The sequence below is a fragment of the Pteronotus mesoamericanus genome, unplaced genomic scaffold (assembly GCF_021234165.1).
Source record: "Pteronotus mesoamericanus isolate MK-2021 breed Mesoamerican mustached bat unplaced genomic scaffold, CSHL_Meso_final contig_163, whole genome shotgun sequence".
Lineage (NCBI taxonomy): Eukaryota > Metazoa > Chordata > Mammalia > Chiroptera > Mormoopidae > Pteronotus > Pteronotus mesoamericanus.
In genome coordinates this window covers 17,002,760-17,074,848 of record NW_026555064.1, presented here as the reverse complement: position 1 = coordinate 17,074,848, position 72,089 = coordinate 17,002,760, and the positions used below count along the sequence as shown (strand labels likewise).

General features: G+C 40.6%; 1 protein-coding gene across 1 annotated transcript; it reads right to left on the bottom strand.

Annotated features, from left to right (window-relative positions):
- Positions 1–21,323: 21,323 nt before the first annotated feature.
- On the bottom strand, positions 21,324–29,399 carry LOC129061424 (inactive serine/threonine-protein kinase VRK3-like). Its single transcript, XM_054562071.1, is given in 5 exon segments — positions 21,324–21,598; positions 21,601–22,276; positions 24,554–24,659; positions 27,197–27,304; positions 29,326–29,399. Coding segments are annotated over 5 exon segments (1,239 nt in total).
- Positions 29,400–72,089: the final 42,690 nt, after the last annotated feature.

The following is a 72,089-nucleotide window of genomic DNA, read 5'->3' as shown; positions in this document are numbered from 1 at the left end:
ATTACCATTTTGCATTTGTCAAAAATGTGGTTTTGGAGCACATCCATGAAGAGTGTAAGTGCTCTCATTTCTTATTTTGGTCCATCCTCCCACAGCTGAATGATCTAAATGAAGTTCATAGAAGTTTTACATCAACCCAGAAGAGATGAACAGTATTGTCAATATTGCCAATTACAAACTCAAGAACTTAGAATCAGCACCTAATAGATCCATGCAGTAATTCAAAATAAATCATTTTATCAAAGGGCAAGAATGTCTCCAGAAGTAGCCGAGAGTTTCTTGGTTGACAATATTAATATTATTGAAGAGAAGGCAGCCCCACTGGTTGGGGTTGGGAATTGGGTGAGGGCAGTTCAACCAGTAAATAGAAAGGCCAGAAGCAAAGAAGGTGGTGGCCTTGACCCGTCTCAGAGCCGGGTGTGAGACGTGACCTCGACGTTCTAGGAGTAAATCTGAATCGTATGTGCCCCTGTGGGCATCATCGTCAATGTTCCCCTTCAGGAGAGCGAGCCCCCACGTCAGTCACGTATCTGCACTGGGGGGACTTCTCCGTTGCTCCTATCTACACAAAAGAAAGGACATTAGCTCAAAGAGCCGTCATGAGAATGATCGCACAGAGGACGAGAAGGCAAGGAGAACAGGGCGGCCTTTGGGCGCCCCAGCCAGGAGTCCCCGGTGCCCCAGGAAAGGGTGGACCCCAGGTCAGAGAGGTTGCATTGCTGGGGAGCCCTCATAAGGCTTAAAAATCATTACCTTTTTTTTAATCGAAAGCTCAAAATGCCCTCAGAGTCCCGTTCTCATGGTCCTCTGTGATAATAATACTATGTGCATAGGATTTTCCTGGGGAGAAAAAGTTCATGAGATGCATTTCCTGGAAGCTGGAGGCTCTCGTTGGATTGGGAGCTGAGTTGTTAAGGTGCAGGGCTGCCTCAGTATCACCACCCAGGGGCAGCTCCCGGCCCCTGTTGTTTACTTGAAACCACGCTCACCAGCACCGGTCGGTTTTCCCAAAGGGGGCCGCAGAGAGAGAATGTTCTGGCTGGAGGACCCCCGGGCCTGCCCCTCGCTGTACATTAGTAAATCAGGGCTTTGATTCTTAAAGCCAATCCTTTGAGCTTCCTTAATATCACTAGGCCCTTTAGAAAGAGGCGACTAGGTTTCAGGGGCTGGGAAGGAGGAGGGCCAGCCCTGGAGGCCAGCAAGTGCTGTGAGGCCGGGAGGTGGCTGCAGGCGCTCTGGCCAGACCCCCTCTCTTCCCATGCCCAGCATTCTCCCCAGGTTAACTCGGTGGCATGTACTTGGCCAAAACAGAAAATTAAAATAATGCTTGTTCATTTGTGCAGCTTTCTGTGGTTTTAAACATGTGTTCAGAGAGTTGATCACAGTTAAAGAGCATGTTTTTTAGCATGTTTATTGTTCCACTCATTTTACAGATGAAGAAAAGGAAACTCGGATGGGTATCAGGTGCCCCTGTATCTGCTCCCACAGCGGACTTATTTCCTCCAAAAACGCTACCTCTGGAAGGAAGCCTGAGCAGGAGGGGTTCCTGAGGCCGATCTGTTCTGTTTATTGAGCGGGACGCTGGTTACACAGGTGTGCTCAGTTTGTGACAACTCCTCAAGCTTGTGGGCTGCTCATGTTTATGGAGACAATGATACTTCAAAAAAAGTTAATGAGTGTTGGAAATGAAAAAAAAAAAAAGAAACCTAATGTTTTTTATTGTTGTTTTGTTTGTCTACGTTTAGGTTTATTTTACAATTTTCAGCTTAGTACAGTCAATAACTTGCCAGCACATTTTCAGCTCAGAATTGATATAATTCAGTAATCCTTTGAGTTTTAAAGTGGTCTGTATGATGGTGCCATCAAGTTACAGGTTTTTGGCTATTTAAAGATTAATAATGAAGAGTAAGAAAATGAATGTGGCACTGTACCTACAGGTACCTATTGGAAGAAACTGTCAACCTTATGAATAAGAATCATAAATCGCATGAAATTCTTAGGATTCCATTGGACTCGACCAGAGATTTCCAACCAGTGCGCCACAAGAACTTTTAAAACATGCAACACCTGACTATTTAGTCAGGGGCACTGACCTTTTTTCCCTAGATTGTCCAATAAAAAAAGAACAACAGCCAACACAGCAATAGTGGTCTGGTGTGAGTGGCTCAAAATGATACCTATTTGTTTTGTCAGATTGGAAAAAAAAATTTTTTTGGTATGATGCCCAATTTTAGTAGTTAGTTTATATGTGCCATGAGGTGAAAAAAGTGGAAAAATCGCAGGACTAAAAAAGTTATACTTAGAAGTGACCGATAAACTATTCACAGAAACATTTTCAAGAGCTGCAAAAGACCTTGCAGATGAAGGCTCCCATGTGGGGAAGGGCAGTGAGACGGAGCAGTGGGTTGAATACACATGTGACCGAGTTACACTGGAAGGAAAGTGCAGAAGGGGTTTGTGGGGAGAGCGGCGTGCATGCCCACCTCCCCTGTGGGCGCGCTCTCACCGATGGGAGTCATAAAGTCTCTCGCTGTTTCCATTTCATTTGTAAAGACTGGTCTGGAGACACCCTAGATAGAGAGGTGATTTGGCCTCAGAGTCTGGAAACTGCGGACATGCCTCCTGGGCCTTTTTAAAGCAACAGAAGAAGAGCCAGCGTGGATGTAGGAGAACACAGGGCTCCATCAGGAATTTGGGGGCTTAATCTGCTCTGAAAACATAAGGTCAAAAAACAAGTAAATAATTTTTTAAAAATCAGGAAGAAGGCAGCACCCTCTGAGGAAGTGACCTTTGGATAACACTGGGAATGAGCAGAGCTTCGCAGTTGGATAGAGGGCAGGGCCACATTCCTTCCCTGCAAGCAGGAGGCAGAGGGGCCCCAGAGCACGTTCTTGTTTGAAAGAGGCAACCCCTGGTTACGGAGAAGGCAGCGAGGAATAAGGCTCTCTGCGGACACAAGCCCTTGTTGAACAGCCAGTTCTTTGGATACTTTCCCTTGGGTGGATGTCATACAAAACATATTTGGGAACCTTTTGCCTCTCCCTTATCTTATGTTCAGAGAGAAAAACTGTCAGTCCGAGGTGCCTTGGCAGCCCCTCAGGGAAGCCCAGTCAGAACTCCCCATAAGGGTCTCCAGAAAAGGCATCTTCCCAGCTTGGTTACAACACTATGCCTGAAGAAAACAATGCCGTCAGAAGCTGCCACTGTGAGAGCCCACTGAATGAACCTAGTCTTTGGCCCTGTGGCCCTGATTCTTGGTTTTTCTAACCAAGATGTGTCTCAGTAGGAACTGTGGCCTGAACTTCATGAGGCTGACATAACATGTATACTTTTTGCCTTCTCTTCATCTATTTGATAACCCCAAGGGATTAAAATCAAGTCACATTCCTCTTCCTCTTAAATTTTAACAGGACAAAACCAGTAAAAATGCGTAAGGAAGAGACTCATAGACCACAAAGCCTTCATTCAATAAACCAGGACCTACTTTGACTAATTACTTATGCCAATCAGTAAAGACAAGCTCCCTTACATTAGTGCTTGTACATGAAGGTATGGAGAAAATAAGGAGACAACATAGTACAATTGTGCGAACAAATAGTCATTATTCCAGCGACACCTACCAAAAAGAAAAATAGACTCCTGAAGAAGGGGAATGCAGCAGAGACATTTGAAGGGCAACTAGCAACAGAATAAGGAGTGTCTCACAGCAGAACAGAAAACAGACAGAAGAATCCAAAATATAGAGGAACAGTTTTTAGGTGGATCACTTAAGAAGAATTAAAAAAAAAAAAACTTCTTCCTCCCAAATGCACTCTAGAGAAAGAAACTTTCAAGTTATCTGAATTTCTGTCTCTTTGGTTATTTTGCATGCCCTTTTCCCCAATTCTTTACCTAATATACGGTCTTTGCCAGTGTTTCTAGCTTGTTGGGAGTGTTTCATTATTCATTTGTCATCATTACAATCTGAGAATCGGAAAAAAACAGAACAATTCTTTCATTCATAATATATTCAGAATTAAAGATAATCAGCAAATACAGATTTGCTTATATGCCCGGTATGCCTGCATACTCTGTGTATCAAAAGCTTCTAAAAATGGTATCATGAGTTTCATGATTGTCTCAAGAGGTAGGATTTATTTTCCTGCTCATTAAGCCTGGGCTGGGTTGCCTTTGTGGAGAAAATTATGGAGTGTTAGTTCTTAGTCCATGCCTCAAAAACCTTGCATGCTTCCACTCATTCTTTTGGATGACTCTACCACATCAAGTGCAGAGATCCAGGGTCATGTGCTTGAGGACAAAGGGCCAGCCTTTCCTGCTGCCTCAGCCAGCAGCCAGCCAAAGAAGAGATCTGTGAAAGAGATTATTCTAGACCAGCCAGCCTACCCGTTAAGTTCCAACACATGAGCAAGCCCAGGTAACATCAGCACTATTGCACAGCTGACCTACAGGCTCACGAGAAATAGTAAATCCCTGTTGTTTTAAGTCACAGAGTTTTGTGTTTGTTTCTTATACTGCAAGATGCAACTGATACACAAACTGGTACATAGAAGTGCCTCTACCAATACGTCCCTAATTGTTGGACTTTGACAAAACAACTCCCAGACAAAATGCTGAAAGTGTCAGTTGGCTGCTTGTCGCTGCAGAGGAAAAGGTAGTATGAGAACAATGTGCCTGAGGGCAGGGCCCAGCTCCCTTTTTCTGCAGGGGCTGGTAGTGGGGAGTTTGGCTTTAGGGATGTACAGTCTCTGTCTCTACCCTTCAGCTCTGCTATCGCTGTGCAGAAGCCAGAGCCAGCATGGAAATAAATGACCGTGGCTGCCATTCAGAAAATCTTATTTATGAGCACAACAGAGTGAATATAACATAATTTGATTGTCTCACAAAATATTATCCTTCTTTTGATTTTTTTGAGCCATAAAAGTGTAAAAAAAATAAAGTCTTTACTTCCCAGTCCATAGAAAACTAGGAGACAGGCTGAAATTGGCTACAGGTCTTAGTTTGCCAATCTCTGGACTAGAGAAAGAAATGGCCAGTTTTCAAGAAGAATTCAGAGAGAGAAGTATAAAAAAATAAATAAAAACAAAATTGTTTCTCATCTTCTGTCTTCTTCTGTCTAATGTTGGGAACCAGTAAGGGTCCCAACATTAAACAAGCTATGAGGATAAGAAGAAATCTAGTGTATTCATATAAGACCCTTGATGAAGACTTCAGTTCCTGCCCAGGCTTCCCTTTCAGCTCATGAAAGGATTTTTGAAGGAACTGAAGGTCTTATCTATAACCTTCCGATGTAGCCAGGGCAGCTGTGAGTAAGTCCAGAGACAGGATGAGTGTATCCCAGATAACTGTGGGTTTGGCTATTAGAACGGACTTGAGTCTGACTCAGAGGAAGCCTACCAGTTCTTATTAAATTATACATTCGGAAGAGCTTCATTCTCTTGAATTCTGCTCAGCTAGCAGATGAATAAACCTAAATTAGCAGGTAAAAGAAACAAGGCATCCCAATCAATACACGGCAAACTCCAGGAAGCAGGGACCGGTGAGTCAACAGGAGTCCAGAGAGGAGGACAGAGCCTGGCCAGGCCAACCTGCAGACTCCTGAGTGATCATATTTTCTCACTTATTAGATCACCAAATTGTGGGGTGACTTGTTAGGCAGTAAGAGGTCGTTTGTACAGAATGTTCCATTATTTTGTTTATATGGGGTGGGGTCAAAATAGGTTTACATTTGTTCATGTGAAAAATCATACAATAACTAATAAATATTAATACAAGAGTAAACTCTGTGTTTCATGTACTAGCAACTATAAACCTACTTTTGCCCCATCCTATATTAGCATTTTGGTTGTGCGGCCTTAAGTTGGAAAAGCAAACTGTATTGGAATAGTTCTTACGGCATAATATATTTACAAAGGAAAAATGATAGTAAACACTAGTCAGGTTTGTATAAGCTTATGTAATAAAAATTATTTATGGCTTCTTAAAATTAAGGAATCAATTAGTTTAACGCTAACTGCATGGAGACAGGACACGTGAATGGATGTTGTGAACTCCAGTAGAGTGGGAAAAGCTCATCGGTGAAACCCGACCAGGAATGGAGTGCACAGTTTCCCAGGTCACGAAACTTGTCTTCTTATTTGGAAAAGAGAACTTATGGATTGGTTTTTATTATTGAGTTTTAGGTCACCAAACACTTTTGGATGTTCATATTCACATATTTTTCTCAATTACATTTATTTTTCTCCATAAACATACAGGCAGAGAGAGAGAGGCAGATACCTAATGTAACTATTTTGATACTTAAGAGAAGGCTGAGTGCGCACTGAAAGAACAGCCCTTTCTCGGCATGGGGTAAACTTAACATTCAGCCTGCGTGACCTGGAGGGATGTGGCTCACGGAGTTTTCACACACATTGTAAAAAGCAATGCTTTCAGACACTGTAAATTTTGTAGCTAAAATCTGTGAGAAGAAAATCAAGATTGACCCAACAGCAGGTCAATTAAACAATCCCTAAGTGAAGGGGGCCCACTTTCAGGCTCGTTTTCATTGCTGATGGGAGAAAAAGGGGGAAGCTTATTATATTCCATTTGCTCATAAACTACCCAACGCAAGAAAGTCCTTGTCTATGTCTACAGGTCCCTTAAAAGCACCGTCAACACAGAAAGAGGGAGCGGGACTTTCCTCAGCATTCAGTTAGCCTCTGGGTTTCTGTGAAATAAACTGTTTCTCTAAAATAAGCAGAACCAATGAAAGGGAATTAATTTTAAATGACTGAACTGGAAAAAATGACCAGAAAACCATTCTGGTCATTTTTTAAAAATTCTGTGCTCTCTTAACCATCATTTACGGGCCACTTGAGAGTCCAAAAAAGGATGTTAAAGGCTCTGGAGAGAGTGTGCTGCATTAGCAAAGTACCACAGCCCAAGTCAAAAGCTTGTAAAGCATTTGGCACTACAGATCTGACATAAATTGTGCTGTAATTGTCTTCATTTCCTCTGGTCTTTGACTCATTCTTGGTGTTTTGTTCTGATGATAGCGATGATGACCAGAACAAAAATTAGAAAACATTCTAATATGGAAATTTGCTACACTTCCAAAAAATTGTACTAGGTCAAGTTTTAAAATGGGAAGAGAAGCATACCGAATCTTCATCGACATTAGTGAGTACGTGTGATTACGGCTTCCAAATCACTTCATCCTTCACTGTGATTTTACTTCTCGCATTACTATATAATCCTTTCTGCAACTGGAGAATAACATGCAATAAAGATGAACGGATATTATGTGAGGCCATATTCAACTTTGTAATTTTAAGAAACATGAAAGTATTGGCTATAATTGTTCAATGTTAATCGCTAGTGAAAAAATTTTTGTTTAAGTGAAGCTCTCTATGATTGAGATTCAGATTGATTATTATTAATGTCAAATATATTTTAGTGTATCCAGGGTTTATCACCATTTAATAATTTTATTGAAGAAGTAAGTAATACGAAATTGTGAGGAACCATTAAAAAGGAAACTAGAAACTATAATGGATTCCAAAACAACCTAATGAATTACAAATGGAGTGCAAAAAACTAAGAGAGTAATTACAAAAACAAAATTGAGGTATGAATTTTGCTTCTGTAAAAGAGACATAATAAGAAATCATACCCAAACAGAGGAGTATATCATAAATGGTTAACGATGTTATACTCAGAAGTACCCTGTGGTTTATTTTCCCCCAATGTTACTTGAACAATTAGGTATCAGTCAAATCAGTTCTGGAATACTGAGTAGATTAGTTTCTATAAATCTATAGTTTATTATTATTATTAGCTATGTGTGTGAAAACTAAGAAATAATCATTTGTTGGAGACAGCTTTACAACTAGTGGGGTATATATTGTAAATAAAGTGATTGCCAAATTCGATGTATCTTATACAGGACAAAATAAGCCAAGTTGTATTCTTCCAAAATTATTAGAAAATCACTTTTTTAGGTCTTTACAAATCCATCAAATTCCTGGATGCTCTAGTAATTTCATTTTATAAATAAAAAAGTACTATTCAGGGGAGACACACTAGTCTAAAATGTTGCTGTTGCTAGTTTCTAGATATTTAGACATATCTATATTTATATTATTATAAATATACAATTCAGATACCTAGATTTATTTTTAGATATTTATTGAGTCACTTGAAAGAATCTTTACAAAATAATAAAGTAAATTTAAAACAGATGTAATAATTATTTTCAAATGTTGAATATTGCAAACAAGTCTTAAATTCATTTAAAAAGTCATGCAGTAAAATGGTGGTGGACTTAACTAACATAATTGGCCACTTGTGGCGTGGGATAAAAATAAATTGCAACATGCATGGGTTTAAAAGGTGTCCTCTTCCGAACACTGTAGGAGGAAATGAAGTCAAAGCACACTAAAAAATTGTGTCTTATATCCCAAAAAGAGACCCTTGAGATGACAATGGCTTATGCCAATGACAGGGGTCAAAATTTGGGCAGGTTAATTTATACAGTGTAATAGGGAAAAATGCCATCTTGTAGTTCAATGCATTTTTAATAAGATATAATTAAAGATTTCTAAAATAATACATCTAAAATGTTATTCTTGGGTCTTCTTTTTGGGGAAATGAATAATGGTTGTAGCTTCAGCTTGGAGTAAACAGTATTGTTAAAATGCTTTCGTGATTATGGCCAGAGTATTATAAAGTAGAATATGGTGGAAATTAAATTTAAAGAATAGTGTTGAAATGAAAAATGATTTTGATATTCCGGGAAGTGGGCAGGCATTATGGAAAATACAACGTTTTTAGTTAAGAAAAGTGAATTCCAGAAATGAAGATGAGAGAAAGTTGGACTTATTTGAGGATAGTGTAAAAATGATCTTAGGGACAAAAGGTTAGCATAACTAGTATGAGTCATTGCGATGTTTTTATCACCAAAGTAGAATTTAAACGCCTGGTATTTAGCTTTGCATTACCCCCTAAATAAACATTAGTTTTTGTGTTTTGGTCATTATTTTGAGAATCTGGTACGAGTTATGATTCTCTATCCTAAAATGTTTACATAAACACACCATTTAGCTAATAAATTCTGGGAGGCTATGGGCCCAAGGTAAGAATCCTTGTTTTTTGTTTTCAAGTAATTAATGTTCACCAGAGCCCAAGATGCCTTGTCTCCCAACCAGACAAATTAATTTCTTGTCTTGGCACTAAAAATTGAGAAGCAAGAGTGCCAGGACAGACTTCTCTAAACAGACAAACAAACAAAGAAAAAACCTCTTTAAGTAAGCAATTACTATAAACACCGAATTATATTCTTGATAAGAGTTTTGGAGAATACCATAGTTAAGGCAGATTTTTTTTTTTTTAATTAAGCACCGGAATAAAGTCAACCACCTCAAGATTACCGATTCTTTTCTAAAACTTGTTTTTTCAACCTTAACACTGAGTGCCCTTTGCATAGGTTTGACGCTACTGCTGTCTTCGTTCGGACCAAACTAAAGACTTGGAAAGCAGGGACTATGGACTCATTGCTGAATCCCAGGAATGAAAGTGACTAAACTCAGGTGTCTAGTAGCGTGTGTTACCCCCCAAAACACGCGTGGGCGCAAACACCTCTACCACTGCCACCTCTCCGACAGCAACATGGAGGCCAGCGGCGGTGGCTTCCAGAGCCTCGCCCCGCGCCCGCTGAGCCCAGGGCTGCAGAGAGGGCCGCCTGTCTCCGCACTGCTGCTCCCTGGCACCAGCTCCATCAGCTAAGCACAGAGGCAGGATTCGCCCCGCTTGGCCGGATCAGGGATCACCTGCCCAGGATCCACGGCATAACCTCTGTGTGGCTTCTGGAGCCACTCCTCGTTCACAGAGCAAGCTTAAATCAACATCCAGCGCACACTCAGTTGCAGTCTCCAATAAGCTGGGTTGTTCTGCTAACAAACTCTTAGGCAAAACAGCTCTGTGACTTTCTGTATTATGAAAATATTAAAATATCTTTTTAAACAATGTAAAGTGAACACTAAACAGTAAGAAAGCAGTTTATGGGATCTAAAAAGTGAACAACCATGTGCCAAGCACTGTGCTAAGTACTCAAGACCACTATTCCATTCAATCTACTTTATAACCTTTTTACATAACAGGTCAATTAACGTCTTTATAAGCCCGGTAAATAACTAATAAAACAAGGGCTCCTGGAGCCACATCTGTCTCACTGGAAAGCCCCTTATTTCATTTGCTGTAATAGATGCCCCAGAGGATAAAAACAACAGTATCAGGAAGAATCAGGAAACTTCCCACTTTGTCAAGTAAGAATTCCATTCATTAAGGCCCCGCTTGAGACAGCAGATGCGGACAAGCTGGGGGCAAAGAGGCAGGCGCGGGAAAGCCCTGAAGCACCTGAAGACCTGCTGTGAGGGCCAGCCGATGAGGGCTGTTCAGAATTTTGACAGCAAAATAATGCTGTTGGGTTTCTTTGGTATACTTATTTGAATAAATATAAGCGCAATATCTGAATATGATTCCACTTTTTTGTATTTACAAAATACCTTTTTTTTTTTTAAATTAATGACTGACCCTAATTTTGAATGGTTCAACGGATTACAATTAATTTGTGAGGACTCAGTACCAACTGCAGGGGAGACACTGCAACTCTCAGACATGACAATGGAGTTGGTAACATGCTGGGCGTGCCCGCATCGGTGTGATTAAAGAGCCAGTCTGAAACGACACACTGAAGCGAGTGTTGCGTGTCATGTCTCGAATGTCCTCACCTTTTCTCACTTTCTCCCTGCCTTCCTTGCCCTCATCCACCGGCCGATACTCCCCAGCAATCTCTTTGGCCCCCTCAGCCACCACCACCCTCCCCACAAACACACACTCACTTAGGCCTTTGGTGTTAATGTCATGTTCTACCTTGTAAAACTTATTCTAAAAAAAAAAAAAAAAAATCACATGATGGAAAGTAGCCTAAATTCTTACCCTCAGGAGTTTTTCCAATTTAATATAGGTCAAAACAATAATTATAAAAAAATTAAACTCTCTACTCTTACTGCCCCCACACATCTCCCTGTGGACAGTAGATACATTTGGGAGATAAACGCAGATCCTACCACACGTGACTGTTTTTTCTCCTTTTTTTCTCCTTAAGGATGCCCCTCATTCTCAGGAGTAGACCTCAACTTTTAGAGAATACGTGTTTTAGTTGCATCTTGTAATGAAGAGGATAATCATTTATATAAAACAGCTCAAAAAATTCTGGCTGGCTATAGATTCCATGAAGAATAACTATTTCTCTGAATATGAGGCAAGAAGAAATGGCTGTACTTAAATAATCGTACACGTCACTTCAGTCATTTTATATACATAAAGTGCTACCAGTTGGGTAAGTTTTGAAAATGACCCTTTTTTTTTCCCCCATCTCAGATATTATGAGAAATTGATTTTTGTTTGGAGTCAATCCTTTACATTTTGAGAAGATTTTCAAGAAAAATAGCAGTCTAGGTAAATGAATGAGGTACAGATCTTAAAATCTGATTAAATTGAATATTTTAGAAAGTTTTATATCATCTTTTATATTTGAGACGTGTGTTTAATCTCACCTCTTAGATGCTAAATTTAACTTGCCAGCAATTTTTGAATGTTTACGTTTCACATTTTCGATGGCTGAACTGTGTCCACTGAGAATTCACAGAGTGCAGACTTAATCCTCAGAGTGTGACTCGCTTGGGTCTTTAAAGAGACAATGAAGTTCAAAAGGGGTCATTCGAGTGGGCCTTAACAATACGTTACAGTAAGACGCGTGTCCTTTTAAGAAGAGATTAGGACACATTCAACAAGGACAGGGGATGAACACACGAGGACAGAGAGAAGCTGGCTGCCTGCAGGACAAGTGGAGCGGCTTCCTTCTCTCTCAGGAGAAATCGAACCTGCTGACACCGTAATGAATCTTAAACTCTTAGCTCCCAGAACTGTGAGGAAATAAACGTCTGTGGCTGACACTGTCCCACCAGTGTGACTTTGTTATGGCCTCCCTGGCAGACTGATAGAACCTTATGGTCCAACAGTGATTTAAAAATTTATATCCCAACTTCTACATTCTTCATTTAAAGGTAAAAAGCATGAAGTCTTTAATTCCCTAAGATCTAAATAATTTCAGATTGGTTAAGTACATCAGCTTTGTATCAAAATAACCTATAAGAACTTACAATCCATCTAAAATACAAAGAATAAATACTGAATTTACTTAGATCCTTGATCAGAGATTCCAATTACAGATATCTGAGGCCGTTACCATTGCTCATCCATGGTTTTCCTAAAAAGCCTGGACATGTGGGCTCGGTGGCATTTAATGTGGTTTGAGCTTCCCGAGGGTGGCCTGTGTCCTTCGCGATGGGGAGAGTGTGGCAGCCTTTGTTCCCCAGATCGTGACCCTCCCAGAGCGAGAACAGAGGTGAGAGCCGAGAGCTGGGTGAACGTGGCTTAGGTCAAGGTGAGACTGTCAGCAACCTCTGTTCACGTGTATACAGGCTGTCTCGTCTGTTTCCGCGAAACCTCTTCAATGAATGAATACCAGCCCCTCTCTTGTCCTCTACTTCTTCCTCCGATGCCTGCGGCTGCCAGGACTTCCTAAGCGCTTTAGTGCGAACAAGCGGCCAAGGGAACCGACGGCTGCCGTTTCTCTGTTCTTTTTGAGAAAGTGGATTAGTAAAGAGTAAGAAGTGGGGACAATGGTGTTAGAAAATGTAGTGTTTAGCAAAACCAAATTAACAATTTAGCTACTATACTTCTTAATATGTCTCTCAAAATCCGATCAGATATTTGTTTGCATTAAACAAATAAATTAGAAAATAATGAGCATACTTTTCCCCTACACTTACATGCCTCTGTATCTATTTTTGGACATTAGTTTGTAACAGTAACTTCTGAAGAGTTTAATCTGCCAGATTTACTTGTAAGTGACTTATCATTATTATAATTTACGTATTTTTATCATCACCCAAGGACATGTCTATCAATTTCAGAGAGAGGGGAAGAGAGGGAGAGAAACAGCAATGTGAGAGAGAAACGCCGGTCGGTTGCCTCCGATACCTGCCCAGGCTGGAATCAAGCCTGCAACCTAAGCATGTGCACTGATCAGGAATGGAACCTGCAACCTTATAGGACAACACTCCAACCAACTGAGCCATGCCGGCAAGGGCTGAAACTTACTATAAAATCTGAATTTATGTCTGACAAAAATGAGAGTAATAATCTATTTTTTATTTAAAAATAAAACACCACTTTTTATCAGATGGAGCTATAGCTTTTCTCTAGATGACACAAATAAACTTACAATATTGATCTGACAGAGACCCAGTCAAGTGCACACACACACATACACATCAGTCCATGTGAAAATTGTCTTTCTCACCTTTCCAAGGATTAAAATTTTGATGTAATGGTGTTTGACCTTGAAGGCTGAATTATAAGAAAGATAGCTCATGATGGGAATATAAAATACTCATATCAGTCTCTCTCTTTTTTTCTTAGTCTAGCTGTTTTCACACTGTGTATTTTGCTTGATGTAATGACCAACTGAGAATTGCAAAGTGTTTTGTTAGGATAGACTAATTGACATAACAAATCACCCCCAAAACACATACTGGCTCGAGCATAATAGAAGTGTACAGCTAGCAACCTCTGCTCTAGACCATAAAAATAATTTATTTCTCTATATTCTTTCACATGAATAAAATACTTTTCTTTTGTCATGGCCCAAAAAGAGAACATGAACTCATTCTCAGATCTGGAATGCATGAAGTCATCTCATCTGATAGTCCAATTTAAATCACAATATTTAATTTACCATATTACAATTCAGGAAAAATGATCAGCTTTGCCAGGACTGTTCATCGCCTTTTCTCTGGGAATGAGCAGAAGAAAACACATTCTTGATACACAGATCAAAGAATAAATCTTTAAAATAATTTAACCAGAATGCACCAAGTAACAAAATGAATTTCCAGATCTCAAAATGGCATGATCCTCCAGAAATATGTGCTGAATTCCTATTAGTTTACTTCTTCGGGGGTTTTCTCGGAGTGATAGACACTGATACTTGCCATCTGTGACATGTGACGTGGGAACCAGTAACGAGATACTGGCAATGACTTGTGTGGACAATTTCAAATTCATAAACTTCACTTTCACTTCCAAATTTCACATGCTGAGTCTGAACTACTCAAGGCTTATAATGAGGAGACTGCATTTAAACAAAGATATTTCAAGCCATGCAATTTTAGATTCCCATGATGTTTGACCTGTAAGAGTTCACAGAGATTTTTGACTGAATTAATACATTTCAACCTGAAGCATCATCACAATAACACTATTCCCTCACAGTTGGGAGGTCAGATGCCCAAAATAGAGGGGTTGGCAGGGCTGTGCCCCTTCGGAGGAGAAGGAGCCCTTCCCGCCTCTCCCTGGCTCTGGCTCACAGTCCTTGGCATTTCTTGGCTGGTGGCAACGCCATCCAGCCTCTGCCTCTGCCATCACATGTCCCTCTTCCCTGTGTCTGTCTCTCTCAGTCTCTCTTTCCTTATGTGCACACCAGAGTTGGATTTAGCCGCCCCCCACCCCGGTTTAGCTCCATCTTAATTCGATTCCATCTGCAAAGGCCTTATTTCCACACAAGTTCATATTCACTATGGATTAGGATGGCAGCATAGCCTTTTGGGATATAGTTTAACTTGTAACAGTCCTAACTGTAATCGCCAGTTACATGTATTTATATAATGCTGCTTACGTGCCAGGCACGTTAAGCTCATTAGGCGTATTCGTTCATTTAATCATCACAATGATTCTGTGGGGTAGGTATATCATTATCTCCCCCTAACAGAATAAGAAATGAGGCAGAAAGATTTTCTTTAGGGCCGCTAATTCTGGGTTCAAATACTAGCTGGACTTGGAGCTTTTAAACATGGCTGTCTACACCCTTTCCAATAAGATATGACTCATTCATTGAAAGAAGTATTTTGAGTACCTTTTATTTTGAGTAGAACCTGTGTTTAGTCCTGATGCTTCAGGGACTTTGAGAAAAATCTGAGACTTCAGGGTACACATCTGTTTATTTTACAAAGCTTAGGAGGTGGTTTGCATTTAGAGACAGACTGTTTATCCTTTCTGTGTGACTTTGGGCAAATTATTTCAGCTTTCTTTGCCTCAGGCTTGTTGCGAAGTGTTGATGATTAAAAAAGTTAAATACGGGTAAATTGCTTAGAATAGTGCCTGACATGAACATTGTTATCATGCTATTAATCATTGTAATTACCATGAGTAGTGATAGTACCTTCTGAATTGTTTTATGTAGGTGAGCTGTTTCCTAAGGCATTAAATTTAAAAGTAAAAACAAGTATTATCTTCTTCCACTTAAACTTGATGAGAACGGCTTATTTACTTCGCTGTAAGCGCCCCGACGTAGAAGGGCATCCTCCCCTCTCCGCTGTCTGATGCGGTCCCGTCCGGAGGTGGCCAGGCAGAGGAAGCCGGAGGGAGGGTGGCGGTGCCCGGGCCAGGGAGCGCCTGCAGGTCAGTGCTGGGGGGCCGCCGCTGCCGCCTTCCTGAGGTCCCCGCACCAGGCGCAGGAAGTGACCGAGCTGTGCCATCCTCGGCTGGGCACAAACACAAGCTTTTAACCTGTACGTGTGTGCTTGCTCGTCGCAGGGACTCCTCCAAATGCGAGGGCGCTGCCTCCCCAAGTGCCACGCTCACTCGGTTTCCGGAGCTGCACACGGTCTCGGTGCCTCGCGTGCCGCACGCTGTGCCACGTGTCACCACATACCCTCGTTGGAATGTTTTACTCTTTCTAGGAAGCAAGCATTCCCCACGTGCTTGTATTTGGAATTAATAAGCAATAATAATTCAAGTTTATCTAGGTTTTTCTTTTTTTCCGGCATCTCACTTGTTTTTCTGTATACAAAATATAAATACATAGCAAATTGTGTCTCTCATCTCTACATTTCAAAAAATCGGGTTCCTTTCTTTCAAAATTAACAAGATGATGACTTTCAGTTACTAAAGTGAAAAACTTGGAAAAAGATGGATTTGAGGACAAGAAATCAAGTTTAATTAAAAAAGATACTTCAGTTAGCATTTACTATCTGTCTGGGATCCTAATCTCAAAATGGATATAAGCATGCATGGTAACCTCGAAGTGAAAAGATAAGCCTGTATACATTATCAGATGCTTATAAAAGCATATCATAAAATAATATTTAAAAATTGAGGTATGTTTGCATTTATTTTTTTCTAGGCCTAACACAAAGAATGTTAAAGAAGAAAATTTTAAAGAAATTAAGTATTTTAAAAAAATTTTATGTAGACTGGATGCCTTGTAGTGGAGAATAGAACTGCAAAAAAAAAAAAAAAAAAAACCCCACAAAAAAACTGCCCTGATTATTTCTGTGTACCTACTTAATGAATATGTATGAATAGTGAAATTCCCCAGCTTGGAAAATACCAGCTTTCTTTGTTCTGCTACTTCAAGCCTCAGCTTAGGTTTAAAGTACAGTAGTTTAGAAGAAAAAAAAAAAATGAGAGAAAACTTCTGGTCTCCCTTTAAGTGAGAAAACAGATATCATGTAGTAATTTCTAGTAGTTGTACAATGTTTTCTCAATATATGGTCCCTTGCCTTTTCTTTTAGTTCAAAAACAGTAGCTCAGGGACGAGAGCAAAATCTTAAAGTAAGAAAGGAAAAATTCCCCCGTCTTAATAAATGCAGCAGGGGACAGGAAGGAATGAGGCCGGGGGGCGGGGGGCGCGGAATGCCATGGCACATGGTAAAGGGATTCCCGAGGATACCACAAAGAATTCCACAAGCCTGGGCTTCCTAAGGAAGATGACTCTGTTACAGATTGAAGCATTTAATGCAATTTAATGAAAATAAGCAGATACTATAGACTGCAATGCACATATGTGTTACAGATTGGAGCTTTTCATCAGTAACATAATAACTCCCCTTAGGTTTTAGGGCCCTTTCCCAAACAGACACAGACACACATGTGATAGGGGTGGAAAAAGATGGCTTTGCTTTTGCGAGATAAGTAGTTGGATTAAGCTGATCAAAACAGAGGTTGTCCATTTTGTGTCTACTGGGGAATTTCTGGTCTCCTGACAAATCTAATGTACTTTTCTTTTTTTCTTGGTAGAAGACTATCTTAAGTATATGAACTATATAATGTGTGAGTCCATTAGGAAAACTGAGCAATTTCTCCATGTATGTGGAATAGTTTTGTTACGTAATAAATCTATTGTACATTGTCTGGGTATTCAACCCACATAAAGAGAAATGTGAATTATGTTTGCACACATTCCCTACAATAAATAACTGTCCCAGATGAGTAGGTATGCCGGATCCCGGAGGGCCATGTCGTAATTAATACTGATGGTGAAACCAGAGTCAGGAATTTTTTTAGCAGATGCACTGGAACGCGTTTCCAGCTGGGCCTCCCAGGCTCACCATAGGTGGCACGATACAGGTGCGACCCTTATTGGTGGGAAGGAACTCAGCAAGTTTGACACAATCATCTAGACCAGGGGTCAGCAAACTTTTTTCTTTCACTGGCCAGTAGTAAATATTTTAGGATCTGTAGGAGTGATGTTCTCCTGCCAGAACTCCTTAACACTGCTGTTGTGGGCTGGCAGTAGCCACAGACAAATACATAAATGAATGGCTATAGCTGAGTTCCAATAAAACTTTATTGAGATACCCCCCCCCCAATTTAGACATCAAAAAAAAATTAAGGAGTTGGGTGTGAATTTGTTCATGAATTTGAGTGTCCTTTTGGATCTATGTATTTTTAGTTCCTTTATTCCTTTTACACATTTCTAAACTGTTGATGTAATCACATTGAAATGTTCTTTGTTCTAACCTCGGAAGTTCCTTTGTTGAATGCCTTTAATTAAATAAAATGTGTATACCCTATTGTATTCTAGAACGTTTTAATGAAGGCTGATTAAGTTGGCTGCAGGACAAAATAGAGTTAAATTAGGTGAGAAAAATGAGTCATGGGGTTATGGTAGGAAAAAATAAAAGGAAATGCAAAAGGAAGAGATGCGCAGAGGATGACAGGTCATAAAATTATGTTCACATTCTAGCAGCGAACCACGTATGCTTCTCAAAGCTGTGTGAACAGCCACTGTGAAGAAAGAGAGGAACACAGTCAGGAAACACGGGTCAGAGAGTTTTCCCGTGAAAACAAGGGGTGAACTCTCATTCGTGCCAGTGGCAAGGAGAGTGGAAGACCCCTAGTTCTGACACAGGAGAGAAATTGTCCTTGTGGTCCCCACCATGACAACTACGGTAATGTGCTTATGACTTATTGTACTCTCAAAAGTATATTTCCAATAAACTCAATGAATGGGTTTCATGGCACCTTAATTGAGACTTTTGGTAAAAGTGTTGATTATATTATTGCTTAAATGTGACTATTTTCAGGAGAGTCTTGGTGTTACTATAACGAATCTCTAGTGGGGCAGCAATAAAATGTGTTAAATAAAGTAAAAGAGAGGGCTAGGGATGAGAGCAGTAATTTGAATAGAAGCCCACCTTCAATGTACTGAGTAATGTAGTTCGGAAACCATTAGAGGCCAAAGAATCTTTGAAAAAGAAATTAGGGAAAGGACACAGAAAAATGAACATGTTCTTTCCTATGGTATGTGCCTTCTTTGGCCCAAACATTAGGCAGAAGAAATGTTCCCTGTCAGCCCAGCCTGGGACTGGTCTCAGGTTAATATTAAACGTGGGGTTTGTACCCAAAGAAAACACACAGAAAGGAGTGGAGACCGTCCAAACCTGAATTCAGCGCGACACCAGGAAAGTGGCAGCAGGCGGAGGAGCCATGGTGAGCAAACATACTCAGGCCTGGAGTCTTCAAAACACCCAGGGTTATCTTTTTCAGAGATATTTTTTTCTCAGAAAAGATGATCAACTTGGTAGTAACAGACATGAAATCTACAAAGCAGGTGCAACATACACAATATATGTATATCCATATATATGAAGTTAAAGAAAAATAAAGCAAGATCTCTATCATAAAATATAAAAACATTATTGAATCTGAAATTGTTTTCTGTTTGTAGGTAACTTGGATGAAATTGTAGCAGCCACCCTGGTAGGGTGAGCTAACATTTACTAGCCGGGGTCGGGGGGCGTGGATTTCGTTTTATATTTACACTTTTAAGTGCGGTTTGGAAGCCTACGGACTCTGACCCTGAACCTCAGGGGTGTTGAGCAGCCTTCTTAAGGCCTGGCCTGGGGACAGGCCCGCCCACCACAGTTCTCTTCCTGGTGGGACAGCACTGTGGGGACCTGCACGAGGACCAGCCATTCCATCTCTCTGGGACCTCGGGCGCGGTGCTGCTCTTCTCTATACTTCGGGCCCCACATCCACAAGATGCAGGTAGCAGCACCTGCCTCATAGGAACAGAGTGAGGATGAGATGACGCCCGTCAAGCCCTTCACTGGAGCTGGCTGAACTGCCGTACACCAGCGTTCCCTGTCAAATCCCTGCACTTGTACAAAGTCACGGGATCGAATGACAAGCACATAGCAAGTACTCAACAAGAAATTATCACAATCCACGCCAAGCAAAATGGACATGTTCAGAACAAGACTTGTTGGCTACATGCATCACTGTCATATTCCTTGTATGAAAAAATAACTATAGGAAATAGCCCCGTCCACCAAAAAAAATAAATAAATAAAAAATAAAAAAGCTAAAGAAGAAACGATATTTCCTACCATTAGAATTCTTTATTTCAAATTTGTTTGATTATATTCCAGAAAATGAGGGATTAAGTTTACTTCCCTAAGCTATGTCTAATAAAAGCTTCGCATCCAAATGCTCATATTTAATTAACAGCTAATATTTCTTTCACTAAATGACATAATGCTTCTTTATAATTTACAAAATCAGTTTGAACCTATATTTGCTTGGCCTCCCATGGGTGCCAGCAGCCTGCCTACAGCACGTTGTGGCAAGCAACGGATTTCACCAAAGATTGTAGGGAGAGATGCCCCACTTCAAGTAAATGTTGATAAAATATATTCTGAATTCTTCTTACTTTTACCCCTTCAGGCTCTCCTGTGGATCAGCGGACTCCTTCCTTCCTTCGCAAAGCCCTAAAAATCCTTCCCATTTCACTGAGATTCTCCCCTCAGTTTAGATAATCTGCTCAGGAAAACAAAACCCTGCAATCGGATAATTTCCTAAGGGAGCTTCCTTGGAAAACAGCTCAGCCAAAAGCAAGAGTTGAATCCCTTGCTTTGACTGCCTCCGCCCCCACTACTTTGAATGGTCCTGGGCGCTCCCAGAGCGGCTGCCGCTGCGCCCCCTGTGAGAGAGCGTGTGACCACGCTCTGCCTTGCAGGCCCGCTGACTGCAGCAGTCGCAGGCAGGGCGGGTGCTGCTCCCTTCGGTGCTGCCGGCCCCGGGGCCCAACGCCGCCAGCGCAGGCGGAGCAACGGGTCAGGTAAGAGGAGGCCAGCGGAGAAGATGCTCACGGCTGACTTCCAGCTGAAACGCCTTCCGCAGCGAAGTTGCTCTGCTATGCATGTGGCTGGAGAGTAAGTAGTACAGCAGTTTATTTTCTTCTTTTAAAAAGTACACGGTTGATTTAATGTATATTCATGTTTCAAGATCCAGCCTATGGTGTGTCATCTGTTTTGACAAGTCTATCTATAGAGCATAGTGTATGTATTATATTCCCTCTGTCTCTCCCCTCTGGCATATCTGGCTGTTGCTCTGTGACAAGAAAGGGGGGTATGATGATCTCATTTCCTTGATGCTTTGTTGTTGTCTCATCAATTATTTTTCTACCTTGACTATATCTACTCTTCTCCAAAAACTTATTCCCACATGAGGTCCTTTCTCAACCCTTCCTTCCTTTGCCTCCTCACCATCGCCGGCCTCTCAGATATATGTCCCATTATTCTTTTTTTTTTTTCCCCAGTGAAACAATTTATTACCAAAGCACAGTGGTGCCAGGCATAGGAAGTGTCCCGCTGAGGGGCCGGCTCAGCCCCGTCTGCGGGTTGGGGACCTTCTCCGTTCACAGGCCCAGCGGCTGCGGGCGGAGGGGAAGGGGCCGCCAGGGGGAGGCCGTTCACGGTACGTGCAGCCCAGCTGCCAGGTTCCCTGACGCTCATCGGGACTGACAAGCAGTATCTTTGAAAGAAGTGGCGGCGATGCACCTTCGAGGGATCTTTCTGGAAGCTCATCTACAGCGGGCTCGGAGTCACAATTCTTCTCACTTTTTCCTTTCTATTTCAGACTGGGAGTTGACAGCTCTAAGGCGCCCTGTGGAGGTCCAGGGGGTCGGAGGCCGACGCCCGCAGCTTCTTCAGCAGGGCTTCCAATTTGCCCCTCAGCACGGCGCAGGGCGGCTTCTCGCCGTCCCTGAGCGCCACCACCGCCTTCCGGTTGTCCTCCGGGGACTCCTGCGGCGCCTCTGAGGGGCTCATCCGGCAACCGCGGTGTCCCACGAGGGCCTCCGGGCCGTCAAGGAGCTTCTGTTTCAGCTTCACGAGAGCCTCGACGTCGAGAAGGTGTTTTGTCCACGGCAGGTCCCGCAGATCCACTCCAGCAGACAGTAGCCCAAGGTCGGGAGCTCACTGCGGCGGAAGGGGCCGCATCCCTGGTGCGCGTCCGTGCGCAGGAACTCCAGGTCCCGCTCACGGGGGCTCCTGCTGCCTTCCACGTAGGCCTCATGTCTGCCCGCCGGGGAAGAGCGGAAGGCGAAGCCATAAGCTGCCAGGGTCACCTGGCTCAGGTCATCTGGGTTCACAAAGATATTGTCAGCCGTCACATTGCCGTGAACATACTCATTCTCGTGGAGGAACTCCAGGGCGTCCAGCCGCCGGTGGGCCATCTGGAACACAGACAGCATGGGTATCATAGGCTTCCGGTTGTCACTCAGGGCCGACTGAAGGCTCCTCCCCAGCGTGGGCAACACCGAGAACCTGTACGTGTCCTGGTGAACGACCCAGGTGGGGATGGCCAGCAGGGGCGTCCAGGACAGCTTCTTCCACTTGGTCACTTGCAAAGGCTTGGCCGCCCGCTGGAAGAAGTTCTGCTCATTGAACAAGCGCCCATCCTTGGCATCTAGTTTAAGTGAAAATCTTTGTTTCTGGGCACTTGACTCGCTGATGGACTCACGGGTAGAGAAGGACTCAGCTCTGAAGGATGACACAGGCGGTCTGACCAAGGTCTGGGACTCCTCAGGCTTCTCTGTAGACAAAGGCTTTCCGCAGTAGGGGCAGAATTTGAACGCTGTTTTCTAATTTATTATTCCATTATTCTAATACAAACTTTCTTCTCCCCAACCTTTTCAAAAGCTTCACGCAATCGAACAGATTGAATCTGATGAGACTGGTTACTGGTTTGGCTTTACAGATGGCGATTTTGATAAGTGGTTGCTTCCCAATTGGTTTGTCACCAGATGAACAAAACTGTATTTAAGGCAGATGGGCAAAAGCGAACCAAACCCACAGTTCGGCTTGCGAAAAAAATCTCTATGAACAAAGATCTGTAATAAAGGCAAACCAAAGGGTTTTTTTTGTTGTTGTTTTTGGTTTTTGTTTTTTTTTCCTCCCCGAACTGCCACCATGTGAAGAAACAATTTATCACCCGTTTCCTACTGGTATGAAGCTTAGTTGTTTATATTGTGCAGTGCAGATAAGTTATCATAAAAATTTTTATCTGACTTTTCTCAAACTAGCCTTGTGAACTTGGGTATGGGAGGGGGCAGGGGGAGCCTGTGGGAGGATGTGCGTGAGAACACAGGGCAGAAGTGACTCTTGCCTCAGCGATCACACTATGGAGCACACTAAACCCTCAGCACTGGCATTGTCTACATGCATGTGCCTGTGAACACACTCGCCCACCGACCGCGGGCCCAGGACTTTCCTGTGGCCAATGGAATTCAAGCCTGAAACATATAATTCTATGCTAATCACTATTTTTTTCTTTACCTACATATATTAACCAAGTATATTGTTTTTCATGGAAGTTTCTAAACTATTACAAAAATAATTCAGGAATATGCCTATTAATTATTATTCAAAATAGTTTCCATCTTTTCAGCAGTTTAATTCATTTTACTGACAACCATATCCAGAGCAGCTTGTCCTTACATAAAAAGCTCAAATTTGTAAAAAAAAAAAAAAAAAAAAAAATTCTCTTTTATAGTTACCAATATTTCTATAACTTTCAAGACATTCTTGGGTACGTTTGCTTTTTATTCCAAAGAGTTAAATGGAAGTGAAAATTACTTCCAAGTAATAACTTTGACACGAATTGTTCTTTTTCTACTCTCAAATAAGCACCTGGAATTCAAGCTCAGAATAATCCACTTCACTTCCCTTGACTTGCTTTTCCTGCCCTGCTTATAGGTAACAGTATCTGGCCCTCCCACTCCACGGGATTCCCTTCAAAATATGGACTCTGAGGTCTCGTCTGGTGACAATTACTAAAGACAGAGCATCATGGCATGAAAAATTCCCAAACAGCTAATTACAATCGGACAGAGAGCAATAACGTATTCCAGAAATGTGGCAAAATGCCTGCATTGCTGATAGAGAACCCGGAGGCATTTGATGAAGACATAAAATTGTATTTAGGAGCTGCCCCTCAACTTTATTGACCTCTGCTTCTTGAGAATGAACACTGCTGCTGACTTGCTAGCTTGGCTTCGTTCCGCTTTTTAAAACCTCCTTTCCCATAGACATCTGCGTCGAATGCCCTGCACTCTTAAGCACCAACATCATTGTCCTAACCATGACTGTAAACAATAGAACTGAAAAAGGAGAGACTCGACCCCTCTGTTTACACGACTTACTTCATGTGAAGCATAGCTCTTGTATTTTGTTTACCGAAAGCTAGTGGCTTAAGGATAAAATAAAGAAGCTTCTTGCCTTTGAGATGAAATTGTATGAACATGTTGAGCCTCTGCTAAACTCAGGCTTTCTAATCAAGCTAGGAAAGAAACTCCTTCTGGGGATCACATTTTTGGCAACACTGTAGGCCTCCCTCAACCGGCGGCTCTGGTGCTGGAAAACTTCTGAACGAGAAATAGCATCACTTAGGGTTTGCGGCCTGGGGCCAGTTTGTGCCAAACTCCTTGTCTTCATAAATATTTATGAGTGGTCTCTGCCATCTCATTAGCATTTCATTCAAAGACAACAGGTGCAGGCAATGATTGCTCAAGCTAGGCCAACTAACGTTGTCATTGCGTTCCAAGTTTTACATTTAGAGAAATCTGTAGACGGTAGTCTTGGTGACTTCTGGATTTATTCATTTGATTTTTTATAATGTTGGTTGGGTACTTCTAAATGTGGGTAACCTGCTTCCAGTGAGCTATGGTCTAGCTTGAACAACAGACACTGAATGAAGGATAATGCAAGTGATCACTTAATTATGTTCCTGAAAACTGTCATGAAAGAAATATGGAATCACCTCTAAGTGTGTATCACCGGGCAATCTGCCTCCTGCGGTGAAAATAAAGGCACCTGGGACTCACAGGGCATGTCAGGTTCACCAGGGCAAGTGCAGGGGAGAGGGACAGATTTGTCCAGAGAGCTTGAGATGCCCAGATGAGGGCCTTGAGGCAGGATGGCACTTGGTTCCTGCCACAAACAGAGAGAAGGCAAGCGTGGCCAGGGGAGGGGAAGTCAAGAAGGGAGCAGTACAGAGTGAGACTAGCAGAACAACCTGAGGTGAGATCTTAAAGCGTTTTAGAGGCCACGCTGAAAGAGCACTCATTCATCTAATACATGCAACGCTAGATCTACCAAAGACCCAGGCTGCACGAGGGTCCAGCGCTCTGGGGATGTGGCAGTGAGCGAAAAAGCAAAACCGAAAAGCCGGATTCTCAGACGGCTTAAATACCAGTGGGGAGACATAAAATAAACGGATGAATATTAAGTAGGTCAACACGGCTATGGAGAAAAATAAATAGGGTAAGGGAGAGAGGAAAAACCTAACACAGGAGTGTTATTTTACTTAAGGTGTTCAGGAAAAACCTTATTATATGGGGCACTTAAGGAGGGAATTGAAGGATGTGAGATATGAGTAAAGCAGACACTTGAGAAAAGAATCTTTCATTAAGCGAGAGTCTTTAATCTGGACTTTCACTTAGAAAGCAGGTAGTCCCTGAACTTGATTTAGAAAAAAGTTTAAAATATTACCCTCATTAATCTGTAACTGAAATTTAATTCCCTTATTTTGAATTTTATAAAAAACCCACAAAAATCCTAGTGGCAATTGTAATTTTGTTGGCCAAACAATTTACAGATATTTTTATTTTATATAGCAGTGTTCAGACGCCCTGAAAACCACTTACATTCACTACTACTTCCACATTACAGTTATTGGTAGACCTTACCCTAGATCGGGTCATTCTGATGAATTTATATAGAAGTATGTATGTTATCATGAAACATATGTAATTTAAACTATTTTGATAGTATTATTTCAATATAATTGGATACATTCATAATCCTGTAAATTTTGTGCATTGGAAAACAGCGTTCTTGGACCGGTGCTTTGGCTTCACCCTGTGCTGCTGGGCTAGATGGCCAGGGGGCCCTGGGGAGCAGGGCAGGTTAAAAGGATAAAAACCCTGTTGTAGGAGTGACTTGGTGCATTCAAGGGACAGTGTAGAGGCCAATGGGGAGAAAGCAGAGGTAGCAAAGGGGGTGCGGGTGGTAGAGGGTTTGGTAGGAAAAGAGATGAGGAAGGTAGAGACCCAGAGCAGCAGATGGGGATTTGTATACACACAACGTGAAATAGGTTTTCAGTAAAAAAATAACATAAAATTGAGAAAATTCACAAAACCTGATGATAAAAAAATAAATTACTTAAAAACTAATTAATACCCAGAAAATTCTACCCAAAGGGGATAATAGCCTTGCTCCCTAGGAGAGCCATGGAAATACTTTGCTTTCCTCCGAAGCACTTTGCTTGTTAAATCCAACATTTCAGGCTCAGGGCTGTGCTGTACTTTATCAGTGGAAAACTGAACCGTGTGAATTAGAACCCTATCTAGAAGCAATTTCCTTCCCTGCTTTCAATTACCTACTACATGCTGAGCTTCCTAAATTTGCATTTGCTTTTCTTCCCAATAAATTTGCCTCCTTTTGTCCTGTCTTCATTTATTTTACATCGGCACTATCAAAGTTTCCATGGGTAAGACCTGAAGTTCCCTGGATGCATTTACTGTCCTGTGTACAAGGAAAGAAAGCAGATGTGTTTTTATCAGCTCTGCCATTGTGTGCGCCAGGCCCGCCTGGCCTTCACAGCCGGCCCTGGAAGCCCCTTCCTCCCAGCTCCACGTCACATGTCGCCCCCAGCGTGGACTCCAGTGCATGTGTGTTTCTTGTGACAGCTGAAAAACCTATACCAGAGCATAACGGGGTTCATTCCCGCTTCCACCAGCTTCCCTAGGTTAGTTCCTTAGCATACCCATCGTTTGTTTCTTCACCGGCTTCTCTTCCTCTAGCTACGCAGATACTGGTTTTAACTGTTGTTGTTTTTAATAACTAAATCTAATGTTCTTTCTGCTATTCTTCCAATAAAACAGTTGTCCTCTTAGATCTCCATTAAATTCAAAGCTGTAGGAGTCTCTTTATGTCATTTTAGATTTTTTTCTTGCCATGTGTTTGGTTTGTTTTTCTCAACTTGCTTGTTTGATACAGTCATTGTTTGATTAGCCAATATTTAGTAAAACTGTTTACTGAAGGGCTTTTTTTTTGGAGAGAGGAATCACTTTTAAACAGAGAGAAATGAAAGAAAGGATCATGATTTGCCAGGAGACGTTACTCAAGTTTTCCCTTGTCAGTAAAAATTTCGAATGGACATCACAAAATTGAAACACCAGCTTGAGGAACTCAGACTTGGCCATAATAATTGCTCAATGATCGTTCTGTTCTGTTTTCATTCACTTGTCAAATATTTGAGTCTTTCCTAGATACCAGGCATTGCAGTAGATACTTGGGGACAGAGGTGACACTGATTGGATGACTTTGTGCCTTCATGGAACTTGCAATAGAATGGGTCAGTAGGAAATAAGCAAAATTGTAAATAGTATACTTATTTGTTATAAATTTTTAAATCTCTCAAGATCGAGAGTGTGGTGAAGTATTTAACAGGCAAGCAGCCTGACTTCTCAAAGCAGATGCCGACCATGTGGACGCCCGGAGAACGCGTGCTGAGTGCCTGGGTTGTAGGAGCCCCAGAGAGCCTTCGGGGTGGTGGCTTGGCATCTTCGTACCTGACGGTGAAAGTGGAGAGAACAGTGCTAAGAGGGGAGGTAGAAGAGATGGGCAGAGCCAGATCATGGTGGGCAACGGAGGGCATCTTAAACATCTAGGATTGTGTTTGCAGGGGAAAGGGGAAACAAAAGATTTATAGCATAAAACTGATGTACGTGATGTGTGTTTTATAACAGACATGTCCTGAAAATGTTATGGAAAACGAATTTAAGAAATAGAGTAAACATTGGTATTGTCTTTATAGAAATGATTTCAGTGAGAGCTTTTAGCAGTGAGAAAAGAGAGGAGGTTGCCGGCTTGGGCAACAGAAGGGAAGCATGAACCACACATCCTGGTGGTTGGTTGTGTATCGGATGAGGAAGAGACAGGAGTCATGATGAGTCAGAATTTTGGATTAAACACCAGGACGGGGGGATGTTTTTGAGGGGAAGCAGATGATTATGATCTTAATTCGAGACATGTTGTGTGTGGGATATTGGTGAGAAGTTCAAGTGGAGATGACAAAGGGCGAGATGGATATATGAACCCTGCTCTGAGCAGTATGGGTCTGGGACAGCAAGAGAACACAGAGCGCAGGACAGAGAACCAAGGGTGGCTCTGCAAATGGCAGGCCTGGGGAAGAGACTGGGGAAGAGTGTAGACAGTCAACATTCAGAGTTGATGAATTGGCGGATGCATGAAAAGACCTCCATCTTTTGCCAGGACTTGGTTGAATCCAGCTTCGTGTGCAGGGAATGGATTTGGCCTTGGGTGAGTGACTTCATTCCCAGGGAAGACTAACGGCTGTCTCATGAGGGGGCTCTAGTCACTTGACCTGTACAGTAACCACATGGCTGGAGCGCACCCCTGAGAAGTCTGGAGGCCCATGTGATCCACATGACATTGCTAGTCATTCTTTCTGTCAATATAAGACCCAGATGTGGAGCTTCCTAAAAAAAAGTGGAAACATTTAACTCATTATTACTCCAAGTTTCTTCTTACCAGAAGTCTTGGTAAGTCACTTCGGGGCAGGTAGGGGAGGAGGGAGAGAATACCGAGATAAACCAAAAGTGAGGGCTGATTTGGAGAAGCCTCTAAGCCACCTATGTCTTTAGTGAAGAACAGGTTCTCTCATGGGGAGGGCAGAAAAGAGCAAACTCACTGTTCTCCCTGCTGTATCACCCTACATAGTCAGCTCTGCCTCCCTTTGGCATGAAGAGGATCAGAGCGAGCAGAGCCAGTGAATGCACTGCCAGGTGGGTGGGTTGAAATCAGCAAAATGCTGCACACGGTATTGCCTGATCTGTCTTTCCTTTAACTGTAGAGCTAGTCTGAAGGCCTAAAATTTAAGTAGGAATACAATTTTAATAAAATGGTATCTCTGTTATCTTCCTACATCCCCCCCCCCCTTTTTTTCCTTCCCTAAGATAAGGCACTAGCAATTAGTAAGGATTATGGGCTGGCAGAAAGGAGAGGTAGTAGAGACATCCTCAGCACCAATGAACTTGGAATCTACTAGTACTTATACCCGAATGATCAAAGAACAAAGGAAAAACAGTGCCATAAATGGATCTGAAAACGTGGCATAGATACTGGAGGCCTTTGCCAGCAATGCAGGGAATGGGAATATTCGTCAAGTTTGTGAGCTTGAGGACATGTTGACTCTTGGCTATGCAGATGTAGATGGTTGTATAATCTGCCCAGAATGGGTTAATGTTAAATGATCAAGGAAAATAAGGGATGGATGAAGGCAAGAATAAGAGTGATAAGTTAATTATATCTCAGCCCCTTGTTTAATGTTCAGCACCTCGATGGGAACATGCACACACAAACACCTTCGTGTGTGATCCTTAAGGATTTACATTACCCAGGTGATATCTTTTAGATTGATTAAACTGTAGTGTTTTTCACCATAGCCTTGATTTGTTTGAACTACTCGGATATGTTGGAGGGATGAGAACTGGAACCAGGGGTACGCCAGGAGAATGGCAAACAGGTGAACCTAGACATGGCCTCCTCCGCTCCTTCCACATTGGCTTACGGAGCACGCCCCACCTGACGGGCAGCGAGCGGGGATGGAGTGTGATCGGTGCCGGGGGGTGCGGCATCCGGCATCATCGCCAGAACGTCACGTGCGAGCAGAGGCCTCGTTCAGGCCGGGAAGGAGACTCGTCTGAGTCCGGGCTGGGAAGAGAGCGTTTCTGGGAGAAGGAACAGTGTGAGCAAAGGCGCAAGGCCAGGGACAAGTTCTGTCTGTTCAAGAAGAGCAAGGAAAACTGCCTTCTCTACTCAACACGTCTTGGATATATGTTATTGTTGTTGTTGTTTTCTTAAAACTGATTTGCTTTTTAAAGCCACTGTCTTAGGGGACATAAACAATTATTTAAGTAAGACAGAGATTAATTTTTGTATAAACTGATGTGACAGATTGAAGCTGTACTACTATTTCTTACATAGGCAAATATGAAAGATTGTTTCTTTTTCTAATTTTATAATTCCGTTCACGGTGGTCCTAAAATGTTCCATTGAGTACCCATTCAACATTCATTCATCATCATGAAATCAAATGTATGTCTATTTCTGCAGTTCCCTTAAAAGTGATTTATTCTCAGGGCAGCTCTCTGCAAAATGAAACATTCTTTCATCCCTGTAAGTACAGAACAATGAAGTTCTATGCACCTTGAGTGCAGTTGCGGCTGTTTTTCGGTCCTGTGAAGCCTGGGAAACATGCTGGGCGGTGGGATAAGGAACTCACTATGCATTCGAAACTGAAGGCTTCCCTCGCAGAGCTGACCAGGTGCCTGGTGAGTGGTTTTAAGGTTTGATCAACCCCAAACTGTACACACTTGCCATCCCCTGCCTGTCTGCTTCACATGAAAAGAAATAACAACTTTCTCTTCCTGTTAGGCTAGCTGCTTAAAAATAACACATTCCAGCAAGGAGGGAGGGAGGCTACCAGCAACAGGACACATGAGATTTGCCAAGGGGGCCAGCATTTCCTGGCTCACAATCGCAGGAAAGGCTTTGCTCCATTATCAATGGAACCTGGATGCTTTGATAGGCAATTGTTTCAAAAGCTAAACAACATTTGCAGTCGAAATATTGTGTGGGTTATACAAGGCTCGTGTGCAGGAAATACGGCACCAGATGGACCAGACAATAGCCCTGTCTGAGGTTTTGTTCTTCACTAGTAGGAAAATAAAAACTCAAGAAAATAGCCATATACCGCTTTGCTCTCAATAAAGTCTCCGTTGTTTAAGAAAAGAATAGTGGAACTGTCTTGAACAGTACAGATTTCCTTTGCAATAATTGCTGACTTTAAAATGTACTGAGTTAAAATAGACACCACAGTCACTTTGGGTGAGGACGTTCTTTACTCAGCAACTGAATCTGCCATCGCCAGAGCAATTGGGAAAACTGGTCAGCTGGTCATAGACACACTGCCCCGCAGTCAGGGCAGAGCAGGGCTTCTAAACGGTGCTTGGTGCTTATGGGATATTACCTTGCTCTCTATTTTGAGTTCCTATGAGAAATAAATATGTGTATACACACACACACACAATGCATAATATATAGAAATTATATCGTATTGAATCCAGATTTAAAATATAAATATATATACAGTATATTATCGATGTCTCAGAAAATCCTTTAGCTATGATGATCTTTCTGAAGTGTGATCAGAAAAAGTTGTCTTCCAGGTAGGAGTGGGTGGAAAAGAAAGCTGCTCTTATCTTTAAGTGAGAGAAGACATGACTCTTTCCCTCTGAAGTGCTGTGGGACATGTGGCTGTCCTCAGGCGACGCTGGTCACCCGGCTCTGGGTCACTTTGGTCTGGGCGTCTGCTAGGCCGAGCCTCCATCCCGACCCCCGCACGACGGCTTAGCCGGTTCACGAAGGAAGCAGGCAAACGCGACACAGCGCGATCACAGGGCTTTGCCACGCTCTGCCTTTACCCTGAGGGCGTCTCTCTGCATAGCTTCCCATGTGTAGAGAAGCAGAGAAAAAGGCATCCTGACTACAGAAAGTGGAGGTTAGACTAGAGGGCTATTTCACAAAAATGTAGACTCTGCTTGCAGTGACTCGTGAAAGGAGACAGACATCCCATCATGCACACAGCACCAGGAGCAGCCAGCTCCTGGCAGGGCCCAGAATATTCTAGGCCGCCTCCAACCTGGGGCTGCCACATGCCCTGCAGGTCTGCGATCCGAACAGTTCCCACTCCAGCTTAGGCCTGATTTCTTATTTTAGAGAAATGAAGTGACACAATCCTCTTTTGATTGGGGAAATTCCTCTGGTTGTGGTCTACAAGGAAGATAGGACGGAGACTCCTGGCAGGGAGATCCGTTAAGGGCTGTCGTGAAACCATGTAAGGAATATTTAGAGGGAAAAATCCAGTTCCATGTCCTATGTGCTTAGTCATGGAGTGAAAAAGTGATGAATATTCAATAACTCTATTTTCCATCTGGGTTATATTTGGGTGGTAATTAAGGTAAATCTTTGTCTTCTATAGTAGCCAATTTTACCTGGTTTAAAAATTTCAATACCCCCTAAACTGTGATGTTGGAAGAGTGTATTATAGCCATAAACAATGTACTTTGGTTTTAGCTGCGCAAAGAAATACTACACTACTACTTAGGAAGAAATCAGTGAGTGTGTTACTAACTGCTTTTAGCAAACTTTAGTTAGTAAACTAATTTTGATTTTTGCTTACATTTAATTGGTATATAGCATTTTAGTAATTTAGAGGTGTTCTAAAATATTAAAATTGAGGTACTTACTATAAATTAAAATCATGGGAGTTACAATACACTCTGATTTCCTCCTATTTGGGATTGAAAACCGTTCTTTAATGGAGCGAATAACAAAAGTGATAAAAAATAAATTGCATAATCTATTCATCCAATTTTCTCACCTATTTACTCATAACAATTTGCCATTCATACTATTAAAGAATAGGATTATATAATCACATATGATATGTATCCATGTGAGGTGGTGATTCATTAGATGGTTTTAATTACAAAAAGCAAAACAGATTTTTACAATCAGGATTTATCCAGGAAAACAGAAATTACCCTAGATCATTAAAGCAGGAAGGTATTTCATGCAGAGAATTAAAGGCTTAACTTTTTTTTTTTTTAAATAGTTGGTCAAACAAAGTTTATGAAAAGCAGTTAAAAGTTTTCAGGAAATAAGGACACTTTAGACGTGCCAAGAAATTACTGTTGATGATTTCAGGGGCCTTGGAATTAACTTTTAAAATCGATCATTTGATGATTTGCTTGATTCTCAGCAAAGTATTCTGGGGAATGCAGAATGGGCTAATTGTGCATTTCGGGTCTCTTGGGTTTTTACCGATTCACCAACGTTGCTGTCTAACATCCCTCCTTGTCATCTTAATCTTATATACAGCTCCCACTGCAAAAAGATAAAATGCTCCTCAGACCCAAGCTTCAAGGAAATTAATTTATATTTAAAATTCACCTAATTACAGTCACTTTTATTGGCTTAGAATAACTTTCCAAGGTGTTTAGCAGATGAAGAAACTTAATTGTAAAACTTTAAAATTAATTTTAAAAAATGAGAAAATCTTTTCTCTGTGTTGCCTTTATGTGAGTCAAGTGTTTGAAAGCCGCTCAAATGATAGGCTTGAAGTAACTTCTCCTCATTAAGAGGTGAAACTGCCCGGGTCAGGCCGGAAGACGGTTTTTGAGAGGGGGAGGGAAAGAGAGAGAGAGTGAGAGATGTAAAGGGGATTTAAAGTTTCAGAAGCCAGAGCTAGGAAAGGAAGAAGTCAGAAGTTTTTGGGGATAAAGGGTACTCTTTTGCCTTTGAGAGCTATATTTGAACACTTACTAGAGCATCCAATACTGCTAATGTAGAGGTAGCTACCAAAGCTAATGGACTAAGAGAAGCTTTGGAGTCAAAATGGCAACTCGGTATCGCCTCACACCTGCTAGAATGACTACTATCAAGAATAAAGGATAAGAAGTGCTGGTGAGGATGTGGGGGACAGGGAACCCTCCTACACCGTTGGCGAGATTATAATCCAACACTGTTTGGTGCAGCCACTATGGAAAGTAGTACAGAGTATCCTTTAGAAGTTAAGAATAGAGCCACCATATGATCCAGTAATTCCTATTCTGAGGATTTATCCAAAGAATATGAAAATAGCAATATGAAAAGATACACGCATACTTGTCCTTATGTTGATTGCAGCATTACTGACAACAACCAAGATATGGAAACAAACCTGTGTCCATCTGCAAATGAATGGATAAGGACGCGGTGCATATATACAAGGGAACACTACTTAGTCATAAAAAGAAGAAATCTTTCCATTTGTGACAACATGGATGGATTTTGAGAGTATGATGCAAAGTGAAATAAGTCAGACGGAGTAGGCCGAAACCGTCGGTTTTCACTCATCTGTAGAGCATGCAACAACAAAGTAACACATGAACTAACAAAGCAAAAACAAACTCCTAACGACAACAGACTGCTGGTTACCAGAGAGGTAGGGATGTGGGGGAGTGGGGCGAATTCCGTGAAGGGAATTGCAACTATAGGGAGGAAAAAATAATGGAGAGAAATGAGACTTTGGGAGGTGAGCACACAGTAGAGGATACAAATATTGAATAATAATGTTGTACACCTGAAATTTATGTAATGTTACCAACCAAACACCTGAAATTTATATAACGTTATCAACCAACATTGCCTCAATAAATTTATTAAACAGACAAAGGAAAGGCCATTCATTTGATGAAGAAAATTTCGTACGTCAGTGTATATGCCCATCCGAGTCTTGGAGGTGAGTGACCGGCCTGGATGGACAGAAATGGGTCTTGGGAGGCTGCCAAGACCCCTGGGGAATGACCCCAGGAGAGAAGACAGCACTAGCCAGGAATAAGGAGGTAGGAAATCATTTGAATATTAGCTCTGTTGGTTACTAGCAAGGAGGTTTTGAGGATATTACTTAACTTTCCCTAGTACAGGATTTTATATTGCGTTAACAGTGATTTTCTAGGTAAGCATATTCTTTATCATTGCTGCATATAAACTAACTTTTAAGAAAGTCTATCTGTCCTTTCTGCTTTTGAAATCCGACCTGGTAGGAGTCTAACTCTCCATTCCCCCAAATGTATTTTGGACTGTCCCAAATTCTGAGGACCCCGCTGAAGTGGTAAAACGTCACACAGAGCATTTAAAACATGTTTGAGTAAGTTTATAGGAAGTCGCTCTGTAGTCCTACCAGCCTTCTGCTTTGAGATATTCTTGGAGGGGAGAGGTGGTGGGTGAAGGAGCGAGGGTCTGCTCAGAGAATCTTGTTTTCCAAGAGAAACATATATTATTTGACATAGAAAATGAGAAGAAAAAGTATTTTACCATCAAGTTGAAGAAGTAAAAAAAAAAAAAGATATATATAGCAAACAAAGAATTTTTAAAAATCAACGACGATATTTGTAAAGTAGAATTAGGTTCAGACTTAATATTTACTCTTATTTTAATACTGGCTCCTAATGGAACTTAAAAACAGCTGGCTTTGTTGATCTAATGGTTCCATGTTACGACTGAATAGGCAGCAGAGTCAGAATCATTAAAGTTCCATTCTCATCAGATCTGTGCTTGAGAAAACTGAGTATGCTCTTGGCGTAATTTATTATAGACATTTCTTTGTTTGTCTTAGATATATTATTAAAATGACAGAAGGGGTGAAATGAAATAGTACAGCAATTACAAAGTTAAAAACTTTTCAATAATAGAGAAGCATTCAACTACATCTTTCATTACCACCATCTGTGTTGTATATATCATTTTAAGATTAATAGCAGGCAGGGGTTTGCTTGTTTCTTTGTTTATAGGGAATTTAGACCAAGATAGGTTTTTCCCATCTCCAGAGAACATTGTAAAAAGAAAGACAGTTATCTTTCTTGGGTGGCAAGGACATTCTCAGGGTTTTCCCAGACGCCTCCCCCCACCCCAATAAACCTACTGAAGTGCCTCAGCATTGATATATTTTTATTCAAAATAAAGAGTACATTATCTTGTTATCTAAACTAGTACAGACATTTTTTTTGATAATGATATATTCTCATCTTCTTCTGGAACGCTAAGTACAATATTGGTTTAAATTTCAACAGTAAAGTAAGACCTGGGGCAGGAAAAAGTTATCATTTGTCTTTTCCTAGAAATTATTTAATGTTCTGAATTGCATCTCCTCCTAGTGGTCTCATAGAGTTACCACGATTTCCAGTGTGGGTAGCTCACTTCTTAATTCCATTCGATTCACTTTTGTTCCTTTACATTTCACAGCAATCTATCGAACACTTACTGAACAGTGAACACTTAGATGCTGCAGAGGGAGAAGTGTAAGGGACTCCCACCTTTAGCCCCCAAAGCTTTATAAGCTAATGATGTTAGTACTTGTTTTTGTATTCCCTTCTTTTAAAGTAAATAGTAACAAAATAATGGTGGGTCTGCCTCCTGTTCAAAGACAGCAGCAGATCCAACGCTGAGTTGGTATCAGGAGACAGAATCACTGCGCAAAGGTATCCAAGTCCCGATACAGAGCGTCTGAGGCACTTGAACGCGGAGGGAGCGTGGTGCCGTGAATCTCTCGCAGGGCGGCATAACGCTGGGCTGGGAATGAATTAGTTTTGGATTGGAGTCAGAACGCTGCTTTCCATTACCGACTCTGGTATGAATTGTGTGAACGCGAATGAGTTGGCCAAACGTCTTCAGGCAGACTCCTCATCCATAAAAGGAGGGGACAGACCCAAAAAACCCTAGGGTCCCTTGTACGGGGTTTCTACAGTTCTGGCTTTCACACTTGCACAGGATGAAATCCAACCAGCTATTTTGACACACATTGCCAGGCTTGAAATAGTTTTTGAGTCTCCGAATTATTTGTCAAGTCCACAATTCCATTCAGATTCTTTACAGCATGTTCCACTATAAAAATCTCTTAATTTTTTAATGTTTAAAAATGAAAAAAATAATTTATGAAATAGGTTTATATTTATATATGGAACAAATATGTGATAGGCGCAAAATAATATAGCTGTTTCCCTCTAAATAATGTTTTTAAATCAGCAATAATTACTAAAAACATACTTTAGCATTTAATACCAACACTAGAAAGCAAGAAATAAAGGAAAGAAAGAAAGAAGACATACAGTTGGAAAATGTAGGAGAATTGTGACAACCATTTCAGATAATTATGGATATTTTTCTTAGATACTACACAAAACTCAACAAGTAATGTCTTAGAAGGTAGTTGGAATGTGGGGCTTGAAAACATGTTATTTATCTTTTAGTACTGTTGCACTTAAATCCCACTGGTCTGTCTTGCACTTTGAGTGAATCTTTTACTCAGACGTTACAATCCATGCACCTATCACTTGGAAAATATTGGTTCACCAGGTTGAGGGGATCTCTTGGATCTTGACATATTTTCAGCTGAAGTTTTCTATTTTTTTTTTCAGGCTTTTGGAAGCCCTGGAGTCATAGAAGTTTAATGTTCAAACATTAAAGTAACAGTTCAAACATTAATTAGGTCACCCATAAAGTAACTTGGGTGACCTAATTAAACACCTTTGTTTTGCTGACCTTGGAACAGAAAGGTCAAGTTGTTTACTCAAGGCCACCCAGTAATTAAGTCAGGACTTGAACTCAAGTCTCCAATGTCTCAATCCAAAACATTTTACACTTGGGGTTCAAATTAGAGTAGGAACAATGTTTTCTTACATATTCTTTTTACTTGGATTCAGGCCTTTACTTTTTCCAAAGAAATGAAAAATAAATATACTTGACATCATAAAGCAAAATAATGTTTTTGAACTAATTGCAAGCTATTTTCCTAGCATAGATAATAGTTTTTTCCTAATATTTTATTTATTCCAGTTATTTTACCAATGCTTGCTCTTCTAAAAAACAATAGTTTTTATAACATATTTCAATTTTGTTTTCAGTTTACTTAAATTCCAAAGGCCCTAACTTCAAGAAGTCTCAACATTGCCTTATATTAACTCTGTAAGACAAACTTTACATACTCCATAATAATGCAGCTTGCATACCTTTCTAGATTTTAAAGGAATCCGTAACATTACCCTAATAGATACACTGAATTAGAATTAAAACTAGTAGAAAATCTGCAGGAGATAATCTTTAAACTGAAGTTTTTCAGTTTTCCCAGAAAAAAAAATCAGCCTATGACCAGATCACTCTAAATGCTTGTGGCCAGTTTAAAATTTGCCTTGAACTTGCACTTCTATATATTTGTTAAATACTTAGCCTGAGTAATTTGTGTTTGTTCATAAATCTACATATGCCAGGTATACTAATTATGGTTATTATAAACCACTGTTATTGGATGCCTACCATTGTAAAGGAATGTGTTTGTACATGTATATGCACACACACATATCTTTTAGATTATGAGTCAATCAATAATATAGAAAATGAATTACACTGTAAAATAGGACACCCAACATAATAGCTTTGGGATGTGCTGGTATGGCCATTTAAGGAACCTTTTATTGATGAGATAGGATGAAATGAATGAATAGTATCTCAAGAGCTGTTTTGTGAGGTCTTAAATCTTCTAGTAAGACAGGTAAAAGTTAACAGGCATTGTTTTCTTTTCCATTGTGAAGTCTGTATATTAAAATTATACTATTGCAAATTCGATGTGCTTATGTATTATTCTCCTGATATTGCAAGGAATTAAAGAACTTCCAGATATTCAGTCTACCCCTCTAAATTCTGATGTAGTTGTCTTCCAATACTTTGGGAGAGATGAGTGTATTTTTTCTGTTACATAATTTTATGATAGTTAGTTTTATAATTCTTTTGGTTTAAAATAATTATAGCCCTTTTTCCTAATGATAAAAATCTCTGTTACTTATGCCTGTGCTTATCTACTTATATTGAATTAAATAATAGACAGACATACTTGATTCCAATCATAATATTATTATAGAAAAAGATACCATAAATAGCTAAATTCTACATCTTTAACTATGCTAGTACAACTACTTAAAATATGATATAGTAATTAAATATGAATATAAATAAAGTTACTGATAGGTACCACATGATTTCCTAAAATAACAGTTTATAAGAAGAATATTAGGTCAATATTTTAAAGTCTGAGACCAAGTACATCACTTAAACTTTCTTAGCTTCAGTTATAAAATGCTGGGTTATTGAATAATGTAAAATGCTTAAAACATCTTTAGTTTAGCCAGGGAAGTTGACCATTGTTACTCTCTAGCTCCCCATTGCAGTTCCCCTGTAGTATTACTAATCTTTAACCCTTGCAAAATCCATACTTTTTTAGTGCTCACTAGTATTTGTGTCACAAAGATGTTACTGTGGCTTACAGTATAATCATTAGAATAAGAAAAACATCGTTTCTTTGTTTTATTTTCTCTATAACAATCTGGCTTCCTTCATGATTAGTTGCAAATAAAAAACTACATTTAGTCTAATTTTGTTTAAAACTTAATCAAATCCAGTAATTTTAACAGTTCCTAAAGAAAATAGTCTTTTGAAAATGACTGCTCGACTCTCTTATTTCCACCATCCCTACATGCTTGACAGTGTTGACTGGTGTCAAGCGGAAGGCGAGGACAGAGCCAGCTGGGAGCTGCTGAGACCATCCAAGGCCGAGGAAAGAGCGTTTGGGCCCAGCAGATTCTCTCTGGATTTCAGTCCGCTGCAGGGTGGGTGTTCTGTGTCTCCTGCAGAACTTGGCCTCGGCCTTTCTCAGGATCGTCTCCTGGCATTTGCTGTTGACATCTGGAACTGATGAACACGAAATGCGCTTTCTCTCTGCTCCATCAGCAGCTCTCTGCTTACTCAGCCCTTGCTGGCTGCAGGCTCCAACACTTCTTCCATCTGGGTCCTTGGTTCTGTCTCCCCGCTCCACTGCAGCAGGCGCTTGCCTCATGGGACCAAGCTTGGGAGACTATCTCTGCGTACCTACGGTCCTTGCCCTCCTTTCCACATCCACGACACTGTACCTCATGGGGACACGAGGTCCTTTGCACAGCAGTCTGTTCCCAGCAACCCACGTGGAGAACTGCACAAGAGTTCCATGCCCTCATCCTCCTTGTTAAACTGATTGGTACATCCCCTCCTCAAGGCTGAACCCAGAGAGGAAAACTTAGGGCATACACTCCTGTATATGACAGCTTCCTGCCTGGTACATTACCCAGGATTCAGAGTGTCTGCTTATTGCCATCTTTTGCTGTGTATAATATACCCCAGTGTATAATGCACACCCATGTTTTTGGCCTAAACTTTCAGGGAAAAAAAAATCTTTCATTTTAATTTTTTAATTCAATTTTTTATTCATTTATATTTAGATACTTGTTTTTCATATTATAAAGGAATTTTAGCATTTATTCTTGAGCACATTACGGTATAAGAAATTTTATGTATAACAAATAATTACAAAACACAAGAACAGGTACAAAGTATTTCAGGTACTTCCCACGTATAATACACTTCCTTATTTTTCTCTCAAAAATTTGGGCAAAAAAGTACACATTATACATGGCAAAATATGGTACTTCTGGTCAACCTAGGACTTCTATCTGTTGTCTAATTCACAGAGCTTGAATCTTGATTGGTTAAAATGGGACATAAAAAGTATCTAAACCAGTTTTTTCCTCAGCAATGCTTGGCTTTCAAGCCTCATATCTTCTTAAAAATCCATATTTGTAGTGTCATAATCTAAATATGATGTTTTATTTTGCATTCCTGCCCAAGCAGCTTTAATTTCTTTGCAGCAATCGGTGCCTGGGGTTGATTAAGGAGAAGGTATTTTCGTGAAAATGAAGATGGCAGTAGAACTTTAGCTTTTTTCCCCCATAAATATGATTCTGTTATGGACACTAAACTTGGTATCTGTTCTATTTAATATTTATTTATATTTCAAAATGTCTAGGAATATAATGCTCAAACCAGGTTGTATGACCTTGTTCAAGATATTTTCTGTGTCTATTTGTTTCTCTTTGTTAATGTATTATTTTTCATCAAAGAACAGCACATTTTCAGATACTCTATGAAAATAGTCTTCCCTTAGTGCTTTTAATAGTAAAGAGCAAAATGATGGTTGTTAAAGCGTTTTTAAAAATGAATAGAATTTTAAATAAGATTTTATAATGTTCTAAATTAAATTTATTAAAACAATAATGTAATATATTTACATGATGATTAATTTAGTCCTCCACCTATATTTATTAATATAAATAATGTGTGAAGTTTCTCCTCCCTTTTCTCTGTTTTTTCCCTTTTCCCCCATTCATTTTAGGCTAGCTTCATGGATTCCAGTGATTTTATGCAGAAAGGTAATCAAGAGAAGCATCCAGAACATGGTAAGCAGAATCTAGAAAGAGCACAGTCTTGCTGAGAAAATTATACAATGTGTTGTGTGTGACTGGGTATCATATTGGGTTGGCCAAAAATCCATTTAGTTTTCTCTGTAAAAAAGAAGACACATTTTTCATTCTCATTAATAATTTTATTGATTTGAATATTTTGAGTATGCCAGCTATTTCCTGTGTGCTATAACATTGATTGTTCTCAATTAATGTCTCGATTTGATCATTTATCAACTTTAACTTGTCTACCCGGCCGTGGAACATCGTCCAGCAAGAAATCTCCAGCATGAAATTTCACAAACCACTTTTGATACATTTGATCAGTCACAATACCTTCTTCATACACTGCACAAATCTTTTTGTGTGTGTTTCAGTTGTGTTTTTACCTTTCTTGAAATACTAAAGGATAATATGCTGAAAATGTTGCATATTTTCTTCCATCATCAATATTAAAATGGTTATACAAAAATTCACCAATTTTTATGTTTTTTAAATGCATGCTGATATGACAGCTGTCACAATACAATCTAACAAAATTGTATTGAATGATGTTAAAGATAACTAAGTGCTACTAGAGCCATCTTATGGAAAAAAACCAAACAAACTCTTTGGCCACCCCAATATCTATTCCTGAACTGCTTTCTGCCATTGTTACTTACTATTAACTTTTTTCCTAAGTTCATATGTTTAAAACTCATCTTCATTTGCTTCCTTTAAATTCATAAAGCTCTTGCATTAAGTTCCTGAATTAATGTACTGAATTAATTTAATGTAAGTAAATACTGCCATTGCAACAACATGGATGAATCTTGAAAATATCAAACTAAGCAAAATAAGTCAGAAAAAGTCAAGAACTATATTACTTCATACACTTGTGGGACATAAAACTGAAAGCAACAAATGAACAAATAAGAAAAGCAAACAACAAAAACTCATAGACACAGACAACAGCACGGTGGTGACCGGAGGAAAGGGCGGGGCGGGGTGGTCAGGGGTAAAAGGGGTCAAACACACGGTGACGGAAGATCCGACTTTGGGCGGTGGGCGCGCATGCGACCTACGGATGACCTGTCACCGAAACGTGCACTTGAGACCTAGATAGTCTTACTAACCAATGTCACCCCCCAAATTTTTGTCATAATTAACACACACATAAAAATGAAAAGTTAAACAAAAAACAAAATTGTTGCAGAAAAACTTATGATTCTAATTAGTATTTTATTAAAGTTTAACTTTGATAACTTGAAATATTTGGTTTTATAATCTTATATATAGTATCTGTTCATAATAAGTAACTGCATTTTACATATTTGATAATTTAAGTATTAAAATAGTAGTTATAACTTAGCTTATCTTTGCAACTTAAAAAATAGTATCATTACTTTCTTTTTGAACAAATAAGTGACATAAGAAATGTAAAACAACCAAGAAAATTGATGAATCAGAAGTGGCAAAATAAAAAAATGCCAAAATTAAATGAAGTATGGAGTTTTAAAACCGCTGGATAAAATTTAAGTAAATAAAACTATTTGTGCTTTTTTTTTCTGTCTGAGCACATGGAAATACATGATTGATAGATTACTTTTCTTGTTATTATTTTCAAATTTCAGAAAATATATATTAAGTATTTTCCACAGAAAAGAACCATATGTGTTCTTTAAATATTGGCTAAAAATTCTCCCTTGGATAAAATAAATATTAACCCTTGGCACAAAATATAAGTTGTGACCATATTTTGCTCAAACTACCCCAGTATTTTAGAGTTAAAGGAGGAAATTATAAATCCTAAATTTAATTTTTGTGAACAGTAAGAGCAAACCAACAAACGGACAGTGAAAGATCTCTTGTTCTGGGCCTCATGAGCTTAGTCCCAGTTTATTATCATGAGCGTGGAAGGAGGTCTCCTTGATTCGGTGCATGTCAATTATATTCTTACAAGATCCAAGCAATCTCGAATCTTGGTTTTGTGTTCCACCTGCGAGTATCCCCGCCCTCCTCGGCTCCGGAGGTTGCTGTGTGTCAGCCTAAGTTCTAGACTGAGTTCTAAGTTCACTGAGTGCTAGAATGGTTCTGCGCTGTAAATATATATATTATGTACCAATGAAACCATTCAATTACATATGAATGTCATGTACTTATGACATATTCCTGCCCCAAACACACACATACAGAGAAACATTGAATTAAGGAGTAACTTAGTGGATAGATACTTGGTAAGTATGGAATTCCCTTTTTGATTATTTTCTAGCAACCTCCATGATTCCTACCTTTCTTTGAAAAATTTGAAGCCTTTCTTTATAATGAGATAAAACTAACAATTTGAATAATCCATTCCCTTACATACTTGCGGATGTTTTTCCTGAAATGAAATACTGAATGTTAAAAAAAATTAATTTCAAACATTTGCATTACTAAGTACATCTCCTACTTTTGGTGTTCGTGTGGAAAATAATACAGTGATTAATAAATAATAACACAAGATTAAACTCTGTGTTTCATGTACCTGTAACTGCAAACCTACTTCTGCCCAACCCTGTATTTATCTTACTGCTCTTTTCCTTTCTTAATGGCCCAGCTTGGCTTGTTTCATCCCCTCTATCACGCTTGCAATTGACTTCATTTTTCCCGTGTAATCTCCATTTTCTGCCTCGTTCTGTCCCTGAGGGGTGCTCGTCAGACTCCTCCACAAGGGACAGCAGCCCTGTGACACCCCAACTTGGAGGTTTGGGCTGTTTCTCTTTTAAAACGCTTTTTTGCCTCTAATTTTCATGTAGGACTTGGTGAAACCCTTTCCTTTCTGGATTCTGCAAAAGCCTCATTTTCTTTGTGGTAGAAAACAAAAATTGTTCATTTGTACATGCACTGGTAGAAGGACAAACACTATTACTATTTGATTTTTGTGGATAGAATCTGACTTTTTTCTTCTGCAAGATATAACCTGGAAAAATACCAGACAAAAAGAGGTTTTGGAAAAATAATCTGCAAAACTGTACCACATCTAAGATCAGAAACAGGAAACATCTTTGGGTCTAGAGTTATTTTTGTTTTATGATTTTCTTTCTTTTGACCTCTTGCGGCCGTGGGGAGGCTCTCCCTGGAAGCTTTACTGTCTGTCCGCCTTTGCAGGGAGCCCTTTGGGGGACTCATGGAGCTTTGCAAAATAATCTAAATTCCCACTGATTTTCTATCTTTAAGGGGAAATGCATTTTGGAAACATTAACTTAAAAACTTGCTCAGCAAGATTATGACTAATTGGTAAAAAAAAAAAAAAAAGTAGTATTTTAAAATACCTTCCATAAAGAAACAGATATGTGTTACTTATCTAAGCAAAATGCTACATGAAATATGAAAATAGTACAGGAAATCTGGGGCAAAGTTGATTCAATAATTAAATATAATCTTTCCAGTTACTAAATCAATACAGTGCACTAATAAATGTATGTTTACTTTCAACTACTTGTTTTTAAGTAAAATAGTTCTATTTTGTGTTTAAACTACTGTGTTAGAGGTACAAATTAAGGCTTACAGTAAGAAATTTCCCGTTATAAAAAAGGAAGACAGATTTTAAGGGAGGAGAATGAATCCAGGAAACAAAGGGCACAATTAAAGAACCAACCATTTTGAGCTCAAAGATTCCATTAGTTTTCAGAAACAGCACTAAAGATGAAAGCAGAGAGGTGGCAATCACGGGATTGTACCGCACTCTGCTCTTGTGCAAAGGGCTAAGTGGCTGAGAAGTCTCAAATCAAACCACAGATGTCAATGGCTGTTGTGGCATTTATTGAAAGTGAGTCAATTTCATTGATTATCAAAGAAAAATGAAATGATACCTGGAGAAGCAGTATAATTAGTATTGTGTTTCTTTCTAAGGGTCTCCCTTACCACTAATTTAAACCTCAATTTGAAGCATTACACCCATTAGGTACATAATTAACGCCTTGCAGAACACATATGAGGGGGCTGGATTTTTTTTCTTTCCTTTACATTAATTAGTTTTTCTATTTTTTTCTGTAACTTTAAAAGATAAAGATCACGTGATGGAGGGGCCGGTCTGGGAACCCAAGGAAGCTCTCAGATCTTTGTCCATGTGCAGTGAGACTGAGAGTAGGTGGTCTACAGGGTCGCCTGACCTTCCAAGGGGCCAGTGAAAGGCAAACAGCATGCGGGCCATTAATCTTGAGCGTGTTTACACAACTGTAATTGTGTATTGCACGTTTACTGCCACTCTGGTGACAGAAACAGTTATGTCTTGACTCAACAGTAGGCTTCTGGTCATCTGCCCTAAAAAACGGTTTGTGATAACATACATAACAATGTTTAATGAAACAGTTCCACATGATCTGATACTTTTAAGTAAGAATGATCTCTGACTATTTTAAAGTATTGACAGGTCAACTCTGCCATGTAAGTATTATTACTTTACTGTTTCGTTTTATACAAATAAAACAACTTAAATTTAAGGAAACCAATAGGTTTCTATAATCTAGCAGCAAGTACTTCTGAAGAATAGGATTTTTATCCTATCAGGTTATGAACTTAATATATATTTTAAAGATCTTTTATATGCATTTAATTTTTTATCAGTGTGATAAGATAGCTGGTATTATCTTCATATTTCCATGAGCTATGTATCTCTTGTTGGTTCTCTTTTTAAAATATATAATTAAATAGCTCTCCTGGGGAAAGTTTCCATAATTTCTGCATAATAAGTAATTATTTTGTTGTATAACAAAAAACCGGCAAGATAGTCACGATCTCTCTTTTACTAATAAACATTTTCATTTGAAAGTTTCATTGAGCGTCTATAATGTATGAAGGATTGTGCTGAAGATGAACACAAAGCCTACATGATAGTCCATGGTGAACCCTGGTTCTGAGCAAATCATTTTATAGCATGAGTATGGCATACACTGTTGAGAAGATAATTTAAAATGTTTCAAATTTTAACATTAACAATTCATTACTAGATACTCATGTCCATGACTTAAGATGAATACCAAGGTTGATAAAGACTACTGTATACCACAAGAAAATGTGTAGTGAATACAGAAAAAAAATACTTGTCTGAATATATTCTTTATTAATAATTAAACAGACGAGTTGAACACTTCTTCCCCATTTTACTGTTAGTTCTCAACGTGTAGCCATCTGAACGACCTGAGGAACGAAGTCTTTTCCAGCATTAGGGGACACGTGACGACAGTGGTCTCTAGCGTGAGAGCTTGACCAGAACCAGGGCGCTGGATTCAGAGAAGGTGTTTGTAGTTTGAAAAAAAAAAAAACATTTTTTTTCACTTTTTGGCACATCCTACTAATAGGAAGAACATCTTTTTCCCTTCTCTCTCCCTGCCATCCCTTCCACTAACTAATGACAGCCTAGCCGTTTTAGGAAACCTAGTCTACATGGTAGAGGGTTCAGGGAATTCTCAGCCAACAAGGAAAGGTCCCTCCGTGGAGCTGGCATGAAAAACTTACCAACAACCTTAAACTACTGAAAACACAATGTGTGTATAGAATTTAAAATATTCAAACATGTCATATTTGTTCACCAGGAGTAATTACTACTGCATAAGAGAGTTAAAAATATGCCTCTCTCTGAAATTAAGGCTTTTTGTGGAGAACTAATCATGAGCTGTAATGCTTATCTTTTTCATTAGCTATATTTTCATGTATATAAAGGATCTTAAAGCAGTCTTAAACAAGTATACCTATTATTGATGAAAACCATAGGAGTCATAAAAAATCTTCAGAATTTCCATAAACTCAGCCAATACCTTGACAATGCAGAATTATATGTTAAGAATATAAATATTCTTTTAAAAATAAATAAGCTTTAGGAAATTGGATCAGTGTTACTTGAAAGGCATAGTTTACTTTTTTAGGACTCATACTTTCCACCTCACGTGGAATAAGAAATTAGGTCACATTAGAGGCGGTTTCAATATCACGCAGAGTATCTGACTGCTGTGTACTCAAGTTAACGTGGAAAGAAAGAGTTCTGTATTGAAGGGTGGAAGAAGGGAGGCAAGACAGAAGACATGGGATTGGCAGTCTCCTGGCAGCTGACAGAATTTCAGCATCCACAAACTCAACGTTGTTCTCATTCACAGAAAGGCTAGATGCCATACTGACCCCAAAGGGGTCTTATTGAAAAAGACCTACTTGAAATGATAATCATTTCTCGAGTTTAAAAGATCGAGCCTTACCCACAAGACATGAAATAATCCCACGTGCACAGAGCAGCTGTTGGAAATTGAATGAGGATGTCAGCCAGCAACACCAGAGGGAAGGGGGTGTGGGAGGCGTCAGAGGGAACTAGGGCGCTGCATGGCTGTGTGTGCTTACAACACGCGGCAGCGCTTCAGCATCACAGTCTGTTCCTCCGATTTTGTTTTTTTACATTATATTTCTATCCTGAGCTGTCCTTAGGATGGGAAAAACTGAACAACTTTCTATGAAAGTGACTGCTGCTAATTTAAGTTCCTGGAGTAAAATAAAAACAAAATAACAGACTCTTCCCGTATCTCAGTGCTTCTTTTCCTTTTTTTTAGAAACTTTTATTTTTCACATATTATTCAGTTTCCCTATCTATTTGGTTGATGAAAAGAAAACATTGCATTTTTTTTTTTTTAAATCAAAAGGTGTGTTGGGTGTTTACCCCGGTAAAGAACCCTTCATGAACTTGTATATTGTAACTGTTATAGTTTTATTACTTTAATATTATTACGCTCAATGCTTTTGTTTCTCCCACCTGATAGAGTCATTCATTCTATAGCCCTACTTTTTCTCTGTCCGCAATAACAGCACGGGGCGCGTGCCCAAGCTGGCCCGAGGAATTGCATTCGCGGGGTCCCAGGTAAGCATGTGGCCCGTGCCCAGCCGATTAGTGCAGTGTTCTCAATTAAAAATAACTCTGGAATTGTGTATTCATATTCATTCTCTCATAGGAGGGACATTCCTTACACCATTCGAAGCTTTACTTTGGTGGCAGTTTAAATACAAATAAGCATAAGACTAGATCCTGAAAGGGATCAATGCGTAAACTAAAACCTCTTCCAGCTTCTCTCTTCCAATTGTCATGTAAGGGCCCTGAAGGTCCTAAGAACAATTAAAAAGCTAAACAAACTGGAAAATTGGCAACTCTCTGTAGACTCATCGGGTAAGTGAGGTCAAAGGGAAAATCACTGTCACCAAAATTAGGGAGACAGGTGAATACATTGAGTCACCATTTGCCATAGCAGGAGCCTGGAAAAAATGTCCACAGAAACCAGTTCTCCACCATGACTGACTAATTGCTAGGGACTCTGCGTGTTTGCGTCTGAGAGTCACAAACTCTGGTGTGAGCCAGTCACACAAGGCCGTGTGTATGTTTTTGTGGAGGCGGTGGCCATACATTTATGAATTTTAACTCCAGGAACTCGACCAGGTTCTCACAGTAATTATTTGAGAAAAAGATCATTTCTAGTAAGAAAAAAAAAAAAAGGTGATCAGGAAACATTTTCAAATAAGTCAGGGCATTCTATTCTTCATAAGGCCTTCCCCAAGAGAAACTGTTTTTACCAGAGCGCCCCCGCTAAGGTAGCATTGTCAGAGCCTCGCCTATCTGGGGAAAGAGAAGTAGGGAGCTCAAGGCTGCTCTAGTCTTTCCCCCAGGGGGTAAGAAATGCCCAACTCCGGCCCACTCTAGCCAGCCTGTCCCGTTGACAAAGGTGGGGGCCGAGAAGCGCTTCTGAAGTTCACAGTCCAGATGCACAGACTCACTAGAAGACGGAGCTCTAATAACAGGACTACAGAATGCATATCCTCCCCCAACATCTGACCCCCACATCATCACTAAAGGTCTGTTTACAGCAGTTTCCTTCACCCAGTATTTTAATCTCAGCCAGCTATTAATAAAAATTACAAGGCATACCAATAGGCAAAAAGCACAGTTTGCAAAGGCAGAGAAAGTATAAGAACCAGACTCAGATATAGCAAGGATGTTAGAATATCAGCCTGGGAATTTAAAGCAATTATGATTTTATGCTGAAGTTGCTGATGGGAAAGTATACAGCACATTAGTACAGATGAGCAATGCAAGAATAAAGGGCTGGGAATTCTAAAAATCAAAAAGAAACACGAGAGATTGAAAGTGTTGTAAAAGAAATGATGAATGCCTTGATGGACTCATTAGTAGACTGGACACAGCTATTGTTGAGCATGAGGATATCTCAATATAAACTTACAAAAGTGAGAAACACAGAGAAAAAGAAGACTGGAACAAACAAAGCTATATCCAAGAACTGTGAACCAATTATAAGAGGTGTAATGATAATGTCAGATGGATAGAAACAAACAGAAAAAAAATATTTAGAGCAATATTAACTTCAAATTTTCCCAAATAAATATCAGACACCAAGCCAAGACATGGACATAGACAAGACATAGGTGAACTACCTTTGTTCACCTATGACATGATTGTCTATGCAGAAAATCTAAATGAATCAACATCAACACCACCAACAAAACCTACTGGAACCATAAATGATTATCTCAAAGTTGCAAAATACGTTTTGTATACAAAAGCCAATTACTTTCCTGAGTGCTAGCAATGAACAAGTGAAATTCAAAATTAAAAACACAATACCATTTACATTAGCAATTCCCCAAAATAAAACAGAGGTGAAAATCTAACAAAATACATAAAAGATCTGTATGAGGAAAACTACAAAATTTTGATGAAAGGAAACCAAAGAAGAACTAAATGAATGGAGAGGTATCCCATATTCATGGATAGGAAGGCTCAATACTGTTATGATTTCAGTTCTTCCTACCAGAAGATAACAGAGGCAGGGAATCAATTCTTTCCAGAGTCCTTAGAAGGAGTGCAGCCTTGCCAACACCCTAATTTTAAACTTCTTCACTTTAGAACTGGGAAACAATTTTTGTTCTGTTACATCGACAAGTTTCTGGTAATTTGTTATGGCAGCCCTAAGGATCTAACACACTGACCTTTAACTGACACAGTAACATACTCTACTCAACTGATTTTTGCTATTCATTTTTTACATTGACTCTCTTGGATTTTTTATATTAACACACGTAAATGCCCCAAAGTCTATTAATATTGAAAAAAGCATTTAATTACTGGCAGCGTCAAAATGTATTTAACCAGCCTTCCAATGATGGACATGGAGGTTGCTTCCCAATGATTGGCACCACTAACACTAACACAACTAACAGTTTTGCTACATGTGCCTAGAACACATGAAATGTTGGTAGAATGAATTCTTAAAATTAAAGTTAGTTTTTGAAGGTATGCACATTTTAATATCCTTACATTATTCTATTAATCTTTTTCTCTCTCTTTCCTTCCAAACCCAGGTACGGTGCAGTACATTGGAGATGTAAAAGTCATGCAGTGTATAGTTCCTGATGTCCTATTAGAGGGTCTCTTGATAAATAAGTGTGTTAAAGGGTTATATGTATACACCGTGTATAGGTGGGCACATACCTTGCACAGAGGGATGGTCAATTATTGCTTAGCAAAAGCATGATAAAGATAATACTTTATCTGTGTCTTAAAACATTGTTTGCTTGTTGGGGCATTCCAGGCCAAAAGAACAGCCGGGAAAGAAGAAAGGAGAGAATGAAAGAGCAATAAATCAATTTACCTGAAGCCAATGTTCTAACAGGAGTGCAACACGAGAGGCAGGTGGGGCCAGACTGTGGGGTCCAAAAGGGAACCTGACACCGTTTTTCTCTACATAATATGGAGCCCATAGAATGTTTAATGAAAAGGAATAATATGGTCATAATTGAATTTTCATAGTCATTTTGACAGCAATGCAGAAAATGGGTTTGAGGGATTAAAGGGAGCGTTTGGAGGTCATAAGAGCAGTTCATCAGTTTGGAGAAAAAGAGTCTGTTTCAAGGAAGCTCAAAACCAATGTGTTCAAAATAGAGATATTCCTCCTACCTAGTACTCTTCTCGCACTCTATATCTCAGTTAAGAGAATTCCCCAATCTTTTGAGCAAGCAGCTATAATTGGAAAGAGTCTTTCCACAACTCTCATGTCTTTGTCAGTTTGTCATCAAATAGTAAGGAATCTGCCTCAGTGTTGCCTTGAAATCTGCTCTTTTTCTTCCGTCCTTACTTCCAACCTTCAGGTCAGAGCCCTATCATCCCTTATAGGGCCCATTTCCACTGCCTCTCATCTGCTCACACTTTTCGCCACTTTTCACCACCTGTACTTCATTTCCGCATTACCCAAAGTGTTGCCTGTCTACAAAGCAGATCTGATGATGTCGTTTCCCAGCTTCGAGCCGCCCTGGACGTCCCCTTGTCTGCAGGAATGAGCCCGGCCCTCCTCCCCCGCGCGGCCTTCAGGCCGCCGCCCCAGCCCCACAGCGCCCCCTGCAGCCACTTACAGGACCTGTCGTGCCTGCGGGCAGCAGGTTTTGCCGCGGCTTCATGCCATCATTTTGCCATCTGTTTCCCTGCCTGGAAACAAAACAAAAACAAAAACCAAAACACCTGTGTCCTTTATCTCAAAGCTCCAACCATTTTTTTTTCTTTCCTAAAAGACAGCAATCGTCACTTCCTCTTGGAGGATCACCCCGCAGCCACGGCAGAGCAATTGGTTCCAGGTGCGCCGCGATCGAATTCCGTCCGACCACCGTGGCCCTGCCTTTGAGGGGCTACACTGCTCCGTGTTCTGAGTCTGTCTTCGCCCGTTGGCAAGTCTCCTGGGAGCGCTTTAAGCACTGGATTTATTATTCTTGAATGAATAATTAGCCAAGGGTATACCTCTGCTATGAGACTACGCCTGTCACAAGTGAGATAAACATACTCTTCCTTTGCTGAGTTCCCCTAATGCCATGTTTTCCCTGAATAACTGAAGTAGTCATCAGCGATTTGTTTTCAAATCTGGTTTGCTTATGTGTATTGTTTGAAGAATTGTCAACTCGGGTTGAATTTTCCTCTAAATTTGCTCTCGATGTCAGCAGAAGACCTAATACTGTGTGTGTAGCACACGTAAGTTATTTTAGAAGAGATTTACAGTTCACATGGTGTTTGCATGAAATCCTGATCTGACACGTTCATGAAGTTGTTAATGAGATGTTAGAGAAATTAAACTGCATGGAAATGTAAAAAGCCTAATATTCAGTTGCTCTAATTTGAACTTCATTTTTAGAACTCAAGAGGAATTAGCAGAAAAATGTACTTACTGGAGCGAACTGAGACTTCAGATACCAGAAAAAGTCTAGATACCTAGTGATGACATAAAACATATCCTCCTTAACTTTAAAGTAACAGCTAAATTTGTGTGGTATTTTATGACTTCCCACAGCCTGATTAAAAAGGGTCATTACGCTTTCAAAACACAATGTGGCATTGAAGTATAAATAATAACTTTTTTTCTTGTTTAAATGATGTTAGTTTTCCAAATGTTTCCTGTCTTTATGCCCATTATGCTATATCCCTAAAGACCTCTGGTAAATTTAGACAGCACTATCCAGAAAAGATATCGTAACAGCAACATGAACATAGTCAAAGCACACTCAAAAGTTCGGTGTGGCTTCCAACAACTTACTGCATTTTTGCCTTGAAGTCTCTTCCTACTTTTCTGCAAACCCATACGATTGGGGACAGAGAACCTTAGGGGTCAGAAATTTAGCTTCTCACTCTGTACATTTTTATTTCTGCCTCTCTCTTCTACTAGAATGTAAACTCTTTGAGAGCCAATTCTGTGACTTTTTCTTCCTTCTCACATTTTAGCCAATTGCCTCCCCCAAGGCCAATATTCAAATCTTACTTGAATGACTGCGTATTACGGCAGAATTGTACACCCTGACTAGAAATAAATTTCTTCAGGCGATAATAGGAGGATTTTATTTTTTTGCTCATATATTCTTTGTGGGGCTTGAAACGCTCCGTTCGGGGTGGGGGGCACTCCGTTAAGACGTGTAATCCACCAAGATCAGCCGGAAGTGGCCGGGCCCCTGGGTGCTGCAGAAGTGGGTCCTCCCCGTGAGGGCCTCCCCGACCTCAGGCTGATTAACTGGGAGAGGGTTTTGCCGCTGTGTGCAATGCTCCCATAACAGGCCATGCACGATGGAGCAGCGCTGGAGTCTTCTCTGCGACTGGACTGGAAGCCCAGCTTAGGTCCCCGTCCCCCGAACGACTCTCCTCGGGCCCGTCTGTCTGCGCAGAGACGAGCTCCCCGGTGCCGCGGAGGAGCCGGGCCGGAGGAGCCCTGCTTCTGTTACATGCATTAGGCTTCATTTGAAGAGCAATTTTAAAACTTTATGAGAACTACTGTCATTTTTTTTTTAAGGTAGACTTCTTTAGTTTCCTTACATGCAATTAAAATTCATTTAGTTATTTCATAAAGCTATACGGATTGTTAAAAATAATCTGAGCTTCAGCTTGATGGTTATACAGATACACGGATAAAATGAGAGTGAACAAGAGATGCAGAAATGTTTAGTGAGTGCTAGCCTGGGAGACTTCAAATGTAACGATGCATTTGAACATATTTTTATTGTTTTCCCACCTCCCCGCACACCCCCCGCAAAAGGCTCACCTCCATTTACTCCAGGGCACAAGTGCCGACGCGAACCCGAAGGCCTATGGTGATGTGGGGAAATCTGGGTTTTCTCCAGGTGGTTTCAGGGGAGGTCCAGGCCGTCCATTCACCCTTCCTAATTCCTGCCTTGTTTATATCCAGTTTAATGACCGTCTGGCCTCAGTTACTGGCAAAGGGTGTTACAAATCCCAGTGGTCACTGGCACAGGCTTCAGCCACAGCTACGGGGAGGAGCAGACGGAAAGGCCGGGTCGGGCTGCTACTCGTGCTGTTTGTGTCCACATTGTCTCATACAGTCTGACAAGTGCCTAATGGTGCCTTCCGCCCGCGGCAGGCCCGGCTGCTGACCCCGCAGCGCGCGGCCTCGGCCCGTGTTTGCAGCCCTGCAGACCCTGTCCTGGCCGCGTGGCTTCGCTCAGAGAAGAGCACATCCGACTTCCTTTAGGTGAGATTTGCCAGCTCCTGAGAAGTGTGTTCTGACGTAGCAAGTGTACGTTAAATAAAAGGCTTCGTGGCCATTGGGTCAGACAATTTTAGTGTCCACTAAGATATTTGCAGAACTTGTTTTACCCTCATTAGATCTCTCTTCTCCGAAGGCATCCCTTCTGGCTAACACTTTGGGGATAACAGTGGCATGTGAATCAGTCCTCTGAACTGGCTGCGCCTTGCAGTGTGAAAATAATCCTTTTGGCGATCTTCCCAAACATCTATTCTGGTATCAGGATGAATCAAAATATTCAACACTGAGCATGCATTCATGTTTCTCATTTTTTATCCGCTGTTTTGGGGCTGAGTTTTCATAAGTCCTTTGGCATTTAGAACTTGACCTGACTCTTTCTTTTTGTTGTTTTTTATTTTATTTTTTGTTCATTAGTTTGTTGTCACTTTTAATCCAGGTAGAGAGCAGTGGTGCCTCATTCAGATTTGCATTGACGTGCCCAGCACAGTTCATGTGTTACACATGAAAATAAGTTACATCCAACTGTCAATCCACCGTGGAGGTTTGGCATCATGCTGGGAATTTCTTTTCTTTTATTTTTATAAATCACTTACAAATAGGATAGTATTGAGAGTAGCATCCTAGATTTGAAGTCAGTGTTTAACAAGGAAAATACAAAATGAGCCTGGAATGCTTGTAGTGTCAAAAAAGTCTCAAAAAATGGTAACTTCCCACCAGGAGCCTGATGACAAAATAAGGAGTATTTTGATCATCAAAATAAATAGTAACAATAATGAATTTAACCCATTGAGTAAAATAGCCATTGGTAAATAAATACAAATACATATAAAACAGCTAATGGGTATAATGCAAGTTTGATGAGGAGTGGGGTATTTATCATTTCAAACTATCTTGTCACAGAGTATGTATTAATTGCAAAGGGGTATAGCAGAACTGGACAGGAAAAGAGTTTGCCTGATACTACCTTAATTGAATGATCAAAACAAACATCACCAGTTTTGAGACAGATTGAAATTATATGCTGCTTTATAAGGTGCAATGAGAAAAAAAAATCACTTCTAAGACATTACTGCCCCAAATCCATAACCTAAACCTAATCAAATCAATTCCAAATTGGAATACATTAGGCAAAATAATTAGCTCATGATCTTAAAAATGCCAAGGTCACAAAAGCCAAGGTAAGACTAAGGAAAGACTCCATACTAAAGGAATATAAAGGCACATGACAATTTAGTGCGGCATGTGATTGTAAACTGGACTGGACTTTTTATCATACAAGTCATTATTAGGACAATTGAAAAAACTAAATGGGATCTGAGGGTTAAATGATATTAGTGTATAAATGTTAACATCATGATTTTGTCGATGTCTAGTTATGTAGGATAGTGGCTCTGTTTGTAGGAAACACACACTAAAATATTTGGGGGTGATGAGTATAAAGTGGGCAGCTTATTCTCAAACGTATTCTTAGAACTTTTCTTCCAAGTTCAGTAGAGCTTAGTAATATTTATCAAAATTTAAAAAAAGTTAAGATTATCATATGTCTGTGAGAAATTGTACTGTATTCTGTTTACATTCTTAACCTGCAAAGCAAACGGAGAAAAAAAGCCTAAGATCAACCATAAAAAAAAATATGAAATCAATCGTTTTTTTAAAAAATGCCTAAGAAAATATTTTTAGAAAGTAGACATAAATTAGAGGAGCTACTGATTTAATTAGGATGCCCAAGGAATAATTAAATATAGAAAGATGTAATTCATACATAATACGATATCTTCAGTGTGATGGTTGTTTCTCATTCTCATAAATTTTTGTTTTTGCTACTGTTTTTATATGCTGGGATGTATTCTGTGGCACTTAAAGCACATGTATTTCTCTGGAAAATATACTATGCAAGGCCTATAACATTTATGTTTATTGACCTCAGTGAAAATCTAGGCTATAATTGGAAAATAGAAAATCCATCTGTTCTACTGGAGTGTAATAGATTTTGACTCCCAGACAGAGTAACTGAGTTATGTTTGGTATTGATATTCATTAGTACCCACTTGTTCTTTCTCCATTTTTATTGGGTAATCCTTTCAAAACAGTTTCCCCAGTGTGAGTTGTAGGCATCTTGTAAAAATATGATCTACTCAGTTGGGCACTACTACCACATTTCTTTTTTGGTAAGACAATGGAAAAATCTGTTAGTCATTAAACATTAATATATTTCTGCATTCAGTCATGTAAGTTGAGCTCTAAAATTTTGTATTAGTTCTCATTATTTAGTTTGAGCTTATATCAATTAAAACATTAAAGTATTGCATTATTACTTTATCATTATTATTCTCAAATAACTTTTTGCCTTATTTTCAGCTTCCTATGGAGGAGCGTATTTCATGTTTAAGATAGTCATTGCTTTACATAATTGTTACTCGTGATTATAATGTGATCCAAGCCGAGCAGGCAGTTTTCAGAGAAGATTATAGTTTTAATCATTCCTGAGGGGAGAGACAATCTTAATGCTATGACAACTGATGATTAAAGTGACCAAATCGGGAAAAAAATATGATGACTATCCACCAAAGAACAGTCAGATTATCTGACCATTTCCCAAATTCATGTAGCCCACGCAGAGGCAAGAGAGGGCCTCCGCGGCATGGGGTATGAAGGTCAGAGATCTAGCAACGGGGAAGCTCTGCCAGTAACTGCAGACACCGGGGGAAGGCCCGCCTCCAGCTGAGTCCTCCCAGCAGGCTCTACCTGTTGCTGCCAGTTGAGTATAAATGGACTCAATTATTCTAGACCAAACCAGTGGAAATGTTTTCTGCTAACAGTGCACATGGACACTGATTTAAACAAACCCGTATTAAATGTACATGTTGGCAACTAAAGCACTTTAAATAATCGGGTATGTTTTCCTGTGCATTAATGATGATGTGAGCGTATAATGGGGCCTTCATGCAAGGCTCCACAATGAAGGCCAATGTTGTTTCCTTTGCATTTTATCAAAGTCTGGCAATGTTAAGTGATTATTTTTCCAAACATGACATACCAAATAAAGTAGTGTCAATATACAGTGAGTAAATCAGCTATAGTACTGCTGATACTACTATTTCTACCGTTTCCAGTCTCTGTCCTGGATTGTTTATAATGCCCTCTACTATTTTCTTTGCTTATAATCTCCTCATTCTAAAATTTTCCATTTGTATGTTCAAGAGAAGTGCAACTTTTCTTGACCCTCTCTGTTTTCTGAAGCTTCACTTTTTTACTCTTTCCTTGTAATAAACAATGGTAGAAAGGGCAACCTACAAAGACCTGGAGAACAAGCAACCTTCACTTACGGGAGAGTCATGTAACAGGGAGCTTGATCCTTCCCTTCCTCTATCTAGAAATCTAACATACCATCCCACCAATTCATCTCTGAAACCATCAGCCTGAAAACTCTTATCAAATAAGGAGGAAAAAGAGGCAAATAAAATGGTAAGTCAGGTTCTAGGATCAGAATCACTAGCCAGTCAGGCTCGAATTGGAAAGGTTATGGTTTAGGAACAAGACCAGTCCCGCGAAAAGACACAGGGACTTTAGGTGTTTCCTCTTCAAGCAAAGACAGTCATGGTAATGATTCAAATTAATATAAAACTTAGGGTGATGTAGCAGAAAGTTACAAAGAGATGCTAGAAACTCAGGTACTGCATCGAGAGGGACTCAGTTATTAGAACTGATGGGTAAAGTAAGAATGTGGTTTCCATGATTTTGGAATGTACTTCCTAGACCTCAATATAGACCTAGAACTCAATGTAGGAAGAATGTCAACACAGTTAGTTAGACTGGGTCACTTAAACTCTTAAATTGGACATTTTAGCATTGTCCTTGCAATAGGCGTCTCTCTGGGGAGCATAAATTATGATAGCATGAATGGAACAGTCTGAAGTTTGAGACTGTGTATACTCAGAGAAATTTTAGTTAGAAAAAACAGAATAATTTTTAACCTCGGGTGAAGAAATTGCAGAAGGAACCAAGAGCAAATGTCAGGTTGTTGGCGTTGATGTGCAACATTACATTTTCTGATGCTTATACAGACAAGGCAATGTGTTGGTCATTATAGGGTTAAAGTATTATTGCAAGATGTTTCTGATCCTTTGAAAAGGAATGGGATTAGATTTAGCTCTGAAGACAATCAAATAAGTCCATGGAATACATTTTTACCTTAAGATTTATTCTTGCTATATTTCACCTGGATTGGGTACTTTTCCAGTTTCTAGTTCTAAAAATAACATCATCTCCTGTTTTTTTCAAAATCCTCTTAGTATTTCTAGTGGTTGATACTTCTAGTATTAACCGCTGCCCCGGTCCCGCTTCCTTATCCTTCCCCTGTTCCACCTGAGAGTATTCAGAGGGAGGTGTCTCAGGGGGACCCAGAAACAAGTCACGCGTGGTCTTTCCCTGCCCCGCAGCATAGAAACTCCGCAAGTAAAGGCGGCTGCTCCCAGCATGGCCCCAAAGGGAAGCTGGGGGTCTGTGCACAGACATCTGCCACCGGGGCGGGCAGAGCGGCGGTGACAGAAATTCTGGGTTCAATCTGTAGATGAGTTAAAAGGCTTTCTTCTCGGATGTCTCATCACTGCTTGTCCTGAGCCTTACAGCATTCTGACCATCAGCTCCTGTTTCTCATCAAAACATTCAAACAACACAAAGATGATATGCTCATAACACTAAAACAGGGAGCTAAATTTTATTTTAAAATTGCTTTACGGTTTTCTCCGTTTTGTTTTGTTTTACCTTCCTCCTGTTTAACAAGACAGCAGACCCTGGCTATTCTTTCCGCATGTTACCTTCCTAGGCTAATGGGTTGTAATTATCTTATATCTTAAACCCACTGATGAGATTAAGTGAAGTGCTCCTTAAAGAAATATCAAGAGAAGAAAATGATACTTGGAGAAACTCAGGAGTGTAGAGGGAGAGAGTGGGGCTTTCTTTTGGATAGGAGAGGTAAAAAACAAACAAACAAACCCCCACCTATAGAGAAACAATGAGAAAGACGCCTGTGGTTTTGCAGAAGAAGAGACCGGTCCAAGCTGGTAGCCGCCGCTGCGCAGGCAGAGACCTGCCGGGGGAAAAGCTGCGCAGCCTCCCCGGGTCCTGCGGGGCATCGCCCTGCGCCAGCCAGCGGGGGGATGGATTCTGGGCAAAGCAGCGGGGACTCGCAGGGTTACGTCTCCGGGGCCTCTGACCCGCCGGGACAGACGCTCAAAGGCTCGCCCTGGAGGCCTAGGAGCAGAGGCCCAAGTCCTGACGGACGCCCGAGAGGACGGGGCTTAAACTTGCCCCGGTTAAGGCAGGATAGATCTGGAGCCAGAGAGTAAACTAAATAATAGAAAACAAATATTTACTCTGAATCTGAGTTTTGGACCATGAATCATACTTAATACCACGTAGAAGCTCATTAAAGATAAAGTTTCTTGAGGAAAGGCATTTCTGAACCGGGAATGGATAAAATCCCCAGAAATGGAACTTATTAACTTTCAGGAAATGTAACGAAAGCTTTTGGAGAATCAGGACATATTGAAAGACATGTAATCTCCGTAGTCGCCGCGAATTTCAAGGGTACCAGAGGTCTGTGGCGAGGCAGAGCTGAGAGAATGCAACAGAATAATTTTTAACCTCGGGCGAAGAAATTGCAGAAGGAAGCAAGGGCAAATGTCAGGTTGTTGGCGCTGACGCGCAACATTACATTTTCTGACGCTTTGTAAAATGCCTTGAGAAAAGACATCAAAGCTGACTTTCAGAGACCCTTTTTCTACCCCGAATTTTTAATAGTTCTGGCCTCTTCTTCAAGCAGGAAATAAAATTTCAGTAGCATCGGCGTAGTTCCTTCCTACTGGCCTGGCCGAAAGCGATAGCCCCGACAATGAAGACGTCGTGTGAATCAGCTGTCACCATTGCTGCGTCAAGCACCCAGCGAAGGGGCCGGGGCGCTCTGACTCGCGGGGCTGGGTTTCCTCGGAGTCCCACACGTAGGACAGCGTGCTCGGAGGGGAAGGCACCACTGCACACGCAAGCTGGGGGGCTTGTGCGCGCCTTCAGAAGGGGGGCATTTCTAAAACATTTCAAATAACTTACAAGAGGAAAAAGAGGCCTTCTTTGGTTCATTCATGGACGCGCTGGCATTGTACGCATATGGGCCCAGTTGGAGCCTATTCCCTCTTTCCAACAGGCAGCTGAGATTCATTCGGGCAGGACAGGGAGGCGTGGGGACCCTGCCGGGGGTAGTAACTGGGCATATAGTGGCGCCCTCTGGTCTGCTTCCTAACAGTGACTGCCCCGGGCAGGAGGCCGGCTGCCAGTCCAGGGTAGAGACACCACCCTCTCTGCACTCCCCTCTGATGTGGGTGGCCCACCTCCCGCCCACCCTCCCACCCCACAGGGAACCCTGAATATTCGCATTGAAGAGGATCCCAGAAAAAAGCACAGTGTCATGGGAGGAATCTCACCAAGAAGACCCAAGTTTAGTGTTCTGACATCCCAGAGTGAGTAGGCTGAAATGAATATGAGTCACAAAAAATAAAAGGTTTGGGACTGAGATTTACATTTCTTAAAAAAAGCAACAGGTGATCCTTAATCCCTACTTAGAGAAGGAGTCTCTTGAATAAACTCTGCCTTCCATGTAGACAGACCATTTTTTGGTAAAATGCCCGTTTGATCTACATTGTATCAAACAATTGCATTTTAGTTTGTGGTCTTTGCTTTCCATTTGCAGAACTAATGGTCCGATTAATTGTTTTTACCACAAAGGACTGACATGTTCTTATGTTCTAAGGGTGGAGAGGCATCTCTTCTTTCAAGAAAGAAAACCAAACCAAAACCTCCTCATAGTTTCAAAAAGAAGTACTTGGATTTCTACTTTTCTCATTAAATTTTCAGACATTTTAGTAAACGGCAAGATTCCATGAACATTCAAGCTCCAAAAGTAGATTTTCTTAGGTAGGAAGGTTAGGAGTGGGAGCCAGAACCTAAACTGATGGCAACAGAATGGGTGCTTCCTCGTTTCTTTCCCACTCCTTCCCGGCCCGCTGCCTCCGGTGCGTCGGTAGGCTCGGGCACGAAGAGTAGGGTGGAAGGAGAGAGAACAGAAATGTCCACTACAGAGTAGGTTACATTCCACAAGCAGAAAGTCCAAGAAGGGGAAGATGAAGCACAGAAAACAAAGATATTATGAACTCAGGTTTCTCTTCCTGGTGTGACAGTCACAACAGTTGGCCGATTGCATTTACTGTAGAATAAGAGCTAGCCAGGTGCCAGGTGCTAACCCAAGACAGGTATTCATTAATATGGATGATAACTTTTCAAAAGCCAGGACATGTGCCACGAACCCTAGGGAAAGCATAACAATAGAAACTATTCAAAGAGAGCTGTATTAATCCAAGACCGGTCTTTCGGTCTGCCCTTTGAAACTAGAGAAAGCCTCTACTGTCATTCGTACTGTATTCACCTGGAGTCTCTTACCCTTGTCTTGATGGGATAGATCTGTTAAAGTGAAAAAACAATCCCAGAATGTTCCATGTAGCTTCTCCTCACCAGTGTCACCTCTGCAAACTTTCTCTTCGCCTCCCACCCATGCTAAACACACTCAAACATGTCGTCAGAAGCCCTGTCTTCTTCACCGACCCCTTTCTACTGCTGTGCCTCCGACGGCCCCTCCCCATCCCCCACCCCCGCCCGCAACGTTCTCACTCAGCAGGACCTCTCTTCCTTCTCTGAGCAGCTACCCAAGACTCTCCTTACTTCTGCAGGCAAAATGTGTGACCTCGTGTGCAGGACTTCGATAAAACTTTCCGTTGTCTGCCTGTTACACTGACCACAGTGACTGTAATTATTTATGTGTCTGTCTCTCAATAAACCACACACTTCGTACGGAGAAGGGTGTAGTTTACTTCTCTTTAAATTTTTAAAGCTTGCTGTGCTTGGCATAAAATAGGTGCTTAATGTGGATGAGCGAATGGCTGTATAAACTGGTATGAACTGTATCATCTACTGCCCAATCGCTGTTCTGAAGCCATTGCAGTAGCTCAAGCCTGTGCATTGGAAAGCGCTGCAAAGAAAGAGTCCCAGGCTTACTCATCATACTACATTAAAGAAAGCAGCTATATTTTTTGTAGTTTCAGTGAAACATCTTTTGTAAAAGGCATTATTTTATCACACAGAGGTACAGAAATATTGTGCAGTCCACCTTTTGACTAAAATGCAATGTAAAACTGCACTGTAGGTGACAACAAGGTATGACTCTCCCAAGTGACAGTGGGGCATTTGTTTGGTGGTCTGTTGGGTAAGCTGACATTTTTAATGTGGAAAAAGAAGTATTAGGAGAGGTCTGCCACCTCCGGGAATGGCCGGCAGGACTGGGTTCATTCATATTATTGAACATCTCATGGTTCTGAGCAGACAAGTGAGAGCATTTAGGCAATTTCTCCTGTAAACTCTTCTTGAAGATGTAGCAAACAATGGGTCCTCGTTTCCGGAAAAATGTCTGCTGTAGTCGTAAGAAAAAGGTGCAGTTGACTGATATAAATTGGTCAACTCAAAATGAATAGCGGAGGCCATGGCTGACAACTAAGGTTACAGTTGAATTACCAACTTTAATGCATCAGAAATAAATATACATGTAAAAGAGAAAAATAAACAAAGTTTCATTTCTAGCCCTCAAACCTAGAGGGAGAGATATATTGAAGGGGAGAAGAAGATGCTGACTGAAGACGATGGAAGGAGAGGGAGGAGAACACTGTACGGAGGAGAAAGGACGGGGGCTCAGACCCTCCTACTTGGTTGCTGGGTGTCGGGGAGAAAGCTTCACGGGGTCTCGGCCTCCCAGCCGTAATGAGGGATGATTTAGGAGGCGAGGCCGAGCCCAGCCGTCTCCCAGCTTCACACTCCAAGAGCTGCCAGTGTCTGTGGTTAATGAGGTGAACTTGGAGCCAGGCCCTTAATGAGATTGACCCTGCAGAACACTGTTCCTCAAATGTTTTAAACCCATGACCTTCTAAAGCTTTCATGTTCTGTGTATGAAGCCCAGCCAAGACGATTCTCTCTTGACTGGCACTTTGAATTATTTAAAAATAATAATAAGTGTGTTGTAGATACTTTTTAAAAAATACCAAGTTGGCCTTTTGGTGATTTTGCTTTGCGTCTTTAGTGTGAAATTTGTACCAGAGGTCACACTCCCCTTACTGAAAGGTGGACAACATGTAAGTTAGGGTCTCTCTATGGCCTGGTGTATGTCACTCTATGTTCTTCATGATCAGATTCACGTCAGGAGAGTTACGGAATGGATTCAATGGCATCAAATACAAAGCATGCAGAAGGGATGGTTTTAATCTTATCTTTATATGTAATTTTGATTATTGTACATTCATTGTGCATATTTTTCAAGTATCTTTCATTGAAATTTAATAGGCAAACTTATTATTTTTGAAGGCTTATCTGTAGTGGAGAGAGTGTCTCTACCTACAGTGGAATATAATCATAAGGCAGAGGTATGCTCCTCCCAGCCCCTGCCACCAAAATGTGGTAAAATTGGACTGTGGTATAGATCTATTATTACTAAGAAAGTATATTAAATTGAAGACAAAAAAAGTTAATTTGTATACTGGGAAATAGTAGAGAATAACACATTTTTTTCCACCATACTCTAGGTTTTGGCTTACATGCCATTAGAAGAGTCATTGGGATATTTAACACTTTTCTTTAAAAATATAACCAATTTAAATAAGGCATGCCCAATGAAAGGTCTGGTTACAAATTTTAAAATTGAATTAGATTTACTGAATGCTTAACAAACTTCCGGAACATGACTGGGTCAATTTTGAAACCTGTGGCTGATCGATTATTTGAAGCGGAGGCCACATTACTTCATGGTGGAAAATGGATTTCACCGGACAAAAGCAGAGCCCAGCCATTCTCCACATTTTGTAGTTTCACAACTGAGAGTAACAGCCATAAATGGAGGTAATTCTCAAGTGAGACAGAAAAGAAAGAAGAAAAACTATTTAACATCTCAACTTCTTTCAACTTTTGGACATTTGTAAAATAAGAAATTTGATTTCCATTTGTTTTTATGTTGGCATTAGAACGGGTCATTTCCATGTATTTGAGGACACGTATTCTGAAAGTATACATTTTGCTACCATTCAATGTGTTAGGTCCAGGCAGTTCCTAGGTGCGCCATCGCACCTTGGGTAAAGCCCGGCATTTGTTGTATCCTTTAACCTTGCACGGGGTGCTTGGCCTGAAACGTGTCAGGAACCAGGAGATAGCTTTTGATGCGCCTTGGGACAAGATTCCAAAGTGTGTAAGAACGATCAGGGGAATTATTACAGTACAGATTTTTTTCAGTCCGCCTTCGAAGGTTCTGATTCCATAATTTTAGGGCAGGACAGGGGCATCTGCATGTTTACCTATAACCCAAGACCGCCTGATGCAGGGGGATCTCTGGAATACACTGGGGAGACTCCACCTTTCGGGGAATTCTAGGTACCTGGTACTTACAGCTAAAGAAAGGGCCGCGTAGAACGCGGCATGCGTGGTGCTGATGGTGGCGCAATGAGGAAACGGTCACTTCGTAAAAACTCAGGCATCTACCAAAAAGGTAATGTCAGCTTCTGTTTTTATAAAACAATCGTGTCTTCTTGTGGAACAACTATTTGAATGGTTAATCACATGACTGAAAAATCAGAGCTTTGTCACACCTTAGGCAAATGTTAAGGACATTATATATTGGAATACATTTGTCTCAGAACAACTGTCTCGATGTCTCTGAATATGTTCTCCCCAAAATCGCCAACCTTGTTCTTTTGTTTATCTGGGACTGAGTGTCTCATTCCCATTTCTATCAATTCACCTTTTTAGGAGGTGATAGCTCAAGTCCATGGCAACCGCTGACCCGTAGACTTTAGAACCAGGGGGCATGAACGGAATCGGTCCCTCCGTGGGGGGAGGCGCAGCTCTGTCCTGGAGTGCGCCTGCCTGCCTGCGGGCGGGTGAGCTCTGTGGCCTCCAGCCCGCCTAGTTCACCTCCACTCAAGCGTTTCTCTTTTGGTTCCTCTTGTTTACTTTCCCACGAACCAATATTTTTGTTTCTTTGTCAAAATGAATCTCACTCACTAATTACACCCTTACAATGCATCTGCATTTTGAATGATGTGTCCATAGAATAAACAAACAAAGCTTAACTTAAAGAAGATGCTTCACTTGTCCAAATGTTGAGGCTGGTGGTATGCTAAAGGGAAGATATCTGAGGCAGAGTTAGAGTTTTCTCTTGGAACTATTTACTTACTGAAAAAATTAGTATGCCCATTTCATGCCTGAAACTGTATTAGACTTGAAAATGTAATTATCAGCAATTTTGTATGAGTTATCTAGCCTAAATAAAATTTTGTAGAAACAAAAACCTGTCTCTACCTCATTGACCTAGGTGTTATTTTATTAGTTTTGAGGGAGGGCAAAGGAGTAAAATAATAGTTTTATCTCAGTCGTGCACCAGCTACCAAGGGAGTCAAGGAAACGTTTAACTTTAAGAAGGAGCATCCTTATGAAAAGCTTTGGTACATACTGCTCGACCATAAAAGGAATGAAATCTGACCATTTGCAACAGCATGGATGGATATTGCGCTCAGTGAAATAGGTCAGTCAGAGAAAGACAATTCCAATATAATTTCACTTGTACATGGAATCCAAAGAACAAAATAAACAGACAAAATGGAAACAGACTCAGAGACAGAGTGCACTGTGGTTGCCAGAGGGAAGGGGTCTTGGGGGACCAGGTGCAAGAGGTGAAGGGATGAAGTACAAATCAGTAGTTACAAAATAGTCACAGGGATGTAAGTAAAGCATAGGGAATATAGTCAACAATATTGCAATAATGATGTATGGTACCAGGTGGGGTAATGGAAATATCAGGGAGACCACTGTGGAAAGTATATGATTGTCTAGACACTGAGCTCTACCCCTGAAATCAATAAACAATAAAATTGAAATTAAAAAAAAAAACCAAAAAAGGAATGAATCGTCTTAGACTAAAATGTGTTCCTGGGTTCCCCCGAATTCTCCATCTATCGACTATACATTCATTACCCAACAGTACAGCCTGGGTGACCTTAAAGACACACAACTCTTTCCTAGTAGAACGTGTCCATCTTCCCATGACAAATGAACGCAAAATCCTGATGTCCCGGGGGCAGAAAGCGCAGCTACGCAAAGTAGAATATGACGGCACAGGAGACGAGACGCTCGTCAGTGAAGCATAAGCCACAGCTCGTTTTGCTCTTATACGTGGTTCCTACCCTCTGTATTTTCTTAGGATAGAAACAGAAACAGTGAACAACCTGTTTTTACCTTCCAGGGAGAGAGCTGTTGCACCCCAGTGCGCTTCCAACCTGCAGACGCCATCCGCACCCACCCAGCCTCCCGCGGAGAATGGGGCTGGGAAGGCAGGGAGTGGGTGGAGTTAACCCGCGTCCAAAGCTTTCTCTATGCCTCTGTCCTATCATCCGTCAACCTTTCATCTATGTCAGATTTTCTGGCAGTTAAAAAAAGTAATTTCCTTGATAGTGACGAGTCATAGGAAATTTTCATTCTTAATCATTAATGAGGTGGAAAAATTAGGAGCAAGGAGAATACGTGCATAAATATGTAGAATGTCTAAATGCTCACAATGATTTATCTGTATATCTTCAGATAATATTACATGTGTGTATGTATGCGTGTGTGTATATACATATATGTATGGAGAGAGAGAAATAGATAGTCAAGGTAGAAATATTTTAAAACTTTAGAAAATAGCTCACAAATCCTAACCAAAATGTAAAAGTACATGTTTTTCTTGAGTGTCAGAAGCCAGTGACATAGTATTTCCCGCTGAAAAATGTGCAGTTCCGCTATAATGTTTTCAAAAATCTCTTTCACAGCCCCAAACCAGCACACCTTCCAGACAGACATGCTGCTGAACAAGCCTGTGGCCTCATGAGATTGTAAGCCGCCCATGGGATGGAGCATCAGCAGTAACTTTCTGGGTGAGGGGATTTCTCTAACCGAGGGGATTAATTGCCTTGCTGCCTTAGTGATAGGTATGTTGACTTGTGTCCTGTCAACGGATACGCAGTTACTACCTTTAGGACTGGAAAGGGGGACTGCAAGAGGAGTTAATTTTAAGTCACCAATAAGGAAAACTGCCCATTTACATGAGGCTGACAACCTTAACTTAATTAAATTATTATCTTGGGAGCTGAGGTGAACTGGCCAATGAAAATGGTAAACATTTTATTACCTACCTGTTTAACTTAGTATAATTTGAAGAAGAGTTCATCTCTTTTATATTACACTTATATTTATACCTGTAAAATTTCAAATGCTTTCCCACGGCGCAGTAGTTTTATCTGTCATGCTTGAGCAAAGACACGTATTTTTTTTAGCACTGTAAATATTTTATGACAGATAGTACTACTTCACCCAGTAAAGTATTATTCATGGTTGATATTACATTAAATCCATCACTAATGTGAGAAAGAAGTTACATGTTAATAAAATATATACTTTTTAAAGTAACAACTGCAGGGCTGCCTGATTTGACCCTGCATTTTTTTTCTTCAGGTTTAAAAAAACCCTTCACCCTTTCCCTCCTCCCCACGCCTCACCCCGCTCACCACACGTAAGATGAGCCATTTCCTTCCTAACCTTGCGTTGCCTGACTCACTGGTAAGCTTCCTTAGCAGCCTTAGCGATTTCAATACTAGATGAAGAACATGAGAAACTCTAATTAAATGCCTCTGAGGTTTGACAGACCCGGAGCTTTTATAGTATGAAGTTATTCTAGGGAAGCATATTGCTTCAATTTTCTGTCAATATATATTTTTTTTCATTTCAAAGACATCTACCTGTGTAAGATTTATAGTAAATGTTTTTTTCTTTAATTCACATTAAGTGAGCAATCGTCACCTTAATGTTCAAGATGATGCTCTGTGCACGTCCCTGTAAGTGTTGGCCCGGGTCACACAGACCACGGTTGGCCCGCTCTGTGTCGGCATTGGAGCTGCCGCTCTGTCAGCTTTTATTTGTGTGATCAGGAGGGGAAGGATCCAAATTCTTGTGCCTCAGTGTCCTCGTTTTGAAAATGGGGATAATAGTCCTATGCCCCATTAGGCAGTGAAAACATATTGAGAGATTAGTTAAAACATACGATGTTTTAGAAGAGGCTTGGCACATAACTGTTATTTTTTATAGTGTAATCGTATTGCTCACCTCATTTCTATTTAGAAATAAAACAACATTTATGTCGTCTTTGAATTTCCAGCACATAGAAAAAGAGACAAGACTGGTACTTACTATCTGAAATTATAAAAGTAACTTTTATCATTGTAGTGGTAAATTCAAAACAGAATTGGTAGAATTGACTTATAATGACCTTTTAAAAGCTTAAATACTCGTTCACACATTTCAGAAATATTTGTATTTTCTGAGGTAGTAAAATATTGGCATGCAAAAAGGCGTGTGCATGAAGTTTGTTATCAGTGTGAATGAAGAGGCCAAGTTTTGATTTAAAATATATGAAAGAAACACAGATTAAAAATTCTCATTGTACCATCTATTGGTTTAAATATTGCTATGTGATCACGTCTCTAGGACAAAAGCCCATCCTTTCAGAGTCCAGTAGTTTCAAACGTGTCACCTAAGACTTTGCCTGTGCCGGTATAGACCCAGGGAGCTGCTTATCCGATCCAGAAAGCTCAGCAGGCCTGTAGGCCAGTTCCATGGAAGTTTCTCTTGAAAATAAATCAGAAACCCACAGGAAGGAGCACTAGAGGTCACTCGGTCTAATTTTTTGGCTGTTCATCTACATACACTTAGATTATGTCTAATTTGACCACTTAAAGCGTAATGTGGTTTATAAAAGATGTCAAACTGCTCTTCCAAGTTTGAGGATAACTTATTCACTTGTTGCCTCCACACATGACGTGTGCATTATCAATATCAATACATATAGGGAAAAATGTGTCATTTTGGTTCAGTGAAAATCATTCTGATACAAGTTTTTCTTAGTACAAGTGAAAACTGTTCAAACTTACTCCAAATTCTTAACATCATAGTATTATAGATCAGACAACTTATTAGCTTTGTGATCCTTACGACAACCCTATTTTGTGTGTTATTGTCTTTAACAGAGGATTGCATTGGGGATCGAAAAGGCAAGCGATGTGATGACATCTACAGAGCAAATTAAAGGAGGGAACAGTGACTTGAACAAAAAATTTGTCTGGCTCTACAAGTCAAGTTCTTATTTTAGTATTTTGCTACCTTTAGCAAATTATATTCCAAGTATGCCCTCAAGATGTGTTGTTAAAATTATACTGAGTGCTGTGAGGTTTTTTTCGTTTCCAGTTAAATGTTCAAATGTCCTATATTTCATCTCTTTAAATAAATAAAAAGCACACTCCCTCTTTTCCTCTGTCTTGTAGATTAATGTAGTAATGATATTTATGGAGGGTGCACTGCAAGCCAAGTGTTGGGACCCACTGTTTCAAATACGATTATACTCAGTCTTTGCAACGGCTGTGCCGAGTATTATTCTCTCGGTTCAACAGATGAAGAAAATACGGTTTATGGTGGTTAAGTAAATTGCAGAACTGGTGAATAGTAAGAGATTTGAACCACGTTAGTCAACTGCAAATTCCATGTTCTCAAACATTCTGTTAAACATCTGGAAAAATAAAAATGGAAAGAAAGACGTGTGAGGGAAAAAAATATGGGAAGGTAGTCTCTGACAAGTGAATGAAACAGGGAGGGCTCGCATACCTATTTTAAATGGATCTGCAAATTGCTCCTAACGACCATACACAGGAGAAAAAGGACAATGTAAAAATAATATGATAATGAAAAAAGAATAAAGTTGTATAAACAACTGAACCAAAAGGAGAAAACAAGGGAGTTAGGCTGAAATAGTCAAATCTCTTAAGAGGAGTAGCAGCAGTTTGGAGATCAAGGCAGAGGAGGGGACAATGCGGAACAAAAGAGCAGAGCTTCATGGGACATGTGGATTTTATACACGGTGGTAATGCAGGCCCTGGACAACCCCTCGTCGGCCACAAGGACACCCTGGCGCAATCCAAGACACAAAGGGAGAACAGAGAGAGAGGGACTATGCCAGTGGTTTCTTATTTCTTTTGGCAACCAGAAGCTTCAGAATTACATCTGTTTTTCCATTTCCCTTTACTTGTAGGGCTGCTGGACTTGAAACTCCAAACCTCCCGTAAATTATGTCCTATGCTTTGGTATTCCTGCATGAAACATGGAAACGTGAGGGTACGGCTCTTCGGAAATAAAGTCGTTCTACCCTATCGTCCAAAAGGGAGCCTCTCCATGGGAAGAGTACGCTTTGTCACCTCTTTCTCAAAGTAGGTGGACAAGAAATGGAGACCCAGGAGCCAAAGGCAACACCATTGGCTTGATGGCAAGAAACACTGAAGCTGGAATGGGTTATTTTCTATGTGTGTGTATCTTTGCGCCTGGGAGTCCTAGGTGATACATTTGGCCGGGAGAGCCATGGCTTGTGGAGGAAAGTCCCGGGGCCGTCCTTCACGGCACAGGTGGGCACCGGGGCCACCACACCTGCGTGGCGGTCTGTGCAGAAATATTTGTGGGTCAAGGGAACAGCTTTTTTGGCCACAGCTTTTTCCACATTCATTTGGATGGATGTGAACATCTGTGTGGAGAGTACATGCCACTCTAGCACAAAATAAATTACAAAGGCCTTCCCTGTGGACTTTATTGATTTAATTGAATGGGTGCTCATTGCCCTTGTGACTTCGGTGCAGGTTCCCCACCATGGCCCTGTTTTCCATCTGTAGATGTAGTATCTGAGGCAAGACAATTTATAAATGTGCTTTCAGTCTGGCTTATTATATTTACCTATAATAACACAGCTGAATGAACAGCGAGGAAACAGACATTAAGTAAAATTTTAATAACTGCTCTGTCTAAAGAATAGAGGTATTTCCACCATTTAATACCTAGGCTGACGGCAGTTACGTGCTAAATTGATGATATGAAATGCTAAACATGAAAACCAACATAAGAAGTTATCAAGGATGTGCTTGTATTTCGCTGCAGAATCCAGGGCGCCTCTAGCGCTGGGCTCACACTTTGGTGACGGGTTTGGGAGCCGAGTGCTGCTCCCCTTCCCCGTCCCTTTTGCAGTCCCTGCCGCCCCAGAGGACACAGGGCCATGAGGCTTTGTCACATTTCGGTGTTTAACTGCACTCCGGAGTTCCCTTGCAATTTACACCTTAGGAAGCACAGCTCTCTTGTAAATCTCAGGACTTGCGAGTGTCTCCGCCACCACCTGTCCCCACCCCCCAGGAGCCGCCAATCTCACAGGAAGGGAAGGGGGTGGGATCTCACACAGCTCAGAGATTTACAAGTCTGTGGTGAAGTTTAGGGTGTAAATTGCTGGGAAACCCAAGAGTATATTTAAATATTTAAAGTAAGGGACACCTACGTGTTCCTCTTGTTTGAAACCTAATTAGATGGGGATTTAGAAGGTGGATAGGGAGATGCCTGCTCTGCTCTCAAAATTGAAGCCTTCTGCCAGGAGGGAAGGTTCTTGGACTGAACTGCCCAAGCCCCATTTTGGTATCAAGCCTTGAAGTTAAAGAGCCAGAAGAATCCCAGAGCAGGTGGGAGGTCTAACGTAGATGGGTGACTAGTAAGGACAGTTCCTTACCTCTAGAATTTAAAAAATCTTTAATATTGAAGTGCGACAGTCATGGCTTCCATAGATTATAGAGAGGGCTGCACAACTTACCACCTATACTGACACTTTTTTGAGAATAAATGGGGGGGTACCACCAATAATCATGCTGGGACATCAAAATCATCCCGCCTCGTCACACTTACGATGGGCTCAGCGGCCTAACCGGGAACCACGCAGTGAAAATCAGGACATAAAAAGGTCACCCTATTAGGTTAGCCTTAGGAATAAACAGATGTAATACTTACTAGTTATGTTTTCCAAGACAAAGAATGATGATGAAGTGTTTTAGAATCTCACAGTCACTGTATAACATGTGCTTACATGTTAGGAGATAACCCTATAGGGCTTTAAATCGCCCATCTGCACTGCCTGTTAACTGGGCGTAGCCTACGGGGTGTTTCAAAGAAGACTCCTTCTCCTTGAACCCACTTGTACTGGGCTGCTAACAGAAGGCTGTGTTGTCATATAACCAGGGGTCCCCAACCCTGGCCGCGGACCAGTCCTGGTCCACGCCTCTTAGAAACAGGGCTGCATAGCAGGTGAGCTTGCATGTAATGCGCTTGAATCATCCCGATCCATCCACCCCCACCCTCCATCT